The sequence below is a fragment of the Amblyomma americanum genome, chromosome 7 (genome assembly GCF_052857255.1).
Source record: "Amblyomma americanum isolate KBUSLIRL-KWMA chromosome 7, ASM5285725v1, whole genome shotgun sequence".
Lineage (NCBI taxonomy): Eukaryota > Metazoa > Arthropoda > Arachnida > Ixodida > Ixodidae > Amblyomma > Amblyomma americanum.
In genome coordinates, this window is record NC_135503.1 from 27,268,599 (window position 1) to 27,326,908 (window position 58,310).

The following is a 58,310-nucleotide window of genomic DNA, read 5'->3' on the forward strand; positions in this document are numbered from 1 at the left end:
CTGTACCTGCTCCTACTTTCCAGAATAATGAAGGCCTGCTTTTCTCATAATGGCAGATAGGAGGGTGCATAAGTTCCATCTTCCCCCCGTTCCAAGTGACTACAGAAACGCATTTTCTGATACAGTTGCAGTTTGCTTGCCTCTATCGTGGCCGTTACGCAGATTCATTGTTGTAATCGGAAATTAATGACAGCAAGCAGATTACGTATATGAAGTTGTTTTGTTTATTTTTGTTTTGTTTTTACAACGTTCGCTGGTTCATGAAGGCTATGCACACTACGTCACAGGCACCAATAAAATGCGTGGAAGCATGGCATGTCGAAAGTTGTATTTCTGAAAACTCCGTGTTCCTTCTGAAATGTTACCGAATGAATCGTGGGAGTTATTTTAAGCTTGGTTTTTCCTTCACTAATATTTTAGCACTGTTTTTATGTTAAGCTTTGGAGTGAGGAATAGAGGAAGAAAATGTCCCAAAGAATAGGCACGTTAATTGCAGTATTTCTTAATGAAGACCATGCAAGTCTAATTTGTTATTACACTGTTGCGCCAGCATAAAGCCCAAAATTGAAGGTGGTCTCCCATCTCGACATACCGAATGCGATAAATACACATATAATATCGAAAGACATAAAGTTCCTTTTTTGTTTTTAGGTTCTTTAAAACTCGTCTCACAGGGGCATATGGATGGCCATCGAAACTGTAGCCGGTCGACTCGACGACCCGTCGACAGCTGATACATGTGTGACTCCAAAAGCCATCAAATCAAATGTCTTTAAAATCAGCGGAGCAGGCAGAAACTACATATTTCGACGGCCTTCGTGTGGCGGCGACGTTCTCTTCGCGATTACGATGCTGACACTTGCTCGCAAAGAGATAAAATTAAAACTTGTTACAGAAAAAGTGTTCAGAAATATCACTTATCCAAGCAAAAAAAAGAAAAAAAAACTGGCAATAAAAACATCGCACCAAACATAGTGAAAACATAAGCGAAAATTGATTTCTCAGAAGCGCCTGGGTGCAGCACTTTGTCCCAAAGGGAAGCACTCCCTTTAAATGCACAAATAAACTTCTTGTTATCGAAATTTTTGTGTTAAACATATGAGCTGACTGTTTTTGTTCGTGGAAAAATTATCGGTGACGATTGTTGCTCCGGGACAGTTCACTGTGAGATAATGGTCGACGGCGATCGAGTGTTCCTCCCTTCAGCCGCAATCTCCTTCAAATATGATAGTGTTTGCAAATCTCTACTTCCCGCAACTCGACTGCAATTCGAAGCATTCCGCGTTACTGCGTCGACTCTGTTGAACGGGGTGACGTTTCTGGCTATCAAAAGATGATATAAATAACCAAAACGTAGTATCTTTATTCTTGATTAGCCGCTTCCGTTCTAGATTGAATAATACAGGATTAAAAGGGCACTGAGGGTACATGGTACAGGGTAATTTGGCCTGTATTGGCAGAATACAGTATTCTACGAAAAATACGTTATTTTCACAGCAAAGGCAGCGCTTGAAAGCTGGAAAAGGCAAAAATAGAGGTGCCGCCATCTCTGGCCATTTTCGCAAGTAAACTAGGTGCTTTGTCTAATTTGTTTTGGCACGGATCTCTGATTTTAGGCTAAACACTTATTCACTTAGCTGTGGGGATCACGGAGTTCCTTTTGCTGTAGACGTAACAAGTTTGAATCGAGGGGCGAGAAAATATCAAATTCATTTTCACAGCTATAAATGCATTTTTTTTGTCCGTCACGTAACAGCCAGAAACAAAAAAAAATGGCGGTGGTTTAGCTCTGGTTAAACCTGATGTGACGCGATAGCTACAGCTGGCCGAGTGGAACTTGGTCACGTGACCAACCACGTGACGAACCACGTGATCAGCCACGGTGCCGCGCCACCGGCAGGTGCTCCGCATCACGTTGCCAACCACGTGACAGCGTGGCGGCGCCGCCACGCCGAAGGCTCAGAATGCTACCGTAATGTAGCTATGGCTACAAAACGGCCATAGAATCGATTTTTTTCTATGAACAAAAATTGGATGGAACTGCTCTCAGTGTTCCTCTATTAAGTTCAAGACCGTGAAAAACATAGCACAAAGAAAAACGAAGGTCAGAGCAGAGCTATATCCTATTGTGCGCAGTTAAAAACGATGAATGTGAGTTAAAATCAACCGCACAGCCTTGGGCGAGGAGAGTGTATTCAAGGTCTCCTTCACACCAATACGAGCCAGTTGGGAGGCTTGATAAATTGCTTGCCACTTCATTTTCAGTAGCGACTGCACCATGACATTAAATATACCCGTGCCGATCCACAGCTTTTAACAGGACTCTAAAGGGGAAGGCATAGTCCAGCTAGGCAGAGTGGCTATTATCCCAAAAAGGGAAATATGTTATTTTTACCGAGAACAGAGCTTGAAGAAGCCAGAAAATGTAAGAGCAAAAGGCTTTAGCGACGTCCATGGTGAATTCCGGTGACTGTGCTTGGTCAGTTATTCACTTCTTACGATCGAATGAGTAATTGCATTCGCGAGCAACACTGTCATAATGGGCAGCTACTGACGACGTCGTGGAGCGTTGTCAAGATACAAGGGTGCCACCCAGTTGGCCCTTCCTACGTGAGGGCGCTGATCTCAGAACTTCAGAAGCACGAGCCTAGCAGAAGCTCTTGGGGTTATTTGAACCCTTTACAAACAGTGAGGCCGCTACGTTTCACAACATAAAGGATGGTGAGTAGTATGGTGCCGCCATCTTTTGATAATTCTTGTAACAAATAGACGTGTGATCAGCAAGCGGAGCGGTTTTGTTTTTGTTCAATTTTTTTCCGGTACGCCAAGAGAACGGAGGTTTATACGCCATAAAATGACGTAACTTCAGACGTGTTGAGTGTGGTTGTAGAGAAGATGGAAACGTGGTATTGTTCGCGGTTTTGTCAGCACACAGTAATCTCGCGTAGAAAAATGCTGTATCGTTCCCGAACAGTTATCGATTAGCGTAAATCATCAATTTCCCTGAGTGCCCCTTATGTGCCGTTAGCAAACTATGCTCCTACGTACCACACCCCGGAAGCGACTGATTGGTGCGTTCTTTACGTCCTTTTTTTCAACTCACTCCCCAGTTTCATAAAATGCATGCAATTTTTCAACTCACTCCCTAGTACCATAAAATGCATGAAATTTCTTGAGGATTGTTTTGCGAGTTTTTCGCGAAGCCCAAATAACTCGCGAAAAATTGGTCCCGCGATTCTTTGGGCAAAATATTGAGCTACTGCAATTGTACAACATGAAATGCCTTTTTATGCAAGGTTCTCACCCCATCTCTGAAAGCTCTGCAAACTTGCGAAGCACTAAAAATTTTGCCAAAAGAGTTACTGGCTTTCTGCCAGTCATATTCGGTATTCTCCGCGTGAGAGAGCTTAGTTTATGTAGAAATCGATATTTTAGCCTTTTCACTTCGTTTCATGAATTATTTCTGCATATTTTAACTGTGGTTCTCCAATATTTTCCTTAAAATGTCCTCTTTCAGGAACAGTGTGCTTTCTGCCGCGGTCGGTTTCGCGAAGGTTAACGATAAGCCGCATTGCGCCTTGAAACTTGCAGACTTTTGGAGAAGAGTGATTATAAAAACTACCACCTCTGTCCACAAAATTTAGCTGCCGGGAAATATTCCTAAACTGTGAAGTTAACTGAATTCGCGAAATACTGAACTCGCAAAGATTAATTGGCACAGTATTGTCATGTATTTCCTTCGCCAATTTCATGCTGTGCATTTCCATCATCACAGATTCCCTCAGGCAAAAAAAAAAAAAGCGTCACAGAGCAGGAGTTGAGATTTGACTGAACAGAAAACAATGCATCAGTGAAGTTTCTAGTGGACCGGCTTTTCGCCTTCGGAAGTCATTTTCCGCATGGCGTCGTCGTCCAGGTCGACCATTCGCAGGCAGTTGTCGTCCCACAGGGAAGCCGCAGCCGCGGACTCCTCGGCCCGTGCGTCCGCCTCGCCGTACAGGTTTTTGACGCGCTTGCTGTAGTAGGCCATGACGAGGTTGCTGACCAGGCTCAGGCTCAGGAACGCTATGGTGACGCCGTGGAAGATGAGCCGCAGCTTGTCGGCGTCGTAGAAGGAGCAGCTTCCCCGGTGGCCGCCTCGCTCGTCCCACACCAGGCAGGTGGCGTCGAACAACGCCGAGTAGATGAGCGGATACGGTATGGCCGCTGGGCAGGTAAACAGAGGCTTAACCCACACGCCAATGTAAACACTTTGTGAAGGGCGCCAAGCAATCGGAGCACTCGAGTGACCCGATGAGGCTTGCTCGGCTGCGAGGCAAGGCTGGCTTCCTTGTCAGGAGCACGTGGTGTAATCTCTCGATACCTTCGATAGCAAGGATTATGGTGACGCTTTTATTGCGGCGATAAACTTCCATGGAGCGAACATTCGAACAAGTCTCTTCTTTGGTACGAAGGCTATATTCACCCGGATTTTATGTCTAAGCGCCACTTATTCCGGAAATGCACAGGAGCGCATACATCTACACCAAAGTATGAGAGTGATCGGTACTTTTTATTGTATATAGAATTACACTTGTAGAGAGCATATAACAGTCGTCAAGGTCCCCTCCGTTCGCGGTGCTGCTGCGTATCAGAAGAAAACGAAATGAGAGAAAACTGGTGCCAACCAATATTTTATCTTTGCCCAACGTTTCGGGACCAACTCGGTCCCTTGTTCAGGGCAAACGTTGGACAAAGATAAAATATTGGTTTCCGTCAGTTTTCTCAACTATCTCATGAAGCCAACCAGACGGACTTCCGCACAAGATGTTTTCGATTAAGATAACGAAATATTTTCTCTTGCAGTCCTTCGTTTACACGTGGAATGACTTTCAGGCACCTGTGCTCCTTTCTCCTCAACCTCATATAAAAACGGGGCAGACGAAGACGAACGTTACAAGCGCCGCCTCTCAAGCAACTATGCCGCAGGCCCAACGCTTTGTTCCTAGTAACCGCGCCTATGTCGCCTACTCAGGAATCGAACTCCAGACCCTCGAGTTGCAAATAAGACACGATACCGCTGCGTCATTCAGGCACGTGCGTACGGCTTGGTTAGAGCGGGGCTTTATATGTGTATATCATGCGGTCTTTCCCATACTGATTCTCACTGTGAAAGAAGAAGCAGTGTACTTGTCTGCGCAGACAAGAAGAACCGCCGTCGCGTCATAGTCTTAAAGGCGGCGCTTAAGTGTGTCCCCCCCCTTCCAACTTTTATTGCCCGTATAGGTGCATTCACCACCAAAAGGTGGCGCTTCTGTTGCGCCGGTATTTCGTCCAGTGGTGTCGCACAACCAAATGTGGCAATAAATTTCTCGTTATGAAAAAAAAATGCTATGTTTGTCTGCGCATCAACGGAAATTTAAAAGCGTATCGCGTTGCTGCTGTTATTTTATTGCGATAGCATTACAGGTGCATTTCACGAGAAAAGCCGGTATCCGTCCGTCCGTACCTCGGAAAAGCAGGTAGCCAACCAGCCGCGGTGGGCAGGTGGCAAACTGCCCACCATGGCAGAAAGCAATTCAATTAATTCAAACAAATTCAATGCAGTTGCCACCTTCCCACCATGACAGCGTCCCGAAGAACTATCTGCGCATAAATGAGCCTTATGGCAGCTCAGGAGGAGAAACCTGGGTCTCACAAGACTTTCCGGTGGCAGTGTTTGCAACAGCCACCTGCCGGAGCAGTGGCACGTCGCTTAACTCCCGTACCACTGCGCCAGTAGCGGTATGAGTACTATTTGCGATCTATGAAAGAGATGAAGTACTTGCGCGGTAGGAATCTCTAATGCTCTCGCATTGTACTCTGAATGGTAGGTTAAGTGTCGTCCAAGTTTCTTTTTTTTCTTTCAAACTAATGAATATTTATTTTTTTCTGTGACATCTGGATCACCCTGTGTAGTGGATACAGGGAACTATCCAAGAATAGCTAAAAAAACATTCAGGGGGACGCTTTGTTGACCTAAAATGCGGTCAGGCGAAAGCCTTTAGCGCGGTGTTACTGCTTGTGTCACTGATGTGTGGTTAAGCTGTTTGCCCGCATTATGAGACTCCATTGAAGCGAGCGCTAGGAGGGAGGATGCCCGGCACCCGACTCGGCCGACAGCTACGAGGAGTCTGGCGCGGACGCGCGGCGCGCGCCGGTGGCGGCACCTCGCGCAAGCGCAGTGAACTACAAATAGCGCAACATGGCCTGCGATAGCACCCGCCCGCTTTAGCGGGATGGTGATCTCGGAGGCCAGAGCGTAACGGACGGAAAGACGGAGCATGAGCCAGTAACGGCTTTCGCCTTAAAATTAGGTACAGTTTCTGGAAGCGATTTTGAAAGGGCGGTCGCTTCAGCAAAATGGCGCTAACCTTACTTCGTGTTTTCTGCATTAAAAATTTAAAAACCTTGCACAGCTTCTAACCGCTAGAACCACGCACAAGCTTTAAACGAAAGGACCTAAAGCGCCCTGCAAGAAAGACAAATGCATATTCCCGATATCATATTTTTGTTACCGCTGTGTGCGCTATGAAAGAAACTTGTGAGACATCGGAGAAGGGAATATAGGCCATTCGCGCGCTCTGATAGCGGGCGCAGCTGTGCGCACTGGGCCGCATCATGAAAAACCCTGGGGAGTCTACATGCAAAATATTGTATGCTAACGCCCCCTGGAGCGAGACGTTTAAATCAAGGCTCTTCTCGCGAACGCTTCGAATTTCGCACCCTCTTCAAACCGCAGGAATCCTGCTGGAAACATAAACGCAACGAAAACTATTTGCGCTTTCTGCCGGCAACATAAAGCTTATTAATTTCAGAAGAGTGAGTTGCCGGGCTAGTTGGCCCTTTTGCATGGTGATGGAACAGCGCAAGGGACGATACACAGGGCCCGTGTGTGTATTTCTTTGTTTCTTCCTGTGTATCGTCCCTTGCGCTATTCCATCGCCATTATTAATTTGAGTTTATCGCCCATCCCCTCCGGTAGCCAAGTTAATTATTCAATTTTTACAACTAACTCCCTTAATTATTACACATACTCCTATCTCTACTGACAGCTCTAACGTTTTCTTCTGAGGCTTTTTTCTTTTCTAAGTTGAAGCCAGCAATGCAATGTGGTTTGCATCATCGGTCCCAAAAGTTCTCCAGTCACTGCAACGGCGGCCATAGCGCAAGTAAAGCCATGCAATAATGCTGCTCGCGCCGGCGCTTGCCTGTCATCGGGCGTCATTTTTCTGGTGAAAAAGTTAAAGAAAAGCAAATGGGACCGCACTTTCAAGAGTTGCTCATAAATGCGCCCTGTTTGATAGGTAGTCTATACGAAAGCATTACGACCTCTCAAAGAGCGCTAAACATGGATTTCGAGCCAGAAAAAAAATCCACTGAGCCGCCCATGTTTCCTTTTTGCTGCTTTATGGCGCCTACTTCACTTCGACAGGTCATATAAAATATTCTTTTATGTCACCTACTTCACTTCCGCATGTCATATAGAATTTTTTTTCTTGTGTCTCCACCTTGGTTCGAAATGAATGGGACATATCACCCTCTCTGGAAGCGGTCGTATAGGCCGTGAATTTTTTTTTTTTCGACTAGAGTGCCAGACTTCTCTTCGGCTAAGATTTTGAAGCCATCAGTTTCAAGCAGTCAAAAGACGCACACAAAACTGCAATGAGAAGTTAGTGCCAACATTAGGTATTCTTGGTAAGCACTGGCAGCTTATCGGGTTCTTTCCTTTAAGCACAAGTTCTAAAAGGCACGGTGAATACATCTGTGCAACTTTTATATGCCCCGCGCATCATTGCCGCGAACGATCAACAAAAGGCACCAACCTAGCAAGTTGAAGGCTGCTCCTATCAATCCCACTGCAAGGCCCTTGTCCGCCGGGTCTACACATCTGGGACAAAAGCAGACATTCGTGAATAACTTCATTAATAACCAACTACAGTTGAACCTTGTGATAACGAAGCTGAAGGGACCCGGCGATTGCTCCGTCATAGCCGTAACTTCGTTACAGCCAGTTTTGACAGAGCCTCCGAGGTGAATTGTCATTCCTTCGTTATATCCATTGTTTCGCTAGAAACCGTTTCGTTATAACGAGGTTCGACTCACATTCAAGTAGTAACATAGAACGTATTATGTGTAGCAATACTTTTTATGCGCTGATGGGCATGGCGGGAACGAACCAGCAGGTTAGTTAAAGGCGCAAAACTGCCTTCAATAAATCTAGGCCGCAAAACGTGCAGTGGGCCTGCACCAGGGTTCTGCACAGAACCTTTACGTCTTCACTATACAAGTGGGTGCCGATCCTCACAGAGCAGGTCAGAGAAGAAATACCTTGGAGTATCCTGTATGCTGATGGTATCGCACTGCATGTGTTCAAGGACCAAGAAGAGTAAAGGCGCAAAGCAAAGTCTGGAGGGAAACGCTAGAAGAACTGGGTATGAGAATCAGGAGAAGCAATACAGAGCACATATCTTGTAATCTAAGAAACCTTGCGTGCCAAGAACTAAGACTACAAGACACCCTAATCAGAAGAACAAGTACCTTGGCATTTCAAGTACCTTGGCTCGACAACCGATGGAGAGGCCGACACGCAGTCCCAGTAGAAACCAAACAGGATGTAAGATGTGCAAGGTTGTTTCAGGTGTACTAGGTGACAAGAATATCCTTTCAAGCCGAAGGGTCAGCTCTATAGAACAGTACTGAGGCTAGCAGTGCTGTATAGAACTTAAGCGAAACCGTTAAAGATGGCCAGTGCGTTAAAGATGAAAAATGCATTGATGGATGTGCGGAGTGATAAAATAGTACTGAGTCGGGAACGACCACATACGTGGAATCATAGATCGATGTACCAAAAATATACCAAAAATGTACCAAAAAATCACAGATCGATGTACCAAAAATTCAAGACGGAAGGTTGTGATAGTTCGATCATGTAACGAGGAAACGCGACGAATACACTGAAAAGAAGGTTATGAAACGGGATGTTAGTGAGAACAGGCCCAGATGGAGACCCAAGAAGATGTGTAACACGATGTGCAGCGAGATATAAGTGGGACGAAGCTCAAGGGAATCTGGTAATGATAGGGTAAAGCGCAGAGGTGCAGTAGGAGGAGGAGGAAGAGGAAAGGCAGGGAAGGTAACCGGACGAATAACCTATTTGCTACACGGCACGGGGGGAAAGAGATTAGGTCATAAAAAAATGGAAGAGAAAAGAGAGTAGCAGGAAATTGAAGTCACTATGAAAAAGTCAGAGGCGTTTGTTGCGCCTCTGCGCAACGCAAACAGACACCTCATATAAAAGCTGCCAACAAGTCGTAGAAGAAGGATTGGACTTAGATACGCATTTCCTTGGTTCTTATCTATGATACTGCACTTACAAAGCAAGGCGAAGTGATATATCATCTCTCCTCAGCTCTACGAACTTTAAAATCAATATTTGCAGGAACTATTTTTTTTTTTTTCAGTTCAAAACAAATGTTTCAGGCTTGACGTCTAAGCATTCAGGTCGGCATCAATTGCGAAAGTTGGCGATAAAAAGCTGACCTGAGGCTGACGATCATTCCGCCGACCCTGGGGAGTTGCGCCACCAGTTTGCTGATGCTCGTCAGCGCAACCAGGATGTACAGGCTGTCGCAGCCGAACTCGCAGAATCCATCCTTCACCACGGCTTCTTCGCTGCTGTTGTTTCCTATCAGACAGCTGCAATGCATTGTGCCCTGCGCAAAACAGGATTCCCGTTTAGCCGACAGTCAGAAGCCGCCATCAAGCGACAATCTTTCGCAGCTGCGGTTGCCATCGAGAATCTTTCTGTGCTTGAAGGGGAAGAGGAAAGGAGAAAAATGAGGAAAAAACTCTGATTTAGTGTATTATGTTGCATATGTATCATGATTCTTATCATTTTTATGTTGTACCCATTCTACAATTATAGTGCAATTTTCTCGTTGAGTGCCCTTTCCTTTTACAAATGTATGTTTGTGTTTCTTGTATGCACTGTATGCGTTTGTGTTTTGACCAATGATATTGATTGTGTGCCGCCTCAATTATAACTCAATTAATATTGTGCTTTTATGCCCACACAACAAGAGATTGTAAGGCGCAGCAAGTGTTCATTTTCACAATGCTGCAAATGTCGTTTTTTTTTCAGTACGCCCACCCACTGTGTCGTTTTCATTTCATGCATAAGTTCCCGGGTGTGCGTAATTCTATGCATAAAATTACCGGCGGGTACGTTTAGGGAACTACGCGCGAGTAATGCGAAAGCAATTATTTTAAAGCTTTATTCTAATTAAATTCTAATTATATTCCAATTCAAATCTAGTTCTATTTTATTGCTTTGTAGTCAGTGTAGTTGTAATTACCAGTGCTGACTATTACTGGTTAATAGTGGGTATGGTACTGGGCTGCCGACTCGAAAGACGCGGGTTCGATACCGGCCGCGACTGTCGCATTTCGATGGAGGTGAAATACCAAGAATCAGTGTACTGTGCGATGTAAGTGCACTTTCAAGAACTCCAGGAGGTGGAAATTATCCGGAGCTTTCCAATGCGGAACCCCCATAGCCTATGTCGCACTGGAACGTCAAGCCCCATAAACCAAACCAAACCAAACCATTACTGGTAAACATTTCGTATTTTTCTCGCTGCTGATGACATCGCGCCGCTTGAACCAGTCGCGAGTTTTCGAACGCGGCCACTTTTTCGGCGATGCCGGATTTTTGTATCGATGAGGCATCTAATGCATTCGCAATAATGAGCTTTTCAAGTTTTTTGTTGCGCAAGAACACCGGCCGAGAATCTAGGGAGTCAAATTAGTGAATTCCCACGAAGTAAATGCTGGTTAGCGCTGCGACCGGAAGGCAGCGTGCCGATCGGAGCATATCCAGTTAGTCAGTTTCAGTCTGCGATGAAGGTTTTGCTTTGTTCTAGCATTCATAGTACTTGTTCAAGGAGTCTCGTGTGCTCCTCGATAATTCGCGAGAGTAACCAAGATATACGTTCGGGGTGTTACGTTCCCCCCCCCCCCCCCTCCTCCTCCCAGATTGGGGAGATTGATCGGGAGGGCCTCCACTTCGGAGTTGGCCGGGCCACCCGTGATGTTTCGGGACGTTAAATACCATAGAGCTTCTAAAAGTTACCTGGAGGGAAAAGTGGCGCTGCGGTAGTTAATCTAGCATAGAGAGACGCAAGAATACTGGGAAGTTGTGGTTTCATATTTGGCTTTGGCTATTGTTGGGCTGTAAAAACACTGTGAATGTTTTGCATGCCATCCTAGCAACGATCTTTCACTTGCGGTGACTATTTTTAAAAGGAATGAAAAACGCATAAAAAAGATTTCAATACGCGCACAGTGGAGAGCACCGCGACAAAGGTGCCGATCCCTATAGGCAGAATCTACGATCTCGGCCGCCAACACTAGCCAAGCCAAATACAAAAGCAGTGTTTCCCGTCATTCTCGCGTTGGATAAAGTACTGTGTAAGAAACTCGCACAGATAGATGGTGGCGCCTTTTTTTGCGTCTAGGTAAGTCTAGGAAAGTCCGTGGAAAATATTCGGCTTCCCAGCAAGTGGCGCCTCTTTGGACGCGAAGGATTGGGGCCATAAAATGGCGCTACAGAATGAACTGATTCTTTATAAGGGAACGGAAGATTTAACATCCTCTAGAAAGCTGTGATTTCAAAGATGCATGTAAGGAAGCCAGCACGCGAAGACTTTCCCGGCCGAAGAAAAGAGCAGTTATCGCAAACGGCAGCCTTCCAAGTCATTGAGTGTGAACGTCTGGCCGGCGGTTGAACTATCTAGCCGCCCCGCTTATCAGTCAAGCGAGTCGAGTAGCACGCACACTCGATGACAATGCCTTGCATGAGACAGAGGCTCGGCGCTCGCCTCAGCACAAGTCGTTGCGCGGTTATCAAAACACGAGTGTGAGATCCCCTTCTGGAGCCCGTTACCGGAGGCGTCTGCCGCGGCCTTGTATCGACGCCTTCGAACGCTAGGCAGCCCAGAGAGCCACGTTGCTATAGTGACGACGCAAGTGACGTCCGGGTGTAATTCTCTCGCAAGAGACGTGATCCGGGCTCGAGTGGCCGTGGTTGTGTAGACGGTCTGAGCGCAAGATCCGATGTATACGAGGTGTCACTAGGAAAGCAGCGTGGAGTTTACAGGAGATGTTTTTATCTTGTCTAGCCTACACGAAAAACACCGTGATAAGATGACTTTTCTACTTACGTTTCCTACGTCAGAGCAGCCAGCTGCGCAGGGTGAAAAGTAGGTGGCATTTTCCGAAACGTGGCAGACAGGCTGGAAGGATGTTCCCGTGCAACCGCACTCCTGGTTGCAGGGATTAATTATAGACAAACTGAAACATAAAGAAGTTACCGCCATATTGGCATCTATCACATTTTCTTTCAAAAACAGATACAAATACCTTTATTTAAACATCAGGGATGTTAGGAGTGCACCCAAAAGGCCTATGACTGGCTTGACAGAGGGGCGCACCCCCGTACATAAAAACCGGCAGCAACAGAACACGGTCAGAACAATAAAAAGAAAAAGGCTACAGTGCATAGGCAAACATTATATTCAATAAAAAATTAGTGAACATCCTCTCGCAATAATAAATAAGTCAAGTCGGCAGAATTAACACGAAACGCTCATGAAGAATGCAAAACGAAGAATAACAATAAGAGAAAAAGGGAGAAAGGAGGAGTAAACTTTCAGTAAGAAAAAAAAACGTATCATTAGGTCCTCAGGGCTCATTGCGCCGATTAAGAAGAGTTAGAATTATATATCGGAGCATTTGACGACCGTAATTAGTACGAAAGGATGGCACATACCAGACGTCGTTGTTACTTGTTGGGTAGTAATTAGCTTTAGGCCGTAAGTTAGCTGTGCCATCAAAGAATGCGTCGTGATTTTTCCGTTTTCTTTCATATCGTTTAGTTAGGAATAAATTATATAGGTCATTAATTGGAGTTTTTTTTTTAATTATGCGAAAATAGGTTGAGTGTGAGCAGTAAACGGGGCATTCGCAATGATATGAATGACGTTTTTCTGTATTTTCTGTAACCTATGTGTACTTGAACATGTTTTTGTACCACACACCTGATGACAATATCAAAGGTTAGATATAAATAGTGCATTATACACTAAAAGTCTAACACTCAGAGGTAGTAAAGAGCTGACTGTGTATAGCATGCGTGTGCATTTTGCAAGTTTTTTAACCAGATTGTCGATGTGTATGCCTTTGGATACACAAAAAAAAAATGAAAACAACTCTAAAACTAAACTTGCCGACTAAGACATTAATCAGCGAAAGCTGTTATAGCTTAGGTTTATCCATTAAGCCCAGCATTTGGCCGTGGAATCTACACCGTGACCCACAAGGGAGAGCCTAGCTGTTCTCATGCGAATCAGCGAAAACTGATCTCGCCACCCGTTGCCTAAGACCCTCCCTCTCTCTTCGCTCACGCACTTGCCCTCTTCCTTTTTATCCCCCAAACATGGAGAGGAGGATTTCCCTCCCTCTACTTTGCCACCTACAACGGTTGGCAGGAGGCAAGTGAATTGGATTGAAATAAATTACCCTGAATGAAATTCAATCTCATTAACAAAAGTAAATTAAATTATTTGGTTAAGTCATTAAGGTCCTGCGGCTAACGCTGTAGATTCCATGTTAGAATCCAGGGCTAAACAAAGCTATACGAGAGCATTCGCTGCAGAAGATAGGGAAGATTAAAACGCGACCACTAGACACGAACATATCGAGTGACGGATGTCAAAAATAAATGACTCGTATGGTTTGCTTGTAACCGAGACTTGCGGCTATCTCTCATAGCAAGTAGAAAAAAAAACATGGAACGACCAGACAGTGGAACGACCAGACGCAATTCTGCTAAAGCAGTTGTATTTACCCTCGATGATTACTGCGATGCTTTTACTCTAAGCCGAGGCTTCACACACGCGGCGGATTATTTGTGGTGGGATAAGGTGGGCGAAGTTTGTTTGGGGGTTGCGGTGGGCTGATGAGCAAACACCTGTCTAAGGGAAGGGTGTAGGTGAGGTAGTGATGTGGCCGGTGGGCAGTGTTTGTGGAAGGCAGCTGGCTTCCCCATTAAGAGTTTGAATTAGATTTCGCCGTTGCTTTTTCCTTCCGCTGCTGCATGGGCTTCTAATAGGTGCAGCCCTTATGCAGGGTGAGGGTTGGTGGTGTTTCTGGAGGGTATACACTTAAAGAGAATGGAGTTTAAAGGGAGAAAGATATCGTCTAACGCACTCTTTTTTACAAAAGGCAGTGCAATAGAGGAAGACTTACTCCCTGTTACACCCATATAGGCGTATTCGTGTTTACAGTGCAGTTGTGTAGGTGGGTGGTGAGTGGCGCTTCTGGTGGGTGAAGGTGGCTGTACTAGTGGGGTGGGATGGTGATTTGAGGGTAGTGGGGAGTGGTTGAGCAGTCCCCTGGCTAGGAAGGGGCGGGGGTGAGGTAGCTAGTGGGCGGTGCTTCCGTAGGGTGGAGATGCAGGCTTCTCGCTGGGGCTGGAGGCTTCAACAGATACTACAGAGCTCCGGTGCGTTACAGTAGCACTGCTCTGACAATAAAATCGCGGAACAATCTCACGTCCAACAGGTGACATCCTTAGTTGATATACTCGAGTTAAAGACCTTCGATTCGGTCCTCGCTATGCACTGCATACGACAATAACACATGGGACGGTTCCTGCCAGTTATTTAATGTTTCTTGACAAGACTTGTAAGTTTCGGTCGTATTCCAAATAAAACATTTATCGCAATATTGTAGATTTGTGCGTGTAACGCTGTCATCTTCAAACCCAAGACATTACGTTAATGAATTAATTAGAAATACGTGTGGAATATGAGGAAGCTTTTGAATGACCTTATTGGTAGGCAAGAAAACAGTCTCGGATTAAAACAAACATTATCGTTGGCAATAAGTGCCTCTCTTATATACAAGTGCACTCTCATTATACTGCTGTTACACAGAAGGGCTCTTACCTGCCAGAAGCGAGCCTGCTGGTTCCGGCAAGCTGCCATCCAGAACAAGACAGCAACATGCCGGCTACCAGGAAGCTTATTTCAACAAAGTCGGCGGCTGCTTCCATGAGGCCTATTGTGCGTGCCTTTGGTTTTAGGAATCGGATCATGAGGCCTCCAAGAAAGAGTCCGACCATCATAGCCAATAATTTTGTAGGACCTATTGGAACACGAGATAGGGAGCATCTTTATTGACTGATAGTTTCCGTTAAGCGAGAGAGAGAGAAAAGTGGTAGAGGAAAGGCAGGGAGGTTAGGCAGAAGAATGTTCCTGTTGGCTACCCTGCACTGGGGAGAGGTATGAGGGGGGCGTAAAAGAATAGGAATTAGAGCAATGTGGTCGGTATCTAGCATGACAAACAATGACAAGCGCACTGAAAGTCACAGGCCACCGCATCAGTAGCCTGCACACCTTGAAGGTTGCCGAACACTGCGACATGAGTAGAACAGATCTGCAGTCCTCTATCACTGATACCAGGCAGACAGGCAGCGCCGACGCTCTAGTGTGCGGAAAGGTTGCTAGCCGTTGCGGCGGATAATGTTGATGACAACGTAACACATCCCGACTTCTCGGAACTATGAAGCTCGAGGATGCGTTGTGCCAGCTATTGTACAGCTGCAAGTACTGGATTCAACAAATCCAGCATCTGCAGTGCATTCTGTGCAGCTGGAATGTGCAAGCTGGAAAGCAGCACACGCATGTCATTGTCGATTGGCTTCAGCATTGCAATCACTTGCTCGTCTGCGACTTGGGCCGGTTCCTGACCTACTACCCTACAAGCAGTAGACTCAACACACTGGGTGAGCGGTGACTGTTCTATCACTGACGGTGTGGAGTGCCTCGATCGGGAGCAATGGCCAAGTGCTTCAGAAAGTACAGGCTATTAATCAAACATGCACGTCCTCCGAAAATTTCTGAGGGCGCTTAAGTCTGTTACGGCGCCGTTCGGGTGTCCACCGAGATACGTGAGACAGTTACTGCGCCATTTCCTTCCCTCAAAAGCCAATTTTCAATTTTACTGTGTTTACCTGCAGGTATGCGAAAGCACGGAACTTTCTAGAACGGGAGTTTTTTTTCCACGGCGGCAGTACGCGTTGTACTTTTTGTTTTTTCGGCTGTCTTTGTTTTCTCATTTCTTAAATTTTGGTTTATCTTATTTGATTTTTAATTTTTTCTTATTTTTACTTTCACTTTATTTTTTTAATTTCGAAATTTTCACTTTTATTTCATTTTTATTGATTTATTCTTATTTTTCATTCACTTATGATGCGTTTCTATTGTTTTATTTTTATTATTTATTTTAGTTTTGATGGCGTCATTTGATTGACAGGTAAGGCGGGCACTTCCTGCGAATTGACACTTTCGGCGAACTGATGAGAGAAATAACACTTTCGCCTTAAAATTTTATTGAACACAACAACCGTGAAAACACTGAACCTAGCTCCTGAGGGCAAACTGTTCGAACCTCCTCAGGGCTAACCTTGAGGAGGTTCTAACAGTGTTTCCTGCATATGTGTGTATGTGTGTGCGCGTGTGCTGGCGTACGCTACAATCGAAGTTTCGTTCCCACTTTTAAGTTGTGCGCAACCAGACGAGTAGTAGTTCTTTTTTTATTTTCAACGGTCAGCCTTTGTACACCAGGGCTTTTGTCTGTAAGTAACAAATTCGTGTGACGCAGTTCGTTTGGTACTTTGCAGAATAATCGCGACTGTTTCCTTTGCTAGTTCATATATGTCGACAGTCACTTGGTGTAGTAGGGCGTCGGTTAGAGGAAGGTCACTCAGACTCGAAGATCGCGCCAGATTTAACGAACACGGTACAGACAAGTAACTCGAGTAGAGACCGCAGCGGTATCAAGCATCAGGACGTGCAATGCGACCACGGTGAATGGGGCCCCCGAGATCCCTTGTGCAACCCTGATCTCGGAGGTGCGACCGCGTCTGCAACGATCAGCTTCGTGTATATGCTCTCACCTCTCGCCAACCAGGCACTCTGACGTGGTAGCGTATATACGAGCTTTGCAGAATGAACTGAGCCAACCTGCCTCCTTCAGTCGAGCTGTCTCCTCCCGAACAGAATGCGATTAAAGGGCAACTGCAGAGGTTTGTTGAACGTTTCGAGTGAATAGCTACACCACCTTGCTTATAGTACGCACTCTCCACCACAAACAACCGTTTTTCTCCCCGAAATACCGTATGGAACCTTTTCAAAACAGTGGCAACAGTAAACGGAAACCGAATCTCAGTCCGTGGCCAGAAGTAGTGCTTCGCATGACGCAGCGTTGACGTCACAAGCATTACTAGAAAAACACTCGTACGCACGTTAAATGACTGAAAAAGCGATTGAAAACGATGAGTCCTTTCTTAAAATGCTTGACACAACGTAATACAATTATAACAGTTTTGTTATCGCAGCAGGGAGTGGCTATTAACGTGCGGGAAATATTTGTAACTTTGAAAATGCAGTGTTGCCAGTATAAACCGTCTGAGTTAATGCAAACTTAAGAAAGTTAAGAATAGGCAAACTTCAAAAACGATTCGGGGCGGAATTAAATGTCGCATAGCTGCCATACAGAGTGGAAGTCGTAATCAGGAACGACAGAAAACCCTACTGTATAAGTTTTATTAGAATATGGTGACATCGAAAAACCCTCGGATCTGCTTTTTAAGGCTACATTACAGGCAAATTCAGTGTGACAAGCCGACTCGATACGCTTTCGTCATGTTTAAATGAGTGCCCTGGCGACGCATAAAACTCGCAGCGAATTTTTTTCGCTCACTTAATAAAGTGTACCGTGTTCTAAAACTGTATTGCGAATTTCCGACTCTAAGTCAAGATATTCTCACGGCAGTTCATATTTTCCCTGAAGCCTACTGCACTTTGGAGACTGGCAAAGTTCCTGATGCAATAGCAATTTTAAAATATGCGCTTGCAGAGGCAATGCATGGCTTTCTCACGTTTTCCCATTAGCTGGATACTAGCCAAACATATTTATTAAAGTCTAGCTTAACAAAATTTTGTCTGGCTATATTGGGAAGAAACCAGACTATGGCTATCAAACAAGACTGTAAGCTGTCATCGATATTGCTTTTCTACGATGATTAACGCTTGCTTCCAGCTGCTTGGCAACAAGGAGACCAAATTTTACGTACCTGTGAAGAGGCTAGCGTTCGAGGCCGACACTCGGTAGTGTATCTCAACATACTTGGGGAACATGGTGATATAGCCTCCAATACCGTTGAACGCAAACATCATGGTCGCTATCTTCCACATGAGTACAGGATTCTTGCACAGCCTCCCCAAAGCCTGTCTGAATTCTGTTCAGAAAAGGGGAAGAAGCAGCAAGTACTTAAGCAGCTCAACAAACACCAAATTTACTTGCTGCGTTTGGTTAAGCTGGCACAGGACCGGGTAAATTAGCGAGATATATGGGAGGCCTTTGCCCTGCAGTGGGCGTCGTCAGGCTGATGACGATCACGATGGTAGCTGTGCATCTGTTATAGATATCTCCCAGTATTTTTACATAAGTCTCATCTACACACTCATTCCACAATGCCTGCATCACTGCTGAGGTTTATACTCAGTTGCATGCTTTCTCGTAATCTATGAAGGCTATATACCACAGGGATTGGTTATATTTTGCGCACTTCTCAATCACTTTATTGATGGTGGGAATGCGTTCTATTGTGGAGTAGCCTTCACGAAAGCGTGCCTGAACATTTGGTTGATTGAAGTCTAAGGTTGTCTTGAATCTATTAGCGATTACATTCGTAAATACTTTGTTGGCAACGGTCCTAAGCAGATCAGACTGTAATTCTTCAAGTCCTTGACGTCCGGACGAAGTCACAAGGCATTGCGTGTACAGGGTGGTCAGTTTTCTTAGCGCAATCTCCCCTCCATCCTTCGAAATATCTCCTGTTACCTGATTCTCACCAGCTGCTTTCTCCCTTTGCATTGCTCCGAATGATTTCTTTACATCCTTTTTCGTTAGTGGTGGGATGTCCCATTGCTGTGCGCTACTGCCTCTCTCATTTCGTCTAATTACATTGGCTGCCAAACAAATTTGTGTACAACTCTTCGGCGACATTAACTGTTACCCATATTGCTAGTGAAATCGCCCTCTTTGTCGCTTAACGCACACATCTGAGTTTAGTCTGCGCCTGGTTTCCTCAGGCGACTCCGTTCTTTAGAGCAGGCTTGATTCTATTTAAATTAAACTTACTTATGCCGGTTACCTTGCGCTTATTGATTACATTTGATAGCTCTGCTAGTTCTATCCTTTCAGTCGTTTCAGAGGCTTTCATGTTTTGGTGTTTTTTAGGCAGATCTTTTGTCTCCTGAGAGGGCTTGCTGGTCTCCTGTCTAATCATCCTACCGCCCACTTCTACTGTGCCCTCCGTTATGATAGCTCTGAAATCATCGTTCATTGCGTGAACATTATTGTCGTCGTCCTCAGTTAAAGCTGAATATATGTTCTGCAACGTGTTCCTGAATACTTCTACTTTCCCTCTTACTGCTAACTCATTGATGCGTTTCCGCCTCAATACTTTCTCCCACTCCCTCTCCAAGTGTAGGCTAATTCGTGACCTTACCAACCTATGGTCACTAAAACGCATCTTTCCGAGGATCGCCACATCTTGCATGATGGCAGTGTGAGTGAACAGTACGAAGTCTATTTCATTTTTAGTCTCATCAATGAAGCTCTTCCATGTCCACTTTCTGTCCTCTCGTTTGGGTAAGAAAGTATTCATGAGCCTTAAAGTATTTCTCTCTGCGACTCTACTAATAACTCCCCCGTGCTATTCCTAGAGTCTATGCCATAGTCTCCCCCTACCTGGTCCTCAAAGCCTGCTTCTTGCCTACCTTGACAATGAAACTTCGCCCATCAGTACGGTGCACTCGTGGACGACGATACACAACAAAAGAAGATTAAATATTACAAAGTACAAGAACATCCACACTTCTATATAGGCAGATAAAGTGAAAAAATAAAAGAAACAGTTATAAAAGTTAACCGTCCTTTATCCGCTGGTGAACACTCAGTAAAGCCTAGTAACGTAAGGTTCAAGATAGGAATAAAAATGCACACTTTCTAATCCTGTGATGTACCAGCTCGTAAAAAATCCTGAACGCGCAACAAACTTTTCAGGCTTTGTAGTTTCGACATTTTTTTTTTCGGTAGCTGATTCCTTTCCTTGGTGGCCAAACGTAAAAATGGAAAACGATTTAGCTCAGTGCATGAGAACGGTGGTTCTACTTTAGGGTTATGGTCAATTATCAAGACGAGGGAAATGCGCAAAGCTGGTGTAATTAGCGCTGAAGTGTATGTAGTCAGATTATGATGAATCTTGTGAAAAAACTTGTGACGGAATATTTTAAGCCTACTCTGTAATGAAAGAAGGTTACGGTTAACTTAACCTTCCTCTTTGGACTTCTGCGTGAGCGCCACTGTACCTTTTAAATCGCTGGTCAGTTTGTCCTTCAGAGTATCGGCAGCGAAGTTCTCGAGTTGCTCTTTATCGAGCGAGAATGATTGCCTCCTTATGTGCTTCGGAAAAAGAGCCATGGGCAGTGACATAAAAGCGAGCGTTATGCCCCATATAATGAAGCCGAGCCACCACGCTCCAATCCAGCTGGGATGCTTTGTTGTGATGCTCGGGGTTTCTGCAAAAATAATGAGAATGCAATGCCCAAAATTGTATATCCTTGTAACAGAACTGTAACAGAATTGTCAGTTTGTACTCGTTTAAACACACCGCAAAAATAAGTCAGCAGCCTAACAAAACTTCCTCATTCATTCATTCATTCATTCATTCATTCATTCATTCATTCATTCATTCATTCATTCATTCTCTTATTTCTTTACTTTATAATAGCTTTTCTTCAGCCACTTTGAATACATCTTTGAAATCACTTCTTCCTGTGCTCATAAGATGTGCAAATTTTGCAGATCATACAGCACTCACCGAACGGAGACTCGTAAATCCCTAGACAGACAGATGCCATAACGTAGCCAAGCATAGGTCCAAGGAACCTTAGGGAGAAAACAAGACCTGGAATGAAAAGACATAGCATATTTTGAAATTTTTCATACGTTGACACCACATGAACGGCATATGAGATTATTGCTTTACCATATGAATGCAACCGCGGTAAAAGGAACAACCAATTTTGTTGTATTGACGCTTTCTTTAATTTCTTGTGTTCGTCAAAACAGTGCGGGATCGTTCTCGCACAGTGCTTATGAAATTATTCTGACTTGTGACAAAGCTGTCGACATTTTTTTTTTCACTTCGTTCCGCTGCGCCGTCTAGAGTGCTTGCATAATTAAGCATGATTATGATTTTTAGTACGAATGACACAACTGGAAAATAACACAGAAAGTAGCGGCACTCATGCAAAATAACTTACTGAAATAGACTGTTGAGTCGATCTTCTTGGCGTTGTCGTCCGTGTATGTCGTGCCGGATATGTAGAAAGCAGCACCTCCGAAGCCATTCAAGAAATTCGCTACGAACAGGATGCACACTGCGAGGATGGCTGTGACGGCTGGCGACTCGTCATGGCCCGCAGAACTTTCTTCCCCGTGTTCCCGAGTGCAAAACTCCTTTTTAGAAACCGTGCTCAACTCAGAAGCCGATTCGTCACTCATCGCCTTCTGAACGTCACCAACTAAGCCTGGCCCGTAGACGAAATACGGTAACGCGGCTAGAAAACACCCCGCGACACTCATAAAGACAGCGAAAGCTATCATCTTTGGCCTGCTGACCTTGCGAGCGTAGTAGCCGATGAGCAGGCTGGCGAAAAGTGAACTCACGTTGTCCGCGATCAGTATGACGCTGAACATTTTACCAGACAGCGCGAACTTCCTCTCTATGGTGGAGATGCACCCGTTGAGGTAGGCCTTGAGAGCCCCCTGGCACACACCGTAAACGATGTAGCAGACGAGGAAGTAGTGAGTCTTTGCGAATCTCTGCATCCAATGCGGCCGGTAACTGAAGATTCCGCACATGTAGTCCGGATCGGTTTCCTCGGACATCGGCTCTTCTGATGCCGGGATGGGCTGGAACTTGGTACTTTTCGGGGCCATGCTGGCGCGGAGTTTTCTCGGAGGCTCGAAGCACAGCTGAACTCGTAGTCCCCAAGGTATACGGGGCAGGTGGGGATCTCCTTTCAAGTACTCTCACCAGAGCGTTGCGCATGCACGTTCCGATAAAGGCTGGAGTCGTATCAGCGTGATAAGAAAACAACTGTCCGTGCGCTTGGCCGTTCGGTGCAGTCGATCGTAGGGCGCACGTGCAGTTATCTTCAGGCGGCAGCATGCTAAACTTGTTTTCAGTGTCTTTATCAGTACAAAAGCGCTAAATATGATAAACACGTTGACGAGAAAGTTTACAGAAATCTCGTTCCTCGCCGTGAGTGTCTGACAAACCTTTAGAGCAGCGCTTTTGTTCTCAATATACTTGGCTCGGGTGTCTTATCAAGAAGAGGATTTTAACGTCACTCCATCCAATTTTTTTGTCATCTGTGGTTCGCCTTTCCAAACTGTTTTTTTTTAATTTATTTATCAATGTATGTGAGCAGTGCTCCCTCGTCCACTTCAAGCTCTGTAGATCAAGCCTGTTGAGATGGTGGTTAATCAAGCCTGTGCGATGAACAGTCTATAAGAATTAAAATAGTGCATCATAAATCAAATACACCTCGTGACACTACTTTCCAAGCAATAAAACACTTCAGTTTTCTTGCTTCGCGCATTCAATGGAAGTCTGAAATAAGTTACCATTGCCAAATCTTCAGAAGCGTTTTGAACTAAAAAGAACGTCTTCGCCAGGGGACAACTTAGCACTGACTTTATTGCTCTCAAGAAGTTATGTCGGAGCATTTATTCTTTCTTTCTCAGCCTCTATTTTCGCCCACAGTGTTAAAAAATCATTTCTTTAGTTCTTGTTTGCCGTTCTCATTTCTTCTGTTTTTCTGTCTATAGCGGTTTGCGAACGAATGTGATACGGCTTTATTTTTATTTTTTAGTTCGATATGCGCATCTAATCGTCTTCCCCGGGGTTCATAGACAGAATATATTCACGTGTCTGTGACGCCAGGCACTTCGCATACGAGAGAACATCCCGCCGGCAAAGAATTCAAAAAGGTTTACGGGGCTAACTTGTGTCCACAAACAACTGAACAACTCGGCTTCAATGATGTAGCAGAAATTTCACCCGGCGACGGTAAAGGTCAGAATCCCCACCGCTTTCGGCGTGGATTCTGACTGCTTCTCTGCAAAAGAAGCACATTCGAGACAAGCAACACAGAATAATGGCAGTTATATCGAACAACTTGGACGCAGCAGCGCGTGATTGATTTTTCGACACCGCTCTGATGTGTTATTGCTATGTGTTAATGTTACTGTGTTGACTGTTTCTTATTTTTCCTTTTGTTTTCCTACCACCCGAACCTGTACGCAAGCCACCCTTTATATAGTGCCTTCGGGCCGTTAAGGGACCAATAAATGTTTTGATTTTAAACGAAATCCCTTCTTGCCTAGAAACCAACGTGACAAGCCCATGTACCGCCGGCAATAAACAAAGATCAAAAGTAAAGACCCGAGACGAAAACAACTCTTCGCGGCCCTATAACAAGTCCCGGCCCCTGGTATGTGGTTGTTATTTTATTTCTTTTAGAGCGAAAGCAGTGTTCCGATGGGTAAACCCCGAGCGAGATCTTGCGATGTATGTGGTTTTGATTGTGATGTTTGTAGATTTCTACCAAGTAAAAGAAAGGAATAAAAATAAACGAAATAAATATCCGCGACAGGGATTCAAACCCGAGGCAGCGCGAACAGTACAGCTTCGCTAGCTGCTCCGCTACGCGAGAGCATTAGACTATCGCCGCAGTTTTTCTTTATTGCATGGAAATCAATCCCGCTGAGGTAACAAATTCTTTACGCGTACGCATACTATTCCGCAATGCGGGCACACATTCTGATGTCTTCGTACAGTGTACTCCACCTGCACATAAAATTTTCGGGAGACATACACATGCGTCAAGAACGGGCATCCATTCAGGTGCCCGGTCCTGCGCAGCATAAACCCCCCGCACCAAGGCGCACTGTTCACTGAACAGAGACCTAGATGAACGAGGTGGCACTGCGTGTCGATCCATCTGCGGCTCTCCCGAAGGATAAAAAGTTCATTCAGCATTAACTAATCGCACGGAATCCCGGAGATTTTTACGAAAGGCAAGAACCGTATAGCGTAATGCGATATATCAATGTCCTTTATGATTGTACGCTGAAGTATGCCACAGAAAAACGCTGCATCACGGCACCACGCAAAGCAATGATAAATCGTCTCTGGTTGGCCGCACAAGTGTCAGCCCACGGACGCATCTGATCACGCCTTGTGTCAAACTATTGTTGTTGTTGTTAGCCTATCAAAAGATGACACATACCCACAATGGGGGATCGGCCAAGAATCGGGTGGCTATTCACCTGAACGCAGTTAACAAAAAGGAAAAGCACGTGGGAGCGCAACACCGGTGAATTTTTCGTTATGAACAGAAAAGGGATGAGTGTTTTGATTTTAAAATTTTAAGAAAAGTAATAAAGAGAGGGATTAAATATTAATGATTTAGTCAAAATGTAATCAATAATTGATAGAAAAGAAAAGGTTGGAACACTTAGCAAGGCAGTCGGTGAGATTCTATCAGGAAATTTAGGACAGCGGAACAAACAGATCTGTGGCTGAACCCAAATGTGGTGGCACCAAATGATAGCAAGAGCGGGCTGTTCAGACTAAGGCCAAGATGCTGCAAGGGCTCCTCCAGCAACCTTTTTCTCAGAGAGTTGAATCGGCGACAATACAACCAAAAATGTTCGATAGATTCAGGCTCACGGCAAAATGCAATAAGGAGAGGGCGCCAAACCCGACTTGTGTAAATAGAAATTTAGAGGGGGGATGCGGCAGCGCAGCCTCGACAGTGATACTTCAAGCTGCCGAGAGCAACAAATTTTCCTGTTTCAATAATATTTAAGGTGCTCATAATCCGCCGATGTTAAAAGTGTTGTGTCTTGCGTGCTTAAAAACGCACGCCGAAATCTAGACGCTGTAATATAGGTTGTAGCCGGGATGATTGGCAACACGGGGCTGCTGAGGGAAGCCTTTGCGAGTGTCAAACAGCAACACACTCTCGCGCTGTGCATTACACATCTTCTTCAACAACTAATACTGCTATCAAACTAATATTCGCGTTTGGAGTTATGTGGTGGTAGTGAAAGAGAGATGTGCGCTGCATGCGTTGGCGGGAACAACGTTGTGGCAGAAACGCGGCTTTGGAGTATGCATAGACCGCCAGCGTACATTGTGTGGATTGGCACTGACGATGAAAAAGTTGAAAACGCGCATGACTGGTTCACTGGGTCAATGGACACCTCTACCATGCTTTCAGGCACGTGGCGGTGCAAATAACTGTGCACAAAGAAGTCTACAAAAACTGTGGTTTTGCACATTATTGCGTGCTTAGCAATGCCAAACCGCCAGCCATTTTTTTTTAATACAGCGCAATTTGCATATAAGCGTTTACATTTCTACATAAGGACTCCCTGTAGGCAAAATAAGTTGGGAGTAAGAAATTGCGTGGAATGAAAACGCTAGCACATAAATAGAGACGTTGACTCTGTGGCGCGTTGTCGCTTAATACTTCATTGCAAAAAGAAAAAAAAATTAGCAACTGTGAAGCTATTAAGAAAAAAAATGCTGCACACAGAGGCACTATCAGCACGCACGAGAGAGCAGCTGCAGTAGAAATAACAAAAAGGGACGGTTGGAATGACGTTGCGTCTTCTTGCCATGCTCTAAAGCTTTCTAAAATACTTTAACGTTCCTCTAGCAGCGTAAGAGTTTATATATAAACAAGAATTTTTTCATGCAAGAGAAGCAGTGCGGAGTAAAATGCACGCAGTAGTGGGCTGCCTTGAATTAGCCTAACTCAATGATGTTTTGTTTTTTGCGTGTGTTCACGGAAATTTGTTTACCTTGTAGCCACTAAGCCGCCGTGATGTGTCGTTGAATAATTAATAATGAGTGAGTAATCAGAATGTAATCAACCTTCAAAAAAGAGCTTTGTTTAGAAAGAGAGGATTTGGTTAGCGAATTAGCCGGCCTACTGTTTTCTACTGCCTGAGCGGAAGAAAAACAAAACACGCCTGCAGTGAGTAAAGGAATAAAAAGGAAAGTGCGAATATATTCAAGCACATCTTCGATGCGCTGGCATGCAGCCCCAAGTCTCGACCCTCGCTGTCAGTGCAACAAGAGGAAAATGACCATGCCTGCCTAGAAAGACATCTCAACTTACGGCCAAGTACCCAGTGTAAAGTCCTCGGATAACAGCCCATGGTCGAAAGACTCCAAGAAAAAAAAGAAACCAACGCCTGTCTTTCTTGCTAGTGGAAGAGAGAGTCAAGCTGAGAATACTGTATGTGGTCCATAGTATCTTGCAGATTGCACTTTCAGTTAAATGAAACTACCGCCATTTGAAAGTGATGTCCAAGCAACCTGATAAGGCTGGCCTGGTCGCGCTGACCGTCAAGCATAGTATTGAAAATTGGAGGGAATACCTAGGCTCCGCCTTAAGGGTATACGCATTAGCTTTAATGTGTTAATGCCCATATACCCGGAATTAGTCATTCTTTATTTAGCCTTCATAGATCTCCGGGTGTCGTCATACTACCAGTGGCGCACTGGTGCAACGGCTAAGCGATGCGCCACCGCCCTGCGATGGCAGGCGCTACCACCAGTGGGACCTGTGCGACCCAGGTTGCTCATCCCGAGCAGCCTCTCGCGACGAATCATTGATTTAACAACCACCTGCAACGGTGGAAAGTTCGCTCGCAATCCGGTGGGCAGGTTGTGGTGACGCCACAAGGTCACGTGACCTATGTCGCCTATCTGCCACCTACGCTGCTTCCCTAGCGATTATTTCGTGGATTTTGTAGCGTGAGGTACACTGGCCGAGGTTGGGCAGTTTCGCGTGGCTCCTGGAGAGCCGTGCTGCGCATGCGCGAGGAGCAGTGACGTCACACGGCGCACAGCTGGCGCGCCGGAGCCACCTCGCCGGTCTGCGCATTCCAGAGGAGTGAAATCATAGCTCCGGCAGACGCACTGGCGCCGGCGCGTGCCCAGCTGCGCGGCTCCGTTGCGCAGTAGCCAAGTCTGACGCTGCGCCGGAGCCGCTTGATAGCGCCTCTCATTTTGTGCGCATGCGCAGAGGTATCAGTGGGAGTATACATATAGCGGGGCGCTTGCCAGTGTGGTATAGCCATGGAGAAGGAGAGCGAACTTGCTGCTCAGCGGCAATTGATGCTCAGAGGCTCAGCGTAGCTCCCGTACGCTACGTATATCCTGGCATAGCCGAGCTAAGCCACTGCTAATTTTTAGCTCACGGTCAACGACGCCGACAACAGACGGAAACGACTACGCCGACTTTTCTGCGACACGGGCTCCTTAACGCTATCGCGTTAAACGTGACGTCAAGGATCCAGCCTTTGAAGCAAGCTGGGCCGAATGCTTGCTTGATTCCAGTTCCACATAGCAGTACTGCATATAAAGTCGACAAAGAGTCTGTTAGGAAATGAAAGGACTGTGCGCGTACCATCTGTCTTGCAGGGCTGTCTTGGATTCTTCATCAGCCTTCATTTTCTCAGTAGCCCGCATTATCCCGGGATCAGCTGGATTCTATTCGGTGGCCTTTCAGTGCAATTTCTGTCGTGCAGATGGTTTCATCTCGCCGCCATTATTGGTCAAATAATGGTAATGATTTTTGCCGCACAAAAAATTCTAATATTTACAGCGCATGTTTCGAATCACACAATACACATCGCACATGAGACTGTTCCTAGAGATGCCTCGGTGGTCACATTTCGATGGAGGAGAAATGTTAGAGACCCGAGTACTGTGCGTTGTCAGAGCACGTTCAAGAACCCCAAATGGCCCTCATAGCCTGAGTACCTTTGGAACGTTAAAACTCATAAACTAAACTAAACTGTCCCTAGATATGGCGTCTGACTACTCTCATTACCACAAGCTCAGCAGCCGTTACGTTCGTTCTGTGGTCTGGGCTGTAGCGAGAAACAATGCGTTAAGTGGGTATAACTAAGGCTGCTGTTGATTGCTATTGGCCTTACCAATCTGTCTTCATACACGGGCATCTAGTTTTATAATCTCAGGAGACGTACACCAGTGTAAGCTTCTTGAATGCAGCAGTCGAAACATCCTATTTTTATTTTGTATTTCAGGAATAACAATCATGACAGATATATCGAGGTTTAACCGTCACTCCTGCATTGGTTACTAGCTGGAAAATCATTGGGGACAAAACGTCACCAAATATAGGACTTGCGGCATCTTACTGTCCTTGAAGCACTTCTATCCGGCAGTATTTGAGACATTTAGAATAGGAGGACTCCAAGGCAGGTAATATGCAGAATCTGATAGGCGTCGTTAATATTTGGGTAGTGGCAAGTGGATTCGCATGAATGCAACTGCACACATTTTGGTGCTGCCAAACACAATCCTTGACGACGTAGTTACTTGTCAGTAAATGGCATAACCTGTTTCGTTCTTTCAGGAATTTTTAGCTTCGTGGATCCTGATGCCAAGGTAGAGAGGTCGTCAGCATATGCACTGATGTGGACGCTTTCTGAAGCTCATCAACAGTCCAACAAGGGCAGCTTTGAATAAGATGGGTTCAGGATTATTTATGGAAAAACATAAAGGAGTTTTGTTTGATTTTTTATGGGGGTTTAACGTTCAAAGCGACTCAGGCTATGCGAGACACCGCAGTGGAGGGCTCCGGAAATTTCGACCACCTCGGGTTCTTTAACGTGCACTAACATCGCACAATGCACGGCCATCCAGAATTTCGCCTCCATCGAAATTCGTCCGCCGCGGTCGGGATCGAGCCCGTGTCTTTCGTGTCAGCAGCCCAGCGCAATAGCCACTGAGCCACCGCGGCGGACAAAGGAGTTTTGGGAAACACCACATCTCATTTTCTCAGACACAGTTTGCTTAAAGCGGATCAGGTATATTTTTATCGTTTGCTCCAACACATCTACAAAAACCGGCTGTATAATACCATTCCAGACAATTCCTCATCACAGTATAGCCTCCGGGCACATAGAAAACTAGTCTCTAGGACGCGTACCAACTACGGGAAACAGAAAATGATCTATCAAGCATCTAGCGCCCTAAATAATTTTTTGGATGGTCTACATTTTAGTTTTTCTCTCAAACATTTTAATGCAATAACCAAGCGCCACATAATGCAAAATGACATGTTAAATCCTTAAACTTTTGTGCACCGACGTTCTGACACAATCTTAGCGTACATAATAAATACAGCCCCTTTTTGTGCCTGCACAGTATTAATGCAATTGAAAAGTCTTGTGTATTTCACTTATTTGTTTTCTGTGCGCAAGCAAAGCTTGGTTTTATCTCATGTTTGTTGCTCCGCCGTGATCACGTTTCATGCAATGTGCGAGCCTCCTTCTCTTTGCTTTGTTCTGTAAAACGTTGAATGCTTGTTTGATATGAACATGTTCCATTTTTTTTACCTCTGCACTGGACTGCAAACTGTACAAGGAAGCTGGGGCCTCGTCAGGCGCTACAGGCCTTTTGCCTCAGCTTCCTTTTTCTTCGTAAGGAAGAAATAAAGTCTTTGAAGTTTGAAAGTTTGAAACACACTTGAAACACGCATGAAACACTACCGCTTTGTCGGTGCAGGTAGTCTCTGCTTCAGCCGTCAATTCATAATTTGAGCAATCACTGAGGTCTTTAATAATCCAGATATAACCGGCCGCCGAATCATGATTGCCGTACTAATATGAGCGCAGCTGAAGCTGAAGCATCTGACTCGAAGATTAGTTATTGCAAGTTGTATCTAACGTTTTTGAAACTGCAGTTCAAGCTTAGAGGAGCAGGAAACTTTCAGGAGCAAAACGTGACACACGCTTCTAAGACAGAGTCCGGCACCGTCCCTTCTTTTTGTTCCGTTACTTCACACACAAGTAACATATCTTGCATCTCCCATCAAGCGCATCACTCGTTTTCTTTTTTTGTCTTTCTGACTCGCAGCTATTCCTTGGAGTTACGTGATGAGGCTTCCCATCTACGCTTGTGCAAACTAAAAGGCCATAAAAGCCGGAGATAAGAGCAACTAAGACCTACTCCCCTCATAATCTTGGAGAAAGGAGCCTTAAATAAACAATGCGCCCGGGCAACGGCGGGGGCTTATCAAGCTTTGACGCACGTGCACCCCAATTAGGTAGCGTATCTTAACTGCCCTCTTCGACCCTGTCCTCAGCTTGCTGAGTGCGAAGGGTTCCAAATTCCGGTGGCTTGTCCAAATGCGGAAGAGTTCTAGCGACCGCCACAAGGATACTAGAGCACGCTGTTTCAAAGCTTACAAAAGCCCCTGTGAAGAAGTAAATCCCCGAAGGATGCAGCATTTTGCCGCAGGAGTTCCATGCGGGCGTATGTAGAACCCTTCCCAGCGATCATAGAAGACCCTGAAAGCTCACAAAGAGGTAAGCTGTGCCTTCTGGTTCCTGTTTTCTGCTACCTGCACATAATTTTGAAGCGTACATATTGGTTAAAGCACAACACTTTCTTGCGCAATGTGCGCTCATTATTTAACTGACAAATTTAATGCAAATAAAAGTGCACTACTACATACGCAAGAGTGTTCTCTGCTCCTGGGAGTAAATCTACGGCTTGTGAAATCGAGAAGGTGCGTTTAAACTATGAGCCGATATGTGCGGTGTCAATGAGACCTTTAGCGCGTTAGCACACGTCGCGCGTTTTCCAGTTTCGGGCATACGTACGTGCTTTGTGGCAGGCGGCCCACCTGCCTACCGGGTTGTGGGCAACCTGCCAAGTGTACACACCTGGCCGGACAAGGGTTCACTTGGGTGAAGGCCTTCAAGTTAAATATCCTCTGGGTAAAAGGCTTTAGGTGCAAGGCTATTATGGTATGGGCCACTAGGGCAAATGCCTTTAGTTCAAAGGTCTTTATGGTAAAAGCCTTTAGTGTGAAGGCTTTTAGGTCAAAGAATGTTTTCTCATTCACAGCACATAGGGACCTTAGGTGACATGGTGGACATGAGAGAGGCCTTTGCCCTGCAGTTGGCGTAGCCAGGCTAATGATGATGGTGATGAAAACTAGTGCTACTGCACGGTATTCCGCGCTTAGCCCCGCTAAACCATCTGCTGTTTTTTTGTTCGGCATTTCTGAGAGCATTCTACGCATGCATGAGCGTCATCATAGGGGCAGAAATGGTGTCTTTTGGATCCGGTGATAATTGTTACCAGCTGCAGACATCGAGTGTTTATCATACCAGCGGCAACGCTTGAGTGGCAGAGGTTAGTGATCCTTGCTTTAGTTTAGTTGTGGCACTGCAAACGAACCTCGTCAAATTGCCTTGGAATCGCCTCCAGTGTTCTTCATATCGGTATTGGTAGAATTTCACCGTATTACTATAATTCTCAGCTACGTTACAGTAGTGTTGACCTATATTTCTGAATCAATTAAACAGACGCTCCCCATCGAGGCAACCCAGTTCTAAAGTGACAACTTGTAGGCTTGACAGCCACGGGTTCTTAGCTTGGTTGGAACCACTGACATGCTTTTCCAGCCATTTCTTTTATACTTCTCAGTAATTCCTGCTGGGAATTACTTCATTTGCACCCCCAACAGTTCAATGAGTGATAGGTTGTAACTGCACTTTTTCTCATTATGGTTTCGGCTAGCCTAATCCTGTGGACAAGTCCGTAAAAATAACAATTCTTCTTCCTTACCATTGCCGATATGCTGAAAAAATAAAAGCCTAATCGATATGAATCTCTGTGGCTTATGCCGCCTTGAAACACAAACCGCCTTGAAGAAAGGTATAACGGAAGGCCAACAAAGCATCGGTCCTGAACTATAGCTTTTGACATCATGCACATCTAAGAGTCATGTGAAAAGTTTCATCTTTTTTCCCACACAACTGTAATATCTATTCACTCTGCACAAAAGTTACTGTCCAGGTTACGAAGTTATGGCCGTTGACATCTAAGCTAAGCAAGGAGAATAGGTATCTCCAGCGGCGACTCAGCGACAAAGCCAATAGGCTGTTGAGACCGAGCATTCGTTTCCTGACCACGACTGCATGCTTAGGTGACGCTAAAGTGCGAGAACAGTCATGTAGCCAAATTTCAGAGGCCGTTAAATAGCCTCACCTGCTAAGAAACAATCCGATGCCTTCACCACGGCGAGCGCGATAAACAACATGCATATAGCAACTTGGAAATTTTTATTGCCTTTATAATAAATGAGGATGCTCATTATGGGGGGCGGGGGGTCCAGCAAGACTTTAAGGGGCGTCGGGGCCTTCCGTTAGAACTTATCCTGATTAAAACGAAAAGTTGAGCTAGTTCATTACTCCACACCCTGATTACTCTCATTACTGCGCACAAACGTGCCTTACTGGCCATGTGGGAAAGCCTTCATGAAAATGTAGTCTCTCGCTCTTTCTGAATAACGCAAGATGTTAAGAAGAGAATGCGGTGAAAGAGGTGCGACCACCAACGGTGACTCGTTCACTCCTGCTTTAAATCAATGAAACGAATTACAGTTAGGCATCCGTTTTGTTTTCCGTCTCATATCCTGCACTGTAGACGGAAATGTCTGCGAAAACTCAACTCATATCTTGTGGCTATACGTAGTACAGAAATAATAAAGCCGTGCTCGCATTGCTGCTATTGTACTCGTTATCTTCACTGCTGTGATTATTACTGCAAACATGAAAAAAGGCGCAGGTCAGGAAAGAAAAAACGATCACTGCCTTGTAAAGAGACAGCGTTTAAAAGATAGGAGCCCAAAGGTTTGCCGAGCAATTCACATGATTGAGATATTATATACCGAGTATTTCTTTTTATTCTGCACAGATTTTACTTTTCAAAGCCGTGAAAGATACGTCAATGTGGCCTGCGCATGTGGACTGTACGGCAAGTCGGATTTTATAGACGTGATAGAGTGAAATTGAAAGACGATCAGTCAATTTTATAAGTTTTGGTTTTACGGCGAAAAATTATATTCTGAGAATGACGAGCGCCCGCATCAAAAACAAACCAAGTTCTTATAACTTCTTAATAGGCATCTTGGTTCGAGATATCCAGCGTCAAAAGCGCTTTTGAAAGCTGGTTAAGTTGGCTTTCCCGCAATTAGGAATTAATAAAATGGTGCCTCAGCACGTGGAATGGTACCGGAAATCACATAAACACATTCTACGTCATAAGACACATAAACTGCGTCTGTATCAGCTGCATTAAAAATTCGAGCGACGCCATTTTAACATCATGGAATGAGGAAAAGCCAACTTCAAGAGCTTTCCAAAGCGTGTTTTTAACTTTAGATGTCTCGAAAAACGGTCTCAATTCTTAAAATTTGACAACTGCCCACACGATAGATCCAGACGGCCTGCAGTCTGGCAGTACGTTTACCTTGCGTCCTGGAAGGAAAAAAAATTAATTTGGTTTGATATGAGAAAGGCGTGCAGCGCACAGCGCGAGACACATGCGCATACTTTCAAAGATCGTACTTAATTCATTTTGCTGCAGCTCTTCTCCGGGCAAACTCTCATTTCAATAAACTACGTTTAGTCACCTCGCATCGCGTATCGTTCACCGCCGTGTACGGGCAGCCGAATGACAGAATCTTGACGGCCAGGTGGATGACCTGCTTTAGTGTGGAATATTAAAATCTTCGACTAGTCGTTAAACCTCCGGTCGTCCTTCTGCAGAAAAAAGATGGCTGCGTATGAATTTTACGTTATCGGCGCCTTAGAAAGGCAAACCAAGAGACGTTTGTCCTCTGCCCGTCTTCGTATTCACAGATTAGTTAGTTTTAGTTAATCGTACTTTGTTCCATTTCTAGAAAGTGCATGAGGTCCACGGTGCCGTACAATCTACTGCTCATACCGCATCGACATGTCTTTCATGGTATTTATAACAAAAATCTGCATGGACTAAAAAAAAACCTGTTTGCATACGTTAGTATTCGATGAAGCGTCCTTAAAATGCCATGTCCATATCATGTTATGGCCTTGAAGGGTTTAATGTCCCAAAGCGGCTCAGGCTATGAGGGACGTCGTAGTGAAGGGCCCCGGAAGTTTCGACCACCTGAGGTTATTTAACGTGCACTGACATCGCACAGTACACGGGCCTCTAGAATTTCGCCTCTATCGAAGTTCGACCACCGCGGCCGGGTCAGCAGCCGAGCGCGAAAAACCACTGAGCCACCGCGGCCCATATAATTTTCAAAATGGCATGCAATCGCACCCAGTAAGTTATTTCGTGCTTCGCAATGTTACGTGTTGCCATTAAAGTAACGCCAATTTACGAGGGGCTTATAACGCATTCTACATTCAAAGGTGATGAAACCGTATTTAACCTCGAATTCCTGGCATATCACGTACGATACGCGATAAAAGTGTCAACTGTTTTCATTTATGTTTGCTAAAATTCGTTAATTTCTCACAGTAGTGAACAAGATACATTTCCCAACATACTTTTTCAAGATAAAGCAAAACTTTCAGGAGCCAGAGATGCAGTAGACCTGTAAAAAAAATCGCCCATTGCGAGAGCTATCCCTACCGGCAGGACAACCTCACATACAAATTCGCAAACTGAATCCTTGGAGGGCTTTAGAATGATTTTGACTTTGATATTGATTTATTGCACGTCGAGAAGCTAGCTGAATTAGCTAATTTTAGCTATTCAGTAACAATATACTATTTCTAAGTTAATTTATTACTTTCTACATTTTTGCAATTTAGTGACCAGCAACCCCGAAGTGCTTAAACTTCGTACATTCGATGTTTTCAGTGCCTTGATATTAAAGGCTTAAAGTCTCCGTGCATCTAGGTGCGAAAGAGGGACACTAGTAGCACCTAGCGACAAAACTTGACGATACGATGGGGCATTCTCTTTGGCCCACATCCAAACATTCAAAGGAGTTGCTGAAAGTGAAGCAGTCAGGTCCTGATGTTTCTACGATTCTCTCTTCCCAGTGCACGCCAGCGATTACCACCTTAACTCTGTAATGCGTTGATAGTGAAAATCTTCAAGGCAATAATGGATAAAAGTTGTAAGCATCGAGGACTTTTTCATTACTGGCGCGAGCGATGCAGAAATATTGGAGACCTGCTAGATTTATAGAGAAAACTGTTATCACTGTGAATCACTATTCCACAAGAACAATAAAACCCTCCCAACCTTATTGATGATGTCTTAGATGCCGTATTATCAATGAGAATCTTCATTCTGTCCTATGGGAAGTCCTGTCAAGTGTACACTGTTTTCTTTCATATGTTTCTCTGTAGGATTGCCATGGATTTTGCCTGGACTATTTTGTTGGTTTTTTTTGCAGTTTTATTTTAAATTATTTTCATTGTTGACCTTTTTGGTTGTTTCAATGTGTGCTGACTCGTGTCATGCTGCCAGCTGTTGTCAAATATGGGGGCAGTCGCCCCGTCAAGCTGCTCTTCGCAGCAGCTTTTTGCGGCTGCTCCTTTTCCTTGTACCGAGGGAAAAATGAGCTCATTATTATTATTATTATTATTATTATTATTATTATTATTATTATTATTATTATTATTATTATTATTATTATTATTATTATTATTATTATTATTATTATTATTATTATTATTAGAAAATTTCAATAGGGTCAATTTCTAGACGGCTAAAAAAACTGCGCTTGTTGTGAACTCCTACACATGCAATAAACCAATAGAAAAGTTCAAAATCGGTCCATCATCTGTTCATGTAGCAGTATACCTTTTGGAACTTTAGGTTGCTTTGCACTGAGGGCAAACGTTTGCAATGATGGTCCCACAACAGGCCTCCTGAATTTCTGAAAGCTGACGTTTGTTTCGAGAAATATGTTGTGAAATGTGAGCCTTATAACTCTGAGATGACCTTGTATTTTATTCCGGCACAAACAAAAACTATTTACATTTCGTAGTGTCTATCATATGTGATAACCCGAAGATAACGGCTGTAATCACTCCACCTTCTGTGTGCACAGCAACCCAATTGTTTCATTGTACGTAGTGCTGTGCTCGGGTACCACACCCCATTTACGAGGCATGTAATAATACGACACATGTAACAGCCGCTGTTTCACCGAATTCATCTACCCACGCCGCTGTATCACGTCTCCCGCATGCCAACTCTGTGCGCGTCAGCCCAGATCAGCAGCGCGCCTAGTTATCATCCCGGCATGCTGATAAGGGGTCCGAGTGCCGTTCGAGTGCTTCGACCGGGACCCGAAGCGTGTTTTCTTTTTCCGTGCCTCACAGGCCGGAGACACGGCACAATGTGGTATCTCGTTCCCTGATAATCGGTGTGGAAATCGGCAGCACCCTGTCGGGACGCCTTGACTGCTGCGAATGGGCCGGCCTGACGTCGCCATAAAGTAAGTGAGCCTTCTAAGACGCTAAACGCTTTTTAGCAAACATAAAGGAGGGCTGTAGCTGAGCAAGAAACCTTTTTTCGTTCAGGAGGAACGTCCTTCTGCACTGGGACGGCTCTTTGCCGCGTATCAGCACTGAGTGTGCCTCGGAGACTGAACGGTGTCACGCTGAGATAGTAACCATTGCTTCAGCACTCGAGGTTCCCTTGGTAGCTGCCTTTGACTTTTGCATAACTTATGCTACCGCCTCACTCGTTCTGCTTTTGTGAGAGTTCACTGAAGTAGCTAGGCGCTACACTAAGAGAAATTGATGTCAAATTTGGCGCTTTATTACTCATACTGTCGAGCGTACAGACGTCAGGAATAGTCGCTTTAAGTAACAACTTTTCCTTGCTGCATTGGAGGAAGGATAATGGCAGGAGGAAGAGGAGCAGGAAAAAAGGAGTTGCTGCAGCATATGGGTTCGGTGTTTGCGTTCCAATGAAGAACAGCACTAGTGTTTTGGTTACTATGTAACCTCTCCAAAATCTTCCAACACTCCGGTTCAACTTGTATACGTATCGGTTGGCTTCAAAAGTTTTGACAGGTCAATAATTATACATATAGTACCTAGCATAACGCTTCAAAGCAGCCCTCGCCACACTTCTACCACTCAAATACCGTTGGTCAAGAGTAGAGAAATGATGTCGAATTTAGTCTCTAGGCACGCGGTACTACCCTGCGATCATTAACTTTAAAAAAGCTGCTTCTATACAGCTTGTAAATTTGAACATACAGAGTTTTTGCTTGTTTTATCCTCAGGTTTAGCGGGCAGTGAACGTACCGTTCCAAATCAAGGTAGAGTTTACTGTGAAGCCTACTGCTTAAGGATGTTTTCAACTTGACGCACATCTTTTCTATTTTATGTATATTTTTAAAATAACCCAAAGACAATGTTATGTTTCCTGCGTCATACACGCGTGTCCCAAATGTGCCACTTCACTGTGATTTTAAAATTTACTTATCGTTATGACTGAAAATGTGTATAACTGCCAGGTTGAAAGGCAAGTCGCCAGGGGTTCATTAATTACTCTGAGGTTGTTGGGGAATTCGTTGAGGACAAAGCTAGTTCTGGAAGAAGTCCGTACGCTTTTGCCAAACCCTTTCCTGCCAGGATCGGGGGGCGTGTTTGCTGATATTGTTGCGGCGTGACACTTTTGCAAGTGCACTTATGGGGCCCTTCCGAGTGCTTCTAATGGCTTCTCCAAGGTACTGATGGCGCCGCCCTGGGCCCTAACCTTCCCACATCTACTGTCACCCGCTGCCCAATGTCCTCATTGCTCGAAATAGCCCGTAAAAGCTTTTCCCTGACCTGCCATTGAGCAAAAAAGAGACAAAGTTTACCTTTCCATTAGCTTTATCCTAGACCAATCTTGTAGCAATTACATGCTGTCTACACCATCAATATGTCAAGCAAAAACGGCCTGAGCACTTGCGTCTTTTTTGTTGTTTGTTTGCACACTATCGTACTGCACACTCTGTTCTGATCGATAGAAAGGACTAGTTTCTATAGAGGACAACATACCACCGAAGGCCTTTTGTACATCGCCACTCGACACAAAGGCATCTACAGCCTTGCTCAAAAGTCTTCAGGCCACATTGTTTGCCCCTTAGCCGTGTAGTTTACGGCTACCGCACACCCGAAATTCCAGATTGTCAAAAAGGGCGTGAAACTCTTGTCCTCAACTTTCCGGACATTTTGAGTTTTATATGCACTGTAGGTACGAGACTGAACAGCTCAAAAGGCAGCCCTGTGGCGTGAGGACTTTCGACAAGGAATTTATATGTACAGTTAACTTTGAGGAGAAAGAAATCCCCCGCGAAAATTCATGAGCAAGGGATAAATACGAGAATGTGGTGCCAACAATTTTGTTTTTGTGCGTGGCGCACAAAAACAAAATTGGAAACGAATGACCCTTCCTTTTTTTTACACATCACTCTCTAAAAAGGACTAAACGTTCATATCGAGTAACCATTGTTTATTCTCTGCAGCTTCAATAATTCATCGTCCATCAAGGCGTTTTTTTTTCCTTCTGTTAAAAGTTGGAAGCAGCGGCTGTATGAATGGGTGCTTTCAGGTATAAAATAACGACGCCTTAACTCTACATGCTGCCAAGCTTTGGAGAGAAAAAAAAAATCTATTCTTCAAACCTCCGCTGAAACAGGCCCGGTGTATATCTATAACGCGCTACATCTTATGTTTAATCCGCCAAACAGTAACTCAGAACACTGAACATCGTAGTAGACGGCCCCTCCTTCACGATGAGCTTCTTATGTCCTTGAAGCCAGTTTAAGAGTGTCATGTTCTTGATTCCGTCGTATTGAAAACACGACATTTGTAGCCGTACATTGAACCTAGTACTACGTGATTGCACTTATCAGCGCTATCAGCGATCGCTACGTAAGCGCTGTACGAGAGGTGTGGTGCTTAGAATTTGCACGGAACACAGTTAACAAGAATGGTTCAGCGCATGCGCATAGTAGTTCTTGTCTGCCTTTGTTAACACTCCGTGTAAATTACAGGGAGCGCAGCTCTGCTGCAATGCTTTTCGAACTAGCTCAATTCCAGGCACTTTTTACGTCAGTGCCCCAAGGCTTCTGCTTGCAATTACAAGGACGCTATTGCGTTCATATATGCTCGTAGAAGTCATACGCCGAAAATGAATCATTAAAAAAAATTCTCGCATTTTCCCAAGTACCTGCTTTCTTCTAATCGACATTTCGAACTCACTTTCTCTGGTTGGCAGTAACCCCGTTATGATATCTCTGACTTTTACAGCCGCCGTCATTGCTCATGCGCCGAAAGAGCCAGCTGAGCACAAATTTTGGAGAAAAGTGAAAGGGGCTGTTAACAGCGTTCTTCGCAACTGCTGAGTCATGGCTCCAACCGCGGAGCGCGGTGGCAGCTCTAAGGAGGCGGAGAAGAAGGGGGCACTGCGAACCTTCCTGGCCTTCTTCACTAAACCGGTGTGCTACATGATCTGTTTCTCTGCCCTGGGTATCCTGCAAGGCTGCTACTACTCCTACCTCATCGGCGTCAACACGACGCTGGAAAGGCGGTTCGCCTACGGGAGCCGCACAGCAGGTTTCGTCTTTTTCGCCGACAACTTCGGTCCTATTCTTCTGGGTGTCTTCATCGGCACCTACAGTCCAAAGAGGCACCGGCCAAGGTAGGGAGCCCTTATTTTTGCTCACCCTGAACGAGGCGCTGAGTGTGATATAATCGTCTACACTGCATGAAGGAATCTATAAAGGAAGCGGAGAAGAGAAATCAATTTATTTGCAGACACCATCGTCATGTCTACTCCTCCTAAAGGAGGTGAAAAGTGGGAAGGTTTTTTTTAAATTACAGATAGTTACTTCAGCTAGCGACTGCTCTTAAAGAATAAGAAGCTGAATTATTGCATCTTAGCGTGACTATTCAGCGTTGTTTGCTTGTTCTGCGGCCGATATATGTGTATTGACCTAAAAGGTATGGTGTATATGTTGCAAGAAACGGCCTGAAAGAATGAGTATCATCTATTCCAAATACAGCTACTTTACGTGGTGCCGTGGCATCATGGTTCAGCCTCTCCTTGCACTGATGACGACTATAACTAACTGTAACGTCAACCAGGTTGCGTCTACTGTATACAAGACACTCGCCATTAATTGACCTCAAAGTAACCCTGTCCTGCTCCAGCCCCGGCTCCCGCTACTTCAGCGAAGTTCAAAATCTCATTTCAACATCTGACCTCTCCGGCGCCTCCGATTACCATTTTCCTGCCACCTTGGCAGCAACTTTTCTAACCGAGCAGACCATTGCTTATCGCTTGTTCGCATTATACGTCCTGCCTCCGATGTCCATTTCCTTCATTTAAGTTCAGCTACGGTACAATAACTGGCATTTGTTTACTAACCCACGGGTCTTTCGTTCTTAAACTGTGCGTTATAGCACATCTGCAACTTTTTCTTTTCTAAGGCATTGCCCTGTTCTTGGTGTAATTGCAATGCTCCTGGTTAGTGTGCACTTGCACCGTGAACACGGGAGAAAAAATTGGTAGGAGTTTAACTTAGTAAAACCCAGCAGATGTGCGGAAGCAGGTGGTGATTCTTCAATTGCAGGAGGCACTTAATATCCGCCATAACGGCATGATGCGAAGTGTTTTATGGTTTAATGTCCATATATGCAGAATTGCTCATTCTCTACTTAGCATTCACAAATGGCGGCGAGTCCTCATACCATTGCCAGCGCAGTGGGGCAGCGGTTAAATGATGTGCCACTGCACTGGCAGGTGACTGTCCTGTCACAGCCACCTGTAGGGATTGTGCGATTCGAGTTGTTCAAGGACGCACTGACGGTACACTCTTCAAAGCCTGGCGTAGTGAAGCTTTCGCTTCAAAATGTATGGAGATGAGTATGACTGGTGGTGTGTCCAGTCAATACTCATTTCTATATATTCTTTTACGTTCTATATCTATTCACTCTACACGCACTATCCTATCCAATCCTAACTAACTAGCCAATCCTGCACCCGCCACTATGCATTTCCTTCTTAAGCTTAAGATTACCAGGCCCAAACAGCTGCTGGCTGTCTCCTGCAGATGGGTGGGAGGCGCAGCTGTGCTCATGGGGGCCTCGTGCCTTCTGGCCTCGCTGCCCTACTGGCTGTTCGGCAAGGCGGACGAGGCGTTCAGCATGACGGACCCCGAGGTAGAGTCGGACCTGAACCACTTTTGCCACGACCAGGAAGAGGACCGGCGCTACCGAGAGCTCAACTGCGCCCAGTCGCGCAAGACCGAGACGCTTCCGGCGCTGCTGCTGCTGGTCAGCTGCAACTTCCTCACGGGCATCGGCACTGCCGTCTACTACTCGGCAGGCACAGCCTACTTGGACGACCTCATCCGCAAGAAGAACTCAGCCGTCTACATGGGTGAGGGCAGGGATCCAGTATTCAGGAGTAGTAACTCAACCATAAGCTTCGCTGAAAAGACAAAACAATGAGTGGTTTGGGAGATAAGCTCCCACAGAATGTTCGTCAATCTTCCGGCAACAAATGCAGCCGCTGTTTAAAATCCTATTTTTCAATCGCCCTCTCGACTAATTCTATCTGCGTACGCAGCGGTTAGGAAAAAATGAGATCGCCTCTCATATTAAATAGCACGCGCGCACGATTGTGTCTACGTACTTGTCTCTGGTACCAGTATTTCCTGAGAAGGGCAACCTCCACTCATGATTTTCATGCTTCCTGTGTCTGCATGCTTTATAGAAATTCCTAGATGGGAAAGGAAAATATTCTGCAGGCTGAGCGTCACCAACCTGCCTGTACGCTGAGCTGCCACACTTAAAGATAAAACAAAATAAAATTTTATTTATGGCGTTAAGAAAATATTTTCATTTTTCCCCTTTTCTCGAGCAGCGATCATGACAGTTGTTCGTGGATGTGGACCGTGCCTGGGATTCATCTTCTCAGCCCTCATTCTCGCAATCTACGAAGACCCATATTGTGAGTGCCTACTCTTGATACATTTGACTGCTTTTCTGCACCAGAAATGAATCTCTTATTCCACAGTCGGGATCGACATTATCATTGATATACCACGTACGCCGCAAGTAATCTTATCTCGGTGGAACTAAAATTGTTCCTTGTCGCAACTGTCTTTACACTCCGAACGATTAGCGAAGAGGTTGAAAGCTCACATTATGCTTTGAGAGCTGTAAATGCCTTTTTGGTACAGCTTGTTTATTTAATATACTTTATACTTGGATTAATACGTATCATAATCCTAAACATATAAGTAAGCATTTTACAGGTTTCTTGATGCCTTGCTTGTTTTATCAATCATGAGTTCTGAGCTAGTTTCCAATTGGATGCCGGCTTCTTTGCTGCAATATCATATGTTGTTTAATGCAGTTGTCACTGCTCAAGAGCTCGCGTATTGTTCAGCGTGGGAAAAATTACTACAGCGTTACTTTTATTCGTTCCTTCAGACGACCCAGGCTTCGCGGACGAAGACCCGCGTTGGATAGGAGCCTGGTGGCTAGGCTTCTTCATTCTCGGCTTCCTGCAGCTGCTATTCTCCCTGCCGCTATTCTTCTTCCCAAGGCGTCTGGCTGAAGATAATTCTGACCAGCCGACTGAGGAAGAGCAAGACATGAGCCTAAGAGGTTTGGCAAACATGCGACACTTATTTCAAAGGTCGCATAATTTTATAAACGGTTTTATGGTGCTGTACTCGAACATAAAACCAAAAAAAAAAGAGTCAGAACGCGTTCGGTATTACGCAGCCTTTGTCGAAAGTCGGCCGATGACTGTACCATTCGCCACGCAAATGGTGTTGAGTCTTGTTTGTTTTCTGTATCACTATCAGCGCTTCAAATCTGAATACTATGAGAGTACATCGTTCTGAACCAAGGTGTTCATCAAAGCATCATTCTAATCCACAGAACTTTATCCTTCAAGTTCGAAGTGCCAGAGAGCCGTAATGCTCCATTTGACGTCACCTCCGATTTGGCATGCAGTAACGGGACAGAACACATGAGCGAAAAATCACACTATTTATGAAAGCGCAAAAATCTCAAACAAGAACATGGCCACTTCTTTCTGTTAAGGCCTGAAAGCCCTTATTGCATGTCAGTCTTTACCAGAGAGGAAATGAACATCGTGATTCTAACATTATGCGTACTTCAAATGTACTGTTGGTTTACTTATAATGTTTGTGGAACACAAATATAAGGCGCTTCTTTTACATCACTGAACAAGTTAATAATCACCGCCATCATCACTGGTTATTGTGTAGGCTGATATGCTTATATTAGATTGTAAGAGGATTATATGTTATTACAGTTTTTCTTCAGTAGCGAAAAATGAAGATCTTAAAATGAAACTATTCCAAATTACTTTGGTGCTGTTTTTTTTATATTTGAGCTAGCACAGCAACAAATAGCATTTAGTCCGTTTTGTGCAGTTATCTTTAATTGTGTGAAAGACCAAATCGAAGGCCTCGAGCCACCACCTATTTCCACCGGCCAGTTCCTATTTCTTCCGCGAAAGTTGTTAGAAAATGGTTGGCGCGAAAGTGTTAGACATTGGCTAGAAGTTGCTCATTTGCTCCCCCTTTTTCTTCCCATGTTTTGCTAATAGTGACGCTAAACGTTTTGGCCGGAAAGTGGTGGCTAGTATGAACACGTTCACATCGAACTTTGTATGATAGCTCCAGTTAGTAATGAGTACTTGGCGTGTAAACGGTATGTTCCGAATTTGCGGCAGTGGACCGCAAAGGTAAAGCAACAGTGGACTGTAGTAAAAGCAACTGCTAGATCCAGCAGGGCAGCACAACATTTTGTGAAGCTGTAATGCCGGAATTAAACGACGGCTAGACGCTGCTTTATTTCCTGACTATCTATCATAAAACGAGAAAACGCTGGAGTACATGAAATCTCTAGTTAGCAAGATCGCTCATAAACTACTTTACATGTGTTTTGAGAATCAAGAACGCGCAATCAAGTTTAAAGAAATAATTAGTGCGGAGCATGTTTTTGAAGCGAATGCTTCACTACGCTAGGTAGAGCCGCGCTTAACGTGGCATTAAATTCGGCCTTCACTGAGTTAGAGGTCATGCATGGCTATAAGTCGCATCACAGCTAAGCCCTTCAGCCTAATCTTGTGGAGCATCTTGGTGCCGCACCACATGGTCATGACCTTGAAATTTGACCGTACGATAACCTTTGACTTTTGGGTGATCTTTCAGTCTTGCGTTAGGGAAAGGGGGAGGGGGTCATGTGATTAGTCGCGTGAATGACGTCACGTAACTATTGCTGTGAAGCTTTCGCTGAATAGCATGTTTAACCATACTAAACCTCTACCAATTTTATTCAGCGTCGCCGGTATGCTATATCAGTCCTGATTGCTGCATGAAGTTAGACCATCTGACACGTTGGGCAAGTATATTTCTGAGTGTGTTGCCAGCTTTGTGTCGTTAAGATGGTATATCACAAGAAGCGTCACCTCACGTCTTCTTGGACGTCTCATGCCAGGCATCAGTTATGTGATACTGATGCCGGTGCCTTTATTTCTTTTGCAGAAGCGTTCGAAGCGTCCAAGAGACTTATCAAGAACCCCATAATAGTCGCTCAGATGGGCGCTCACGTCTTCAAGTGGTTCGGAGTCCTGGGTTTTTGTACGTACGTGCCTAAATACGTGCAAGAGCATTTCCAACAGTCACCCAGTGCTGCTTCAGTCCTAAGTGGTATGCATGCATCAAGCGTCACTTGCTCTTTTGCTGTGAACTGCATTTTGTTCGATTTTTTTTACCGTGTCTTCGCGTGACCTCCGACAAGTTTTTTTTTTCTCCTTTTCGCGCTGACTGACCCTCTGTAGAAAATTTCAGACCTTCAATGCATTTAATGGCTTCAGAATGACAAACGGTTAATGTGAAAAAATGGCATCATTTGTTTTATAAAGCACAATAATTACAGAATTACACATCACGGTACCTGTTGTGTTCCGTCCATGTTTTCATTATAAGAAGGATGTCGCTTCCACATGCACTCTACCTTCAGTCTAAGGTGTCATTAATACCATGCACAGTAAGGAGATATACTGAGTGAAAAACATTGCAATCAAACAAGGGATGCCCTTCATATACAAATAAAAAGCTCCAATTAGCTCAGCTCATCGGTTCCGCAGCAGTTGCTATTGTACTGATGGTTTCGTTTTTGTGCGTGTTGTTTTATTTATCGCATTTATTTCTCTTCCTTGCAATGAATTTCGTGCATAGTTTTGAGACAAGAACTTTACCTGTGGCGAAGAAATTTTGGTGATTTTTGTTTAACTGATTGTTTATGTCGCTGCCTTTTTCCGTAGGAACGTTCCCGATCGGGTGTGCCATGGTAGCCACACTGGGTGCAGCGTTCTTGATGAAGACGTTTCGGCCTTCCGCGCGCATACTAACAGCCATCATCTTCGCTACGGAGCTTATCACAGCTCTAATATTTATCTCACTGATGGCTTTCAGCTGCCCACAGCCTCCTCTGAGAGAAAAAGGCGAACTCCGATCAAGGTATTTTTTATCTTGCCTCAAAGTTGACATTAATTCTTTTAGGTGCAGGTATATTGGCGTTTCAGTTGTGTACAGATGCAGTGCAAGGGTCGACACATTGCAATAGGCCTGGCGACTAATTTATATTCACTGCATCTCTTTTTTCTACTTATCCATTTTTTCACCTCACCGAGCAATGCTGTACGGGTGTTCATGCTGCTATATACGCTGCTCTTACTAAGTACATTGAATCCGCTTGGCATAAAGAACCCGCATGTATTAATGGCCGTTTCTTTTTTCGGCTTTGCTCTTAAACCAGTACCTTCCTTCCTTGTCCGCAGGCTCAAGTACTTGTTGCACCATTTTGCGTGCATAGCTTCCTTCTGCGGCAATTATGGCTTTACTAACTGTGCAGAAGGGTTTCTAAGTACCATATTTTGCCTTTACGTATCATAAAATGGCACTGAGGACTAACTGAAGTTGACCTGGATCCGCAGCGTACTGCGTTCTGCCACAAATAGAGCACTCTAACAGAAAACGAAGATTTTATAAGCTATAACAGAAAAAAAACAAAAGAACCAGATATCGCCATTATCGGCTGAATCATCAATTATAACGTGTATGTCAACACGGATTTCTTGCGCTGAGTCGGGAGGTTACCGCATACATTGCTATTCACTTCAAAATGGCGACAATCCGCTCTTTTCGGTACTTAAGCACTTCATGAGTTTCAATCCATTGGCGAAAAGATTTTAAAAGCAAATTGTGTCGCCGATAAATGCGTCTTTTATTGTCTCACAAAGAGCGACATAGCCAAACTGAGCGAGAGAATAAATGTTTGCTTAAAATAATAATTCGATGCAGTCGTCCTTAATTAGCGTCCCTTTAATAAAAAGAAGCTTTTTTTCGCGGATATGAATTGAAACTGAAAAAATTAAATGGTCGCATTGAAACCATGATAGCGAGTCGTTAAGTAGTCAGTTATCACCTTTTATACTTTTGGCTCTACTATGATCGGCGAATTTTACTGAGGTGCAAACCTGAAGGTTTCCACAAAAAAAAATATAATACGCGAGGAGTTATAGACGCTGTTACGTTCCAAAGCTACAGCGCCAAAACGAGCAAAACGCAAGGACGCAAAGATGATGGGGTGGGCACTAACTTTAAACGTTTTGTTTGCGGACCCCTGTCTACGTCTCTGCTTCTGAGCAAAACGACAACGAAAGATCAGTGACAGCAGATTGCAAATCCTATCATCGCGAATCAAGACAAAGCACGTTATTTTCACTCAGGACTAACGCCATGTCACTGAAAAAAAAATGTCGCCTCTGTTTTCATTGTGAGACATTTCTTAGAGTTCCCGCGCACTTCTATAAAGTTCACGTGAACTTCTATTTCAATACAGGTTCGACATCGGACACACAAGAGTGGGCTGGTAAATGTGGGCATTTGTTGTAAAGTTCACGTGAACTTCTATTTCAATACAGGTTCGACATCGGACACACAAGAGTGGGCTGGTAAATGTGGGCATTTGTTGTCCCTTCATGATCGCCCAGGCGCTCATCAAAGCATCGGCCGTTTTGCCATGTAGAGATTGGGGATATGCTGGGGATAATTTAGCCAAATCTGTGCGTGTGTACTGAGGCTACATATTAGTCATCCGTGGAGCGAAGTGCTGAAAGTTAGCGTCCCGTTTCCATTTGCGTCCTGTACTTGTTTTTTGGAGCCGTTCTTGTTTCCTGAAGTATGAACCAACCAACCCAGCAACATGTGCGGCTCAAATCGTAGTCCACTTAGTCTGTTTTCTCGCGTCACAGTATTTGTGAATAACATCGTGCTAGTATTACATCCACTGCACCCCTGTTCCGAAACGCCACCGTTCTTTTTCTTTTCAGATTAGACCTGGTCAACAGCTGCAACCAAAACTGCTCCTGCGCTACCGAAGTGTTCCATCCCATATGCGAGGGAAAGACTACGTATTTTTCTCCTTGCTTTGCCGGATGCGCCACCAAAGGACCGAACGGCACAGCAGAGAGAGGGGTGAGAATATTGTCTTAAATATTATCGTTATTTATTTTACCTTTCCTACGCCTTTACGCAGAAGGAACAAAAATTGTTACGAAACTTAATGAATAACTCATTATTAGTTATCACGGATCAGCTGAACATATGTCAAGAATGCACAAGCTTGGTTACCTGGTTAATGTTCCAATTTGCCTGATTCTAAGTCCCAGGTACCTTAATCGCTAAAGCAAGGTTGGCGCTTGCACGCTATTCAATATCCACAGCTTCCACTAAGTAAACCGAAGGTTTGCACTAATTTAAGATTAATGTACTGGCGACAGCGGGGCTGACATTTTTTCCATATCACGTTTATCAAAGTGAAATATAATATAGGGCTTGATGGGATATCGCCCGTCTATAGAAGCGAAAAATGCAGAAATGATAAACCTACACTTGCAAAGATATGAGTAATAAAAATAATAAAGATAAGCATTGTAGCCATATGGCTGCGCTTCGGTGGATGCTGATGAGTAATTAGTCTCTTATTAAAAAAAATGAATAATCTTTGCCGTCGTGTAAAAAATTCCGTGCCAATACGGTAGCGCTGCCGATATAGGTGAAACTGCGACTTCAGGTGACGGCTGAAACAGCACCGAAATGCTTTGACTCTGTAGAGCGGACTAAATACGACACACCACTGCCCGGGACGAAACCTTTATCGTCGCCAGAGGGAAAAACTTTTCTTCGCACCGTCTCCTAGAATCAATGCGCATGCAGAACACATGCACGCTCTTCACAGGACACGTAGAACGCTTCCTGAAATAAAATCCTCCTCCCTCTGCAGTCTCACCTCTATGTAAGCCATCACCGTTGCATGCAGCTCGCGTAGTGAACATAGGACACCAAACATTGTGCCATGTAGTGGTGGCGGCAGTCCGGCAGTCGGGAAGACTGCGAAAAGGGCTTCCAGAAGAAACTCTATTGGGTTGACTACAGCCCACAAACAACAGAATGACATGGCGGCGCCGGTAGCAACAAGCGTGCTCAGCGGTCGGCGAACAGAATGCCTGCCGCTCTCGTCCTTGTTCGATTTAAAACTGACGAAAAACTTTCGAGCTACGGCGTGCATAGTAACACCAACAGTCTCAAAGAAGTAGAATCAGTTCCTGTTGGCTGCGATCGTCCGAAATAAATCTGGTCGCATCTTGCGTCACATAAAGCCGCGTGCCGGTGGCATTGAGCATGAAAAAATTAACAATACAAAGGTTTGCGGCATTGGCGTTTAATTTTTATGGTTTTTCTTGACCAGTGTACGTTTATTATTTTATCAAGGTGCGTTTATGTGCGTCTATGCGGCGGGTATAGCACCCATTGAGAAAACATTTTACTCTGACACGCCTAGTGCAAAAATGCATGCGCCTTGCCAGTCAAAAAACAGACCAGAAAGGTTTCTGTCGTCGCAACAAATTTTGCACCATTTTTGGCCAGAAATTTGTAGTAACGTAACAACAATTTTATGCGGCATTGTGCTGTCGTTTGTTGTAAAAGCAGAACAGAAAAGTACTTCAGAAACAAACTACGGAACTACTGAACAATACTAAGAAGAATCTATACTTAGGACAAAGCGTTTTGTTGTATTTCGGGCACGATTCTATCGCTTTTTTTATTCGGAGTTTCTCATGAACCCCTCACCTACAGAACGCTAAAAGCAACGCCCGAACGCGCAGTTCGAGCATCGTGCTAGCTGCTTCCCTTATAACATTGCTCAGGACGACGACGGATTTTTCTGCTCCCTGTGGAGTTTGAGTGAATTAGAAAAAAATGAGTGAAGAAGTTTCACGTGGCTTCTACGTTGTGTGAAGTAGTCTCTGACGTCGTATCCACCGTTCGAAGGTTGAAGCCGAAACCAGAACAACTTGATAAAAACAAACTGAATTATAAATTCTTTAGCCAGGGATGTAAATTTCGCGTGGTGCTTACCGGTGTCTCACGCACCATTTTAAAGTAAACACCGAACCAAAGGTTCTTTTAAGTAACTCTAGCGTAGTTTCTAGCAATATCATGAGATGGTTGCTTAAACCGTGCCACCAGCTGGCACGTCACGTTGTTGAGCCTGACACAGATTCCCTTTGGTAGGCTGGTGAGACCTTTCGTTCAGTGATGAAACGCCGTCTTGAACCACATGCATTGCGCCGACATCTGCAGTGGAGAGGACTGTTCTAAAATTTCACCTGAATTAAGACTTCGATGTGTATAACCAGCATTGGACTCTATCATGTGCCAAAGGACACAAAAATACTTTTTTGCGGCTAAAGGAGTCCATGCTTCAAAAAAGCAGTGGTGTTAAAGGGACTATGCAACGAATAAAAAGTCACTTGTAAATGTTTTCAATGCTTAGAAATGATGCTAAGAAGCATTCACACAAAGTACGAGTCTTCAGAAATGAGCCGGCAATTTATTATGAACTTTTAAAAACCGTGTTTTTCAAAATTCGCGGGCCGTTTGGTGTACTCGTAGTGACCGATTTTGGAACTAAAATCGTGGAACAAAGACGTCACTGTACCATGACGTCGCCAGGCCACCACGCGCTCTCATTCGCTGGAGCCACGGCAGCCACGACGTCACGGGCACACTTCCAGTAGCCGTGAAAATCGTCTGCTCGTGCCGCCGCGCGACCCTCTCGGGCAAGCGCCAGCCAGGGCACATCCTTCGCGCATATGGTTTCAATTTTCCTCTGCCGCCTCATTCTGTCGGGAGTTCCGGAGCCACTCACACGGCTCTTCGTGCGCACGCATAGGGCTCGATGCCCATCGCGGCCGTAAAAGCGAGCAGTCGCACCTCGAGGTCCGGGTTTATTGCTGCTAATTGCCACAGATGACAAGCAAAGCAACCCGACGCGCGCCGCAATCCAGGAAGGAGAAGAGACCGGAGAGATGCCGCCACACCGCCGACGCTGCTGCTGGGGGGCTAGGAGCGACAACCGAAAGTTGCAAAGCGAACGTCATCTGATGACGTATTCAAAGGCAGGCGGGGCGCAGTCCCAGACCTGTTTTCTTTATTTTTTTCTGGTGCTCCTCGTGTACGAGTTGAAGGGGGAGAGGAGGAGCGTAATTTTTAGTCGTCTATATCTTCGCTGTTATTGACGCTAGCTCAAAAATTCTTGCACTGGGGTGACAAGTGATCGAATGCCTATCTCTCGCCTGTTTTACGTAATCTCAATTAATTTATTGCATAGTCCCTTTAACGTCCTACCTAAGGAACTAAGCTGCATCGAGGCTCCTATAGAGCTTCGCAAAAATGCTCGGTTTTACGTCGTATATAATCGATAGTAACAACAAACTGTACGAGCCGTTGGATCCCTTGTTTAATACACACTTACTTCTGATTCACACTCTAAAATTTTTGTGGCCGGCTTACTGCTCGTCCGGCTATGAGGGGCCCAAATTATATAGCAAGGCTTATTCGTTTGTTTTTTTCTTCATTTCAGACATACGACAACTGCAAGTGCGTGGACGCCTTTGACAATGACGGTCCGGCTCGGAGGGCTAAAGACGGGTTCTGCGAAAGCGACTGTCCTTTCCTGACCTTCTACATTATGCTTTTGTGCATCGCCTTAGGGTTCTCCTTCAGCACGAAGGCGGCACAGATTGTCATTCCACTCAGGTAACTCTTCGGAAGCATAGAGGAATAATAAGAAAACTGTCTAGGGTAACTCTCGATGTTCCTAGAATTCTGTGGAATTATACCTTGTCCAATAAATTACTCCATTTTGCCATTCTGCGCGCTGGAAGCGACGCGTTACTATTCTAGATCATGCACACCCAAAAATTCTGGAGAAAAGCGTTTTTGAACGGGAAAGACTTTATGAGCGCCATTTTTTCATATATTGTAAGACTTCACTACAACAATCAATATATCTGCTGATCTCCCGTCGCCAGGCTTTAATTTTTTGCTATTAACACTTTTGCTATCGTCAAAGGCGTTCCCCATTGGCTTTCCATGGCGGTTTTAAATGCTGACACGAGTGATGGGAACACTATAAAAGAAAGATTTTGCTACATATCAGAGGACTGCATCATTACTTTCAATATGTCCATACCACTACCTTATAGCTTTCCAACTTTCAAAATTTCTGTTTGAGAATCTTTGACATGTTCCTGAAACTTTTTGGTCATACAATTGCTGGAAATGTTACAACTTTAGCGGGGTTTTCGTTGCACTAAGGTAGAGCTTCTAGGTAACCTCTTGGCTAAGAGCCTCCATTTGTCACCAGTCTCACTCTCTGCATGTCATTGCGATGTCGCAGTGCTCCTATGAGACGTTAGTCGGTGCGTGCTTCAAATGTAAACGTACCTTGATAGGCCTGCATATGCTGCTGCCTAGTGTCAGGGAAGCTAGTAGAAAAACTGGTTACGTATTTGCTTATCGAATAAGCAAATAGGCTATTACTTCTGCTATTAAAATTTTCGCTTGGACGATGTGAATATTATCAGCTACACTTTATTTAGACGCAAAACCAAAACCTTCCCAAAACATTTTTTTATTCGCATTATAAATTGATTAAGTAACAAAGAAGAGGTCAAACTTGGCCATGCTGCAGGGCATGTAGCTATGCCGCACCGCATACTCCTTAGCTCCGAGTATATTTGAGCGATTGCTACGCACGAACGTAAGCGCAAAAACAGCAAGTGGTTTACTACGTGCAAACACGTAAGTCAAGAACATTATTTTACACCTATTTACTTTAATTAAGACTTTGACTTCAGTGAAGAAAGCATTCATTTAAGAAAAATAGACAGCCGCGTATCGCTCAATCACAGCCTCTTCTTTCAAGAAACGGACATGTCGCGCCATCTATGCGAAATTCTGCTAAACACAAGTACGTTGGGCTGACAAGAGATGGCGCGTAAATCCCGAACAAAAGAAGTATGGTCTTCCGATGGTAATTATCAGAGAAGGGGGCCGCACTACCAAGCTTCTGTTGTAAGTCATCTGTGATCTGTGGCATGGCGTTCTTGCATTGCTTCGGCGCAGTGGCCATAACTCGGCACACTTTGTGCGATCCGCTATTTTACAGGCGGAGAAATTCATGCAATTATGGCGACGTCCGGATTCTATCAAAGAAACTGTGATGAGCGGGTTTATCAAAGTGGCTCCCTGGACCACGGAAGTTTGGCGCGATGAACTCGACCTCGGCGGTCAGAAATCAGGAAATAACGCGGCTGTGAAAGTTCTAATTGCAGGTTATGGTTTATGGGGGTTTAACATCCCAAAGCGACTCAGACTATGTGAAACGCAATTAGTGGTAATGAAAGCACGGAAAAGGGCTCTCTTTTACGTGTGAGTTACCTGTGCTTAACCACCTGCAGTTTTTAGACTTGAACATCATGCTCGGAGAAAGGTGTGTATGCTGGTGCTACCGCCCTAGAGCCAAGAAAGATTTTTTGCCTTATGATTCGGAATCGCCCAATCAAAACTGTTAAAAGGGCCATTGCGACCCTTTGTCTAGAATCCGCACTCGTCAGTCATGCCCTCACATGATGCAAGAGAACTTTCGGGGTGAGGTAGCCAGACTGCGCAAAGCAGGATTCCGTGGCCACTTGTTGACAGCTGTGACCGAGGCACTGCAATAAAAATTCAAGGGAAGGCCAAAGAAGACACGGAGACCAGAAAGATTCGAAAACGCCAAACCAGTGTTTATGCCATACGTCCACAAGGTTTCCCAAACCTAAAAAGGGTGGGCAACAAGTAAGGCGTCCCGATGGTGTTCTCTGCGCCGTGTAAATTGGCCAAGATGTGCCTTAAGGTCAGCACTAGTGGCCCTGCAACTTCTGGCTGTGGAATCAAACGCGCTAAGCACCTTCGTTCGGTGTGCCACGGGTGTTGTCTATGAGAACCCCCTTTCTTGTGGCAAAGTGTATGTTGGCCAAACTGTGCGTTGTGTTAATGAGCGCGCCAGGGAACATGAAAGAACGTTGGAAAACGCATCAGATTCATGCATAAATCTCATTACCCGCTCATTGCTGTTCTTGCAAAGATGAAAACGATCAGAACTGTAAGGCACGACTTGACAAAATCGAAATTCTGACGAGGAGCAAAGACAGATTAGCTCGGGAAATATCGGAAGTCTTTTTTTTATCAAGGCGAGAGGCGACATGTGTGTCAGCACCACTTCTGTCTCCCTGAATGCCAGCGAATTCACATTGCTTAAAACTAGACAATGAAATGCAATCTGCTGTTCTTAATCTGCACTGCTTTATTGCTGTCATCTTGGAAAAAATTCATTCGTGCGCAAAAGGTTCGTGCTCAAAACAACATCTGGAATCCCAAGTAAACAAGGTTGAAAAAATATTTTCTGTATATCAGCTGATCCCAATTAACGATCACACCTTAAAGTGCCCCTGAAGAGGTTTTCACTGAGGGCAACAAATGCGAAAGACCTGCCAATATTTAGTCACCCCAGAGCTCTTAGCTCATACCAGTTGGGAAATTGCGCTTCAAAAAATGGCTAGTCCCAGGGAGCTACTTTTCGGTTGGTGGAGTGCATGTTAGGAGCTCTCCTTTTGAAACGGGGTGGTGGCAGGTACCACCATGTTTGGTGTTTTTCTTTTTATATTTCTTTTCACAATCTGGCAAATTTAACGGTGTCTTCCATAAATTCGCAATCTTGCTTTACATATAAACTGTATTGATTTCACGTTCGACCAATTGTTAATCCTGAACTAGTAACCTTAAGCCACTGCCCTGCTTTTCAGCCAATAATCTTCCAATCTGTTTTTGCTAACATCTACCGCAGATTCATTTACATTGCCTTTGTTATACCTAAACCTTAGGGCCTGAGAGAAAGTGGCTATGCTGGTATAAACATCTGGATGGATACTGACACATTCTAGTAGAATAACGGCTTGTTTCACACTGCATATGTGTCATCTTGGACAAAATTCTATTTGTCGCTTCGCGTTCTCTGACACCCTGACCGCTTTTCAAAGTGTAGGGCGGTGCCACTTGTGTTATCATACATAGATTCCTCCCTGATTTTCCTTTTCCATTTTCTTTACAGGTTTTTGAGTCTGCTTTTTCTCTATTAATTCAGCTCTTCCCACTGCATTTTTGAACTGTCATTTAAAGCTCTTTATTTCTCGGTCCTAGTTTCCTGCATGCTGATTGGATAGTTTTCTAGTTCTTTCCACCACTGCGAGTCAACGCTCTTTCAGTGCAAGTATCCAGTCGTACCCCAATTTCCTCAGGCGGGTTTGGAATCTGTCATAAGAGACATTTAAAACTATGATTCCGTATATAATAACACTGTTTCATGTTTATCACCCTTAAGAAAGTACGTAGAAGTTGTTAGAGGAAAATAAAAGAGCAAGTAATTGTCCCACTCAGAATAGGCCCGTTATCTGCGCCGTGAGGAAAGACATAGAGGGGGAGGGGGGGGGGGGGAATGCAAAGAGAAAGAAGGGCTGGCCCGTAAGTTCATTATTTGAAGCTCTGACTGCACCGTACCTTAGAAACCTTTTTAGCGAAAGCAGTTTTTAAGTAAGTTTTTTCTCAATTTTATTTGAGAGTATTAATGTAATTTTCCTCGATTTCTATGTTGCGCAACAGCAAAAGAACTGTGCTGCATGTTTATGGACGTCATTTCGGGCATTAGTTTATATATTCTACAGCCTTTTATGCGACTTCAAAATCGCTGAAAAAAATGTTTCACTCCTTTTCAGATGTGTTGATCAGCAGGACAAGGCATTTGCACTCGGATTCGCTGAAGGAGTCCTTGCACTGTTCTGTAAGTAATTGCGAGTTAATGAAAATGTCATTTCGCCCATGCTCATCACAAGCATACCATGATACATAGTTATCTGCTGAGATGGCTATGAGGCATGATGTTTTGGCGACACCTTTTTAGCTCCATTATATCAATTGGCTCTGAACTGTCTGCGCTTCGTTCTCATTGCTCAGACATACACCACTGTAGCTGGGCAGAATTAATCCCTCCTTGTCCCAGAAAAGGCAGCTTCGCTACCCTCCCGTTCTTATTATCAGAACTCCTGTTCTTATTATCAGAACTTAAACGACGGCTTGGAGATCTTCTGTGCTGCATAAAATCTCACGTTAACAAAAAAAAAAAGTACAAGGGAGACTATAATAAACGCTGATGTGCCCAAGTCTGTCATGGTTGTCTTCAAGACAGCATCTGAAGCCGTGTTTGCGTCCATTGTTGTGTAACTATAACATTTCTTTTTGTGCTCCCATGAACGCGAGAGTAAAAGTGCCCCCTTTGTCAACAATAACCGGGCACAGGTTGTGTGTTTCTTAGGCGCGTAGCTAAGCACTTAAGGGGAGCCCTTGTCCTCGTTTTGACACCTTTCAGCTTTTAGGGGTGCCGTAACGGCTCTGGTATACGGTTGAGGAGCAAAAACCAGCTGCTCGGTTACCTTTGACAAAGGGAGTACAATGAACCGCCCCACAGCGTCGCTACGCAGTGGGTTGTTTAACTTGTGTAAAAGATACGTCACAATTAGGTGCATCATACCACAGGCTTCGCCTTAGCCCCGCTAGAATGTCTTGTGGTTGGTGCACACAGCCTGGGCAAATATGGGCAAACACCTGGTGCCCTTCTACATGTGCTATTAACTGTGCAGCGTTCCTGCCCTACCCGTTGGTGTACGGCTCATTGGTGGACTCGACGTGCGTGGTGTGGGAGGAAAGCTGCGGCCAGCGGGGAAACTGCTGGGTGTACGACCAGCGCACCTTCAACTACTCGCTGCACGGAACCACCTTCGTCCTGCTCATGGTTGGCGTGGCACTGAATTTCGTAGTCTTTCTGCTGAGCGGTCGGCTGGGCAACCTCTACGGCCGAGAGAAGCGCTTCTTGGCCGACAGGAGCCGTGTACCGCCGCCGGGAGAGGCGGACCTCCACTCTTCGTCCAGGAGGTCATCGAAGGGCTCCTTCAGGAAACTGACGAGGAACGAGATATTCCACATGGTGCCAACAAACGACCCCGACGAGGAGTGAAATTAACACCCCGAGGGGTGTATCCTCTGAGAACACTCGGCAAGAAAGAGAGTTTCTGCTGTGCTCTTGGTTGATTGACGCGGGAAAGAACTGCTTGCAGACTGCTCTGCGTAGGAGCTGACAATTTCTCAGTGCATTTTTTTATCTCGTTGGTGCTTGATAGATTGAAGGGTGATTTCTTTGAGAGACAATCTAAAATCTGAATCAGTAAGCTGCAATAGGATCAACCTTGAGGAACCATAGTTTCTGGTGCGTCACGAGCATGCCCTGAAAATGGTTTCTCTGGCGGTTTCGTTTCATGAAAAACAATGAGTGGCAACGAAACAGGCTCTTGAAGGACTGCCTGTACAAAGCTAGCCTGCAGAAGTGGTTTCTGTTAATAGTGTCCTGACTTCAGTGTTACCACTGAAAACCACGCTGGACTGTATTGCACCAGCCATGCTCACGAAATCGTTCCTTCTACCAGATTCTGAACTGACGGAAACAGGAAACTGTGTTTAATATTTTCTTCGGTTCCTTACGAATGCCTAGTCCGTGCGTATGAGGTATGTTACGTGCATTTCATGTGGTGCATTATTAAAATAACTTACGTCTCTTGCTTGTGGCGTGGTTTTTCAGCTTGTCTAGCGTTCCCACATACCAGTCCAATTTTAAATTCTTCAGTTCTTTATTTCATTCCCGTACAGACGGGTTGCTAAAGATAAAGAGCGGTTCGCCCGATGACGGCCTCAGCAGCGGTCACTTTATCCCTGCGAACTTCTCATGCGCCCACCTTTCTTCCTGCCACCCCCTGCTACGCTTGCGTTCTCTTGGAATCAACAACGCCACCCTTAAGGGCCAGCGGTTATCTTGCCCTCGAAATACAAGCCCTACCCAAGGCCACTTCTTGATTTTGACTAAAACGTCGTTAACTCACACTTGTTCCCTGACCCATTTGTCCTATTCCTGTCTCTTAACGTTACACCTGTCATCACCGTTTCCGTAGTTCGCTGCCTTGTGCTGATTTTAAGTTGAACATTTTTTGTTAGCCCACACGTTTCTGCCTCCCCCCCACCCCTCTAAAAATGGTCTTACAGCCTTTAGACTTCTCATAGACTCTATTGCCTTCCTATAGATAATTCTGTTCGTCTATTCATAGTCTACAGACTGTCTATAGACAAAAGTCTACTAAAATGTACGGCCATCAATCTGAAGATTGTTAATAGACTGTCTATAAGATTTGTATTGCCTCTAGAATGTTCTCTAAGATTTGTATATAGAGAGTCTGTAGACTTTATAGACAGAAGTATATACAATCTATAGACTCTAAAGAAATTTTTCTAAGGGCCATAGGTGAGTACCGGTAAGACACAGCTTCTATAGTATACTTATACATCTCCTGTACCAACTCGGCATACTATATGAATGGCAATAGCTAAGCTTAACTGGAACCTGGAAGCAAGAATACATTGTAACTAAAATATGGACGCGCTTCTTGCAGTGACTTGCCACCCGCCGGAGTTCTCACAGCGCACAACCCTTTGCCTTCGCATCAAAACGCATTCTTCCTGCAGAAAAAATTTAGTCAGCTAGAAAAAGAAGCTCGTGCCTCAATTTTCGGTGTCTAAAAGTTTCATCAGTATCGAGGGGTCAAAATTTTCATGTGGCAACTCATC

At 44.8% G+C, this 58,310-nt stretch overlaps 2 protein-coding genes across 2 annotated transcripts; one reads left to right on the top strand and one right to left on the bottom strand.

Moving 5' to 3' along the window:
- Positions 1–3,129: 3,129 nt before the first annotated feature.
- On the bottom strand, positions 3,130–22,257 carry LOC144098727 (solute carrier organic anion transporter family member 74D-like). The gene is made up of 9 exons (XM_077631565.1): positions 21,480–22,257; positions 21,035–21,121; positions 20,523–20,732; positions 18,221–18,385; positions 15,030–15,228; positions 12,243–12,372; positions 9,562–9,734; positions 7,845–7,909; positions 3,130–4,206 (listed from the first exon to the last, which is right to left on the bottom strand). The coding sequence occupies exons 1-9, from the start codon at positions 22,156–22,158 to the stop codon at positions 3,860–3,862; spliced, it is 2,055 nt and encodes a 684-aa protein (XP_077487691.1). The 5' UTR covers positions 22,159–22,257; the 3' UTR covers positions 3,130–3,859.
- Positions 22,258–30,408: 8,151 nt separating this feature from the next.
- On the top strand, positions 30,409–57,253 carry LOC144098728 (solute carrier organic anion transporter family member 74D-like). The gene is made up of 12 exons (XM_077631566.1): positions 30,409–30,645; positions 36,463–36,578; positions 39,394–39,784; positions 41,199–41,527; positions 42,014–42,100; positions 42,586–42,762; positions 44,679–44,843; positions 45,461–45,656; positions 47,531–47,675; positions 51,127–51,302; positions 55,361–55,425; positions 56,282–57,253. Exons 3-12 carry the CDS (start codon positions 39,492–39,494, stop codon positions 56,653–56,655), a joined length of 2,007 nt encoding a protein of 668 aa, XP_077487692.1. The 5' UTR covers positions 30,409–30,645; positions 36,463–36,578; positions 39,394–39,491; the 3' UTR covers positions 56,656–57,253.
- The last annotated feature ends 1,057 nt before the right edge of the window (positions 57,254–58,310 follow it).

Coding starts and splice junctions, on each gene's coding strand:
- LOC144098727 (XM_077631565.1), bottom strand. CDS start 22,158: ATGGCCCCGAAAAGTACCAAGTTCCAGCCCATCCCGGCATCAGAAGAG. Junction 18,386..20,522: donor ACTGACCAGCGATTTAAAAG/GTACAGTGGCGC, acceptor TTTTCTGAACAG/AATTCAGACAGGCTTTGGGG. Junction 7,910..9,561: donor GGAATGATCGTCAGCCTCAG/GTCAGCTTTTTA, acceptor CTTTTGTCCCAG/ATGTGTAGACCCGGCGGACA.
- LOC144098728 (XM_077631566.1), top strand. CDS start 39,492: ATGGCTCCAACCGCGGAGCGCGGTGGCAGCTCTAAGGAGGCGGAGAAG. Junction 42,101..42,585: donor AATCTACGAAGACCCATATT/GTGAGTGCCTAC, acceptor TCGTTCCTTCAG/ACGACCCAGGCTTCGCGGAC. Junction 42,763..44,678: donor GCAAGACATGAGCCTAAGAG/GTTTGGCAAACA, acceptor TTTCTTTTGCAG/AAGCGTTCGAAGCGTCCAAG.